Source organism: Phaseolus vulgaris, chromosome 3, assembly GCF_000499845.2.
Source record: "Phaseolus vulgaris cultivar G19833 chromosome 3, P. vulgaris v2.0, whole genome shotgun sequence".
Taxonomy (NCBI): Eukaryota; Viridiplantae; Streptophyta; class Magnoliopsida; order Fabales; family Fabaceae; genus Phaseolus; species Phaseolus vulgaris.
Genome location: NC_023757.2, coordinates 38,706,446 through 38,778,534, shown reverse-complemented (window position 1 = coordinate 38,778,534; position 72,089 = coordinate 38,706,446). Strand labels below are relative to the sequence as shown.

At 32.3% G+C, this 72,089-nt stretch overlaps 5 protein-coding genes across 8 annotated transcripts; 3 read left to right on the top strand and 2 right to left on the bottom strand.

The window, feature by feature from the left end:
- Positions 1-11,090: 11,090 nt before the first annotated feature.
- On the top strand, positions 11,091-21,051 carry LOC137807557 (topless-related protein 4-like). 4 transcript variants are annotated; one of them, XM_068608247.1, is made up of 26 exons: positions 11,091-11,374; positions 11,532-11,669; positions 11,762-11,941; positions 12,044-12,157; positions 12,253-12,411; positions 12,508-12,685; positions 12,769-12,889; positions 13,116-13,228; positions 14,249-14,417; positions 14,538-14,647; positions 14,754-14,823; positions 14,925-14,998; positions 15,151-15,246; positions 15,319-15,414; positions 16,310-16,437; positions 16,525-16,759; positions 16,840-17,004; positions 17,133-17,216; positions 17,314-17,460; positions 17,771-17,881; positions 17,969-18,148; positions 19,067-19,195; positions 19,411-19,506; positions 19,786-19,974; positions 20,096-20,259; positions 20,342-21,051. In XM_068608247.1, the coding sequence occupies exons 2-26, from the start codon at positions 11,590-11,592 to the stop codon at positions 20,538-20,540; spliced, it is 3,387 nt and encodes a 1,128-aa protein (XP_068464348.1). In that variant the 5' UTR covers positions 11,091-11,374; positions 11,532-11,589; the 3' UTR covers positions 20,541-21,051. The 4 variants fall into 4 exon arrangements, with proteins under 4 accessions (XP_068464348.1, XP_068464346.1, XP_068464345.1 ...); XM_068608245.1 differs by having other exon boundaries at positions 17,133-17,225; XM_068608244.1 differs by having other exon boundaries at positions 13,113-13,228; positions 17,133-17,225.
- Positions 21,052-21,623: 572 nt separating this feature from the next.
- LOC137807556 (BRAP2 RING ZnF UBP domain-containing protein 1) lies at positions 21,624-29,563 on the bottom strand. Its single transcript, XM_068608243.1, has 11 exons — positions 29,192-29,563; positions 29,008-29,116; positions 28,813-28,927; positions 28,613-28,710; positions 23,860-23,966; positions 23,447-23,702; positions 22,851-22,904; positions 22,396-22,539; positions 22,252-22,316; positions 22,078-22,132; positions 21,624-21,997 (listed from the first exon to the last, which is right to left on the bottom strand). The coding sequence occupies exons 1-11, from the start codon at positions 29,464-29,466 to the stop codon at positions 21,839-21,841; spliced, it is 1,437 nt and encodes a 478-aa protein (XP_068464344.1). The 5' UTR covers positions 29,467-29,563; the 3' UTR covers positions 21,624-21,838.
- Positions 29,564-32,763: 3,200 nt separating this feature from the next.
- On the top strand, positions 32,764-35,159 carry LOC137807553 (probable clathrin assembly protein At4g32285). Its single transcript, XM_068608239.1, has one exon. It carries the CDS (start codon positions 33,126-33,128, stop codon positions 34,935-34,937), a length of 1,812 nt encoding a protein of 603 aa, XP_068464340.1. The 5' UTR covers positions 32,764-33,125; the 3' UTR covers positions 34,938-35,159.
- A 1,478-nt stretch (positions 35,160-36,637) lies between these two features.
- On the bottom strand, positions 36,638-52,817 carry LOC137807552 (uncharacterized). Its single transcript, XM_068608237.1, has 20 exons — positions 51,658-52,817; positions 50,434-50,902; positions 47,736-47,823; positions 47,445-47,626; positions 47,066-47,202; positions 46,302-46,368; positions 43,640-43,772; positions 43,396-43,510; positions 42,590-42,662; positions 42,311-42,493; positions 41,596-41,759; positions 40,878-40,983; positions 40,175-40,379; positions 39,789-40,075; positions 39,534-39,655; positions 39,124-39,268; positions 38,918-39,010; positions 37,935-38,008; positions 37,514-37,567; positions 36,638-37,436 (listed from the first exon to the last, which is right to left on the bottom strand). Exons 1-20 carry the CDS (start codon positions 52,641-52,643, stop codon positions 37,133-37,135), a joined length of 3,987 nt encoding a protein of 1,328 aa, XP_068464338.1. The 5' UTR covers positions 52,644-52,817; the 3' UTR covers positions 36,638-37,132.
- A 13,592-nt stretch (positions 52,818-66,409) lies between these two features.
- Positions 66,410-68,825, top strand: LOC137807548 (uncharacterized). Its single transcript, XM_068608234.1, has 4 exons — positions 66,410-67,227; positions 67,322-67,436; positions 67,541-67,655; positions 67,813-68,825. Exons 1-4 carry the CDS (start codon positions 67,127-67,129, stop codon positions 68,691-68,693), a joined length of 1,212 nt encoding a protein of 403 aa, XP_068464335.1. The 5' UTR covers positions 66,410-67,126; the 3' UTR covers positions 68,694-68,825.
- The last annotated feature ends 3,264 nt before the right edge of the window (positions 68,826-72,089 follow it).

Genomic DNA, 72,089 nt, shown 5'->3' with positions numbered 1-72,089 from the left:
CACACGATGAATATTTCACAATAGGAGAGGTAATTCAATCTCACAAATCACTGAACCTATCTTTTTAAGAATTTGACATGGTACAATAAACTTAGGAGACAACTTTTTGGATTTGATATATCACAACTCCCTTGGTAGGGGTCACTTTTAGAAACACGTGATCTCGAGTTGCAAACTCCAAATACTTTCTTCTCTAATCTACATAAGACTTTTTCCTACTCTGAGAAGTCTACATCTTCTCTTGAATTTGTCCTCAGTAGTTGGAGCAACTATAGTCCTGCCAACACTAATTATCAAGCTTAATACCGACATAAATGAACCATACATTTCCTCCCATTCAAAGTCTTATAAGGTATCATCCTGGTGCTAGCTTGATAATTGTTATTATAGGTAAATTCTATTAAGGGTAGTATCTCATCCCAACTCTCCAAGTGATCAAGCACACATGTTCTGAACAAATCTTCTAGAGATTTCGTTCTTTCAAATTGTCCATTTGGTTTAGGATGATAAGCAAAACTCATTCTCAGCTTGATCCCCAAAGCATCTTGCAGAGTCTGTCTAAACCTAGATGTAAACCTATGATCCCTATTTCCATTCCTAAAATTATGTCCAACTCTTGTGAAGGTAAGCAGATAAGACTGACTTTAAGTATGCATCTCTCTATCATCACATGACACTCATAATAGACTATAAAGGGAGACATTTTCCTAAATGTTGGCGTTGAAACTTAAAGCTTAAACTATAACTCTCTAATTGGTAACCTCAATTAATCTATACACGTACTTGACACAACAAAGTGTGTTCAAACTTCTAGCAGATATAGAACAAACACACTGTTATAAGTTTCCTAGCTTATAAACTTATACTCCTATCAAAGCAAAAACTTTGTTTGTCACCTAGGGTTTGCTACTCTCTTCTATCCCCTGTTGGGAATGACTTGTATGTTGTCCCCATTTTACAAGAAAAATTATCTAAAAACTTAATTTTTAATTTATTATAAGGAGAATGATCTAAAAACTCAATTTATAGGTAAAAGAGTAAAAAAAATGTTATATTTGCTAAAAATAATAAATTAAAGTATTAATTTATGTCAACCAAGCACAATTTATTTGAATGGAAAAAAAATGACAAAAATTTATAAAATTAAGCATATCAAGAGTATATTATTGAATATACACTAAAATTATCAGTGAGAGTACAAAATATGAGTTATCACTAGAATTTGAAGTTTTAAAGTGGTGAAGAAGTTTCATGATTGATATTGATTCATCCTCATTTTCAAACCAGGATATCTTGTAGTTCAAGGATAATTAAGGTAAAGAAAATTAGTTTTAATTAAAATATATTCTTAGGTTGAGTTTAAATTTTACTTTGTGTATTATTAAGACTACTGCATGTTTATATAAATGTGATTTCACTTGGGTAATTTTGTTGAAAGGTTTAAATATGAGAAAGTTTTCCTTTAATTTATACAAACTAGAACTCAAAATTTATGACCTATATTAATTGTAATAATGATGTTTTAATGAAAGAGAAAAAAAATGTAATACAACCTGATAGTAAATAATAGAAAAGTAATAGAAAGAGAGACATCTTACAATTAAGAATATTTCAATTCCACCTTTTTTATTTATATACACACATACGTGTAGATATTTGTTTTATTCGTGTAGATATAATCAATATTACAAAGTTTATCTATTTAAGGTAAAAAAATTGTATATTGCCCGTTTATATATATGTATTTATATATATATATATATATATATCATTTATCTCATTTAGTTATTATAATAATGATGAAATTATTACATACAATATTATAAAGAATATAATATCTGATATGATTATCTAAGTCACAATAAGGAAGAAAACAAATCACAAGATAAAATCTTCACCATAAAAATATAGAAAGCGTTGTCATTTTCGATGTAGTGTAATGTAGCTATTAATATAGAAAACATTCTTAATGTTGAAATAAATTTGCAACTTAGTTATATTTTTAATGATACATTTTTATAGTTATAAACTCACCTATAGTAATCAACGACTTCAAGAAAATGCGGTGAATGATTATGCGAATACTTTTTTTCTCAAACATCTTAATATATAGTTTAAGTAGGGCACTGAATTATTTGTTAATAATTTATAGTTTTTAAAATTAAACTACAAAATAGTTTAATTTTTATTTTAAAAAACAGTGTAGTTTTTTATTTACTCGGTTCAATAAACTACTCCTTTACTTGGGTTGCTCTTAACTCATATTATTAGTTAAAAATATTTATCTCCAACGGAGAACTCTTAAATGCAGTGAATAAATTATTGACAACCCCACCCACTCATTGAGGTAGGTTTTGAGGAAGACCTATAATGACACTCAAAAGCTAAGTTAGTAAAAATTACCACAAGAAGTTTGTTAGGAAAAATAACTCTACATGCCAAGAAATAGTAATTGGTGTCATTATGCATGATCCTGCATTTGCTATTCTTATTATTGTATGATGAGAGCATTCCCATTATAATAAGAAGCCTCTAATAATACCCTGAAACTAATACAATCACATATGTTATACAAATTGAAAATGGTGGCACCCATCAGTGCCATTAAAATTATTGGATTTTCTTTTATAAAAAGATATCGAATGATTCAATACTAACACATTTCATATAAAAAAAATCAAGATATCACTTCCAATTCAAAATAATGATTATGTGAGTCTTTTTTCTTTTTATATATTATTTTTATTGTATTAATGTTTTGAATTGAAAGTGTTATTTTAACTTTTTTATATGAAATACTTATAAATTATTAGTATCGAATTAATCTGACATTTTCTAAAAAATAAAATTTTAACAAAATTTTTATATCAAATTAATCTAAATCGATATTATTGATAATCTAAGCATGACTTGAAGTAGTTTAATGTTTTATATTAAATAAAAATAACAAAATTCAGTGATATATAGAAGAAAAAAAACCTCGCAAACACACAATTTTAAGAATTTAAACTGAAAATGAAAATGATGTTATGTTATTTTATATAAATTTTAATCTAACTCGTAAATCTTTCCATTTATTTTCTATAAAAATCCTAAAAATATTATCATAAATATTACAAAGTGAACCTAAAATTCAACTATTGGTTATATTACTCAATATTAATGCCATAAACTTCCTCTACTCAATTAATTTTTTAGTTGTCATTATATTTATGTATGTTGGAAGGAAAATTTATTTAAAGCAGATGAATAGCCCGTGCACTGAAATTAGTGCAAACAGTGTGAAAATAAAAAATTACAACTAGTGGTTATTGCAAAACGAATACAAAAAACAATGTCGTAATATGTTTCGGAAACAGGTGAACATAGGATTTACTGATGTGGTGTGTGTTTTGTTGACAAGGTGCGAACATCATTGAGTTTGGTCTTCTTTGCGCCGTTTCCGTCTTAAGTATATATCAGAAAGTGCAACACACCATGTTTGGTACCACTTTCCTTGTGCCACCACGAAACACGAGATTCTCACCAACGTGCGATGAGGCAAATAAGTTCTTTCATGCGATGTCTGTCACCACCCTCCATGTGAAAGACATCCTTCAAGGTAGTTATTCAATTTTATTATTTTAATATTTATGTTGTTTTATTAAAAATATAAATTAAGACAATGGTATCAACTTTTTATTATTATTTAGTGTTTAGAGTTAGATGTATAGTCTAAGTTTGATTATAGATTAAATTTGATTAAGTTGAGTTATAAGTTACATTTTATTAATTTTTGCTACGTGTTAAATTTAATTAAAGTTTTTCTATAAAAATTATCATTTTAAGCATCATTCTAAGATCCGACATATTATTAGATTTCACATTTCAATAAACTAACACCTCAAATAATAATAATTATAATATATATATATATATAAAGAAATATAGGAACTTGAAACTTAGTTAAATTATTTAACTGTAGGTTAAATTTAACTAAATTTAAAAGTTTAATTTAATTATATAGTTTAGTTGGGTTCAATTTTAGAAAGTTTAATTATACGTTAAATTTATTTTAATTATAGGTTAGATTTGACTTAGTTATAGGTTAAATTTTATTCAAGTTAACTATAAATTATATAATATAGATTATATTTAGTTAAATTTAGTAAAGATTTATTAATTATAATAAAATAATAATTTATTTATAGGTTATTTTATAAATTTAGAACCTTCAGTTAGTATGAGTTAGAAATTTGTGTATGTCATTATTGATTTTGTTTATTGTATTTTTTTATAATTGTACTTATGATATGATTGAGATATTGATATTTAATTCGGAGATTCTCACTCCTGATAAATTCTATTATTTAATTTTGGATCAATATATATATTTAGAAGTCCATATTTTTAAGTCTTATATTTTCGAAATTTAAGTAGATTTGTATGATATATTGCATTTAGCCAATCTTACTTTCTTATTTAAGGTTTGATATAAAGATTAAGTATTACTTTTAATTCAAAAATTTCATATGTTTTATTTTATTTTAAAAAGAAAAAAAATAATGATAATTATTACATTCAATCTTGTATTGTTCGGTTGAATAATTTGAAAAGATTAAATATTTTTTCAAAAAATTATTATGTATACTTTGATCACATTATATATATTTTGTAAAATTATAATTTATTTTATTTTTTATTAATTTCTGGGTGTATATTTAATTATTATTATTGATTTGATGTCATTACTTTCGTAGTGTGTTAGTCGAAGAGAAATGTAAAATATTACCAAAATTCTGTAAAATAGAAAAAACGTTGATTAAAATTTACATAGTTGTGAAATGTAACAAGTAAATATTTCTGAATGAGATAAGATTAATTTTTTTTTAAGAAAATAAAGATATTCATGTATAAACCAAGTTCACTTGTCACATAGTAAACAATTAAAATAGGATGAGTGAAAGTTAAATTTGTGAGGTATATGAAAATGATGTTGAAAAATTTACATAATTTACTCAACAAAATGTGGGAGGTACCATTCAAAGATATTTTGGTTCTTGTGTTATTTATTGAATGGGAAAGGACTAGAAGTTTAGTGTAGGTAATAACATATTTTTTATGGTGATTTCTTAGTAAGTTATGTAACATAAACTTAATATCGTGACTTCTAAAATAATGTGTTTCTCAAATTAATCATTCTTATTTTCACTTCGATAATTGTTTAGAGGAAATGATTCTTAAGGTTGAACAATAAAGCTTTGTATATAAGATTTACAAGGTTCACATGATTTTTTTAATAATATTAAGATGAATTAGTGAAAAAAAAAAGAGAACTGATTCAAACAAAGTTTTGCCAGTTGTTGATTGAAATGATTCTAGAAGATAATAAATTTTTTACTGGTTATTACAGACAAAAAAAAAACAGTGTTAATGTGTATGAAGTACATGATAGTACATGTTTGTCTTAATCTTCTTAATTGCTATAATATAACTTAGCATGGTGAAGTTACATTGTAACTCGATATTTAATACTATTATTTATAATGAAATTAATAGTACATTATAACTATAATTGGTATTAATGCATATCAATCAAATAATTAAGTACATCCCCCCAAAATTATTGATTTGCATGATTTTGTTCTTTATATAAAAATCCAAGTGGAATGTAGTTTAGATATTTTTATAAGATTTTAAATTAAATTTAGATTAAATTACTTTTATTATTAAAATCTTTTAATTTTGATAATGACAATTTTTATGTATTTATTATGAAAAATTTAATCAGAATTCATTTACCTTTTATATATATATGGGAATCATGTAAAAAAGAAATTGCTCCATCAATTTTAACTTTAACTGATATTGATTGATACAGTATGAAACTTTTTTATACCCGTTATAACTGAAATCTATATAAAAATCTTACCTGGTATATAAGACATTTTACTTCAATAAAATCTACATCGATTATAACTGAAATAAAAGACTTTAAATAATTGATCTAAAATTTCTGTTATTCTAAACAACATTTTAAAAAACTGCAGTTGCATGAACTTGTATATGAATAGTGTAATTTTGATTGAGTTTCGAAAACTTTTTCCCATACTTTTTTATTTAAAACTAAAGTAAATGATAATTTGCAGTTTGTTTTTTCTGAAGTAAATTAGGTCGGAAAATACATATTTCTTTGAGTTTAATATTTAAAAGATGTTTTTCCTAAAATATTAATATTTTTGTTTTGACGTCTTTGAAAAAGGCAATCTTAAATTTTTTTCATTAAATTTTTAAATATGTTGGTTTAAGTCTTGAGCATTAATTTTCGTTAAAATCATTCATCACTCATAAAGTTCGTTAAAATTTAAAGTTTTTGTGGAAAAAAGAGGTGAGAAAGAATGACATGTTAAAAAGGGGAGAAGAGAAAAAGAAATAAGCAAAAAGGTGTGGATGAAAAATATAATAATATTTGAACTTTTTATTTTTCGCTCAAGCAATTACGTTAATTTTTGTACTTATAATGTTTTTAACAAATATTTTTAGTTCTTGTATTTTTTTTAAAAAAATTTAGTCTTTGATGATGTAAGCATGACATTATTACCGAAAGCTGGCCTTCACGTTGAAATATCAATGTTTTATTTTAATAATAATAACGATCCAATCGTGAAGAACTTTTCTTTTATAGTAAACTTTTGCTTTTGTACTCATACTTAACAAAACCGACTTTAAGAAAAGTATTTTAATATTGTAATATTACCTTCCTAAATTGATTATCAATATTATTACCATTTTATATATTAATTTTAAAATTTAAATAATTAATTGTTAAAATCTAAGTAACTAATAATTAGATATTAATTTAAAAATTATTTATGTAATAAAAATTAATTTAAATAATAATAATTCTTTAATTTTTAACATAGTATATAATTTAATTAATATAATAATAAAAAAATTCTAAAATTATTTTTTATTTAATAATAATGGAATATGATGTTAAACAACTCCTTAATTTACAAATATTAAAATTTCCTTTTTTTATCAAATGTTAACTTTAATTACCTTTAAAGTTTTAATTTTCCGTTAAAATGACTTTCTCCAAACTTCAGTTACTTATATTATTTATTTACTTTAATTAATTATGTATATTGTTTTATTATTTAAGATTAAGATACTATTTTAGTGAAAAGTCATAAAAAATATATAAAAAATTATTTACAATCTTATTTGACTAAAATTGCCTTATTTAAGTAATAGTCTTTATATATTTTTATATATTTGTTCTCTTACTGATCACTTAAACAAGTAATTATAGTTTGAACCAGAATCATATTTCATCTTGAGTTAAAGCTTCAAAACATTATCACAAATTTTTTCCATATATGAATCATTGTTTAAAAAAATAAAATATATCAATTAAAAGATATTCGCTAATAAATATTGATTTGAATATTACTCCAGTGAAATATCTTTGCTTAAACAATAGTTATAGATATTAACATTTTACAACTTCAAAGTTTTACACAAGTATTAAATTCACTAATACAAAATATAAAAGTAATGACTATTTATTTAATACGTTTTTAGATTAGATGTTATCATTTAAAATGTAGTGATATTTTTGAAATTATCTTAATTTGAAAATGTGTTTGAGTTTCATTGTCTACGGTTTGAGTTTTTGCGGTATCGTATTTGCTCTGTTGCTGCTGTCTTCACACACAAGGTTGGTGGTGTTTTTAATTTTTTTAATATTTAGGGTTAGGATTTTGGGTGTAGGGTTTAAAATTTTAATTTTTAAAAAATAAGAATGTGGTTATTTACCATAATCGTCCTTATAAGTCTGCATTTAAGAATGCGGCTAAATAGCCGTCGACTTATCTGTTGGACATAAGACTACATGCATATCAAATGTGGCTAGAAAGTCGTCATTTTAAAGTGAAAATAACCACCTTCTTTTAACCTTTATGCACCAATGACTCCATATTTCAAATATATGTCGCGTGACCCCAACTCAACCAAAGGTTATAACAATGCTTCAATTTGGTTGAGAAAAAACCTTTTTAAATACTAATTCATATAAAATTTAAGGCTAAAAGATTTTGTTATAGAGAGTTATCTAAAATTTACTATTTCAAAAATAATCAAATCTAAGTATGAACACAATTTCAATCAATAGACAAATACGCCTTACTTTATCAAATCAAATAATTTAACAAAACATCAATTTAATTCTTAAGTAGTCACGTGCAATGATCCCACTTCATTTCACCATCAAATTAAAACATATAATTTGAATTGAAATTTAAAGCAAGAATAACTTTCCTTACATTAGTTTTTCCTTTTGTCTAAAGGAAAATATAAGTTGAAGAAGACAATGAATCAAAAACACCATAAAAACTCTTTAGTGATCATCTAAAAATTTCAATCATAACTATAACGTTTAGATGAATTTGTATAAGTTATTATAGACGAGAAGGTAGAAATTGAAAAAGAAGAAATTTACTTAAAACAAAAACTCCCTATTGTTGCCTTCCACTTTTTCTTAGCTAGAGAATAAGAGAAAGAAAAAGGTATGGTTTTGGGTTTTAAAAGAAAAAAATAATATTATATGGGTACTTTTTGTAAAATTATGAAGGATATGGGTACTATTTGTAAAATTGTGAAGGATATGGGTACTATTTGTAAAATTATGAAGGAAATTAAAAAAATTTATTTTCACCCTAAACTTTTACGAAACTCATCCTCTTTTTTATTCTCTCCATTACAACCCACAAGTCAAAGGTCAATTGTCTTTACCATATACACTACCCAATTACTCTTTTCACCCTCAAATTAAGCACAATTATTAAACTTTATTTGAATCTAAAATTAATTCACATATATCACATACCTACCTTAAATACATAATTAAATATATTAATTTTTAAGCATAAACTAAATTTAAGTATCATTTTTAAATTTATCTAACACACTTATATTTTAAACAAAATACAATACCTTACATATTTTTTAATTTTTATGATCGATTTATACTTAATTCTAAGATTAAGGTTTTACTAAATTAAGAATTAAACAATATTTTATATTTTCTCATTGAAAATATATATTTAATTTTTTTAGGATATTTAATTATCATTAGATGATTTGTGGATAATAAAATACGTAGCCAGAAATTCAGTTAATTAGGGTTTGAGTGGAAGTATTTATTATTATATATTTTAGTTATATAAAAATAACAGTTATACTACGGCCACATAAAGAAAAGAATAACATTAAATTTAATTATTTTAAAAAGGATAAAATCTTGTTGAAAAGAGAATCATTATTATATTTACAATGAAAATTATAAAATATATGTTATTTAATTATAAATTCTTATTAGTTTTGTACCAAAATTTTTTATTACTTATTAAATGCCTAAAACCAATTCTAACACAGAATTAATAAAAAAAAAGATAAATACGGAACTTGCACATGATCTAATAACGCGAAAATAAATATTAATTTAAAATTCTTAAAAGTGGAAAAATATTGATGAAAAAATCATTATTATAAAATTCATATTTTTGTTTTATTTTTAATAAGCATTTATTACGTTAGATGCGGAAAATAATTTGTAAGGCTCAAAATTATAAAAATAAAGTAATTATTTAAAAAAAGCAAATACACAACTTTCACACAAGCAATTAATTTACATGACTTATTAAAGCAATTGAATAACTATTAATTTAAAATATTTTTAAATCTTAAGATCTTGTTGGAAAATAAAAGTATTATTACATTCATTAACATAAAAGCATAATTAACGTGTACCTTTTTAATGAATTATTTTTTTGGATGATCAAAATAAACTTTAAGGGCCAATATTAACAAAATAAAAATAAAAAAACCAAAGAAAAAGTATAAGACAACGCGGATTGCTTGTTATAGTTATATGACCTAACAAAGAAAAGAATAAACATTAATGTTATAAAAGGAAAGATCATGTTAAAAAAGAAAAGTATTATTATATTCATCAATATAAATGTATGATAAGCACATTACAAAATACATTACATGACCTAATAAAGAAAAAACATAACTCTTCATTTTGTAATTAATAATAAATATGTTTTCTTGTAAAGTTTTTACACAGACATGCAATTAATTTACTAAATAAAAATACGAGACAGATTCAAAGTCAAAAAAATAAATATAATAAAGAGATATAAATATTTGCTGTCCAGTTAGAGAATTAAAACTGTAAAATATGTTAATTAAGATAAACATAAACTGAATGTTATATTATAAACACGGAATTATTCATTCATTTATTTTATTATAAAAAAGTAATTTTACATTATTTTTAATTAGAAATTATGATGAGAAATTTATTGATTTTTGTAAGAAAATATTATAAGCTATATATTATTATTATTATTTGAGTTTTACTTGAACAGTTATAACTGCTTGGAAGTGGGTGAAGTTGGGTGTGACTGGAGGTGACCTTTTCAAATTAAAGAAGCACACATGTAGATGATAACATGGGACCCACCACATATCAAATAATAATAACTTTACTTCTGCCATAACGTCCTAATCTTCCTCAACAGGGCAAAAAAGGGTCAAATATTTTTCCACCATCAATATAACAAATATCTTGCCTTTTCAATTAATAAAAAACAAACAAAACAAATTCTATTTCTTTCTTTTTATAACAAACACCTTCAAACTCTCTACCCAATAAGACCACACACACCACCTACCTACACACAAAGACACACCCAAATAGAGCAAACTCATGATCCACAAATATGCCCATAACATTAACAAATTTCTTAATTAATTAATTAATTTATTTATTTATTTTCAAAATTTCAATTATTAAATTAATGTATAATAAATGACAAATATGGCTCATAGCAGAAATTAGAAAATAGTAATGAATGTTACCGAGGTTGAAAACACGGCGAGTCCACCAGGAAATAAATCCAAATCTAGGACTCTTGATAAGCCAATAGGATAGAGCAATTCTATAAGCGACTGCGCTTATCCAAGACATGTATAAGTAAAATGACTTATCTAACTACTTATTGTTATGATATAATAAAGTCATGATTCCATCTCATCTCGTTCTCGCGCACACGCTATTTAAACTGTCTGATACCATTATTTCGTCGCTCACAACAATTCTTCTCTTCTCTCTCTCTTTGTCTATCTCCGTGTTCTCTTCCTTCTTCTTCTTCTTCAAATCCCTAGCCCCCTTTTCTTGTTCTTGTATAAATACTCAACCAGAAGAGCTCTAACACAAGAAAAGTTAGAGAGAGAAAGTAGAGCGAGAAAAATACTGAAACCCTCCCTCGCCATTCTCGTTCTGCTCCGACCTTCTCGATCTGCGCCAGGGATTCTCTGGCAGGTGAGAGCTCCTTCGCCCTCTCATTTTGTCTCTTCTAGCACGGTTTTTCTCTCCAATTTAAAGTTCCTTGTGATTGTGATGTGCTTGTATATTCGTATTTTGATGAATTTGTGGGTTTTGATATGTCGTCGGTTGAATTCTGTTTTTCGATGTTCAGGTATTGTTGATCTGTTCTGTTCTAGATCTTTTGTGCGGTTTTTGTTGAAGGCACCGTCATGTCTTCCCTCAGCAGAGAACTTGTTTTTCTCATACTTCAGTTTCTAGATGAAGAGAAATTTAAGGAGACTGTTCACAAGTACGCTAATTTCCGAAAATTTAAATGTTTCAGTTTTTTAATTTAAATTTTCAATTTATATTTTACATGTATGTGAATTTGTGAACGTCAAGGTTGGAGCAAGAATCGGGATTTTTCTTTAACATGAGGTATTTTGAGGATATGGTGACGAATGGGGAGTGGGATGAGGTGGAGAAGTACTTGTCTGGTTTTACCAAGGTGGATGACAATAGATACTCCATGAAGATTTTCTTTGAGATACGGAAGCAGAAGTACTTAGAAGCATTGGACAAGTATGTTATCTGTTGCGTTTAGCTGAGTTATTCTCTTCCAATCTGCTTACTGCTTAGTCATTTTTTTTTACTTCAAAATTGAATGGGAAAATATTATCGCAGGCAAGATCGAGCCAAAGCTGTTGAGATTTTAGTGAAGGACTTGAAAGTATTTGCTGCATTTAATGAAGAGCTTTTTAAGGAAATCACACAGTTGTTGACTTTGGATAACTTTAGGTATGAATACGGTTACCCTTGGATTTCATGTATTTTTGCCTGGTTTATAAATATTTTTTTCCTGGCCTATAATGTGGGTATTTATGATTTTGCAGAAATAATGAACAGCTATCAAAGTATGGAGATACAAAATCTGCCAGAGGCATAATGCTGGCTGAACTGAAGAAATTAATAGAAGCTAACCCTCTGTTTCGAGACAAACTTCAATTTCCAACCTTAAAGAACTCCAGATTACGGACTCTAATTAATCAGAGGTTCTTAAAGAACTTATCTTTTGTGTGTCAATGTAATCAATCCGTTCGGTGATAAATTTGGTGATACTCATTTTTTTTATTTGTGTTGACTTGCAGTTTAAATTGGCAGCATCAACTTTGTAAGAACCCAAGGCCTAACCCTGACATAAAGACCCTTTTTGTGGACCATAGTTGTGGGCAACCAAATGGTGCACGAGCCCCATCCCCTGTTACCAATCCCTTAATGGGCGCTGTCCCAAAGGCCGGAGGTTTCCCACCACTTGGTGCTCATGGTGTAAGTAAAACAATGGGATATGATTCATCTTTGTTTTACTAGTACTGTCTTCTTACTATTCTTGACTCCGTATACATTTTCAGCCATTTCAGCCCACGCCTGCTCTTCCGACATCCCTTGCTGGCTGGATGGCAAACCCATCTCCTGTTCCGCACCCTTCAGCTTCTGCCGGACCCATGGGTTTGCCCGGAGCTCCTGCTGCAGGTAAGGCCCTAAGTATGGCCTGAGAATTGATGTCAGCTATATATTACAATATGTGGTCAGCTATCGACTGAGTATAATCACTTGTATCATGATGGAGAAAACACATGCAGTATTCAATTGCAGTTAATGTTGCATCACTCAATTAAACTAGATTGCACACTTCCTATATAATCAGACTGATTTTCTTTTTCTCTTTTTGGATTTCTATTTGTGATAATGCTAGCAGCTATTTTAAAGCGCCCCAGAACCCCTCCTACCAATAACCCAGCTATGGACTACCAAACTGCAGATTCAGATCATGTATTGAAGAGAACAAGACCTTTTGGAATATCAGATGAAGTACAGTAGTTGCTTTCCATTTTCTCTGTTTTTATGTTTAATTTAAAAATGAAAGTTTGGTTATTTATACTTGAGTATTCATTTGTTTCATTGTTGTTTGTGTGCTTGGGCACTTGTTTGTATCTGTTTTGGTGGCTGATGCCTTATAAGTGTTAACATTTTATGTAGCAGGAATACTTGGCTTTTCAAATGACCCTGTAGTGGTGTCTGAATTTGGCACCCTGGCCTTAATATACAATCATCATTGCATGCCCTAATTATTGCAAAGCTGCCTTAATTGAAGTTTTGAGGGGATGTATTTAGGCTGTCCTATGTGTATAGTCGTTAGGCCAATAGACATATGGCCAATGTAGTCCATATAATACTTAGGCTGTTCACCACACCTTATAAGACAGTTTTATAGTATTAAGTTAAATGCTAAGTTTAAATTCTAAGATGGTACAAGTGTATTTGCTAGATTCATGTTGGGCCTCTTGCATCACCACACTCCATGGCCTTAGCTTTGGAATGTGGCAGTGTTTAAAAGTTGCCTATTGTCATTTCTAACCAGGATTAATTGCATCCTATTTGGGGACTGCTTAGATACTGATTCTTCAATTATGGAGTTGGGAAGGGAATATTTAATCAGTGTTTGTCTGGAAATGACCTTTGTTTTGTGTTTTCATATGCTCCATTTTTACAACAGAGTTGTATTGACTTTTTTTCTTCTAGTTTCAAAATAAAAAATGTGTTTGAAAAATGCTTTCTGCAGACCCATTTGTTATGTTTGTTAGCAGATCGAGAGCGCAACTGAATAACAAGTTGTTTTCATCTCTTCTGCAATATTTTCATTCAATGAATTGCATTTTATGTAGAGAACAGAGTTTTCCTTACAGCTTTGGTGGCGATTCATGTAATTTATGTTGCTGTGTTATCTAATGCAACAACTGTTTTTTCTATTCTAAGTTCTGAGTTTTATCCACCTTACACTAGAGTGATAGCTCATTGTATATGACCGATCCCTGGCAAATGTTTTCACAGGTTAGTAATCTACCAGTAAATTTGCTTCCTGTTGCATACTCGAGCCAGAGCCATGGTCAGAGCTCTTATTCCTCTGATGACTTGCCCAAGACTGTTGTGATGACTCTCAGCCAAGGTTCAATTGTCAAAAGTATGGATTTCCACCCACTTCAGCAAATTCTACTTCTTGGTAAGCCTCTTTTTGGTGTCAGTTTTGTCTTGATAATTTCTTCTGTTTCTGTATGTTGTATGTTATATCCATTGATTTTATTTTGTGTATATTTGCTTATTAATTTCTTTTGATGGTTAGTTGGAACAAACATGGGTGATGTCATGGTGTGGGATATAGGCAGCCGTGAAAGGATTGCACATAAAAATTTTAAAGTCTGGGAACTTGGAGCATGCACTGTAGCTTTACAAGTATGGCTCTCTAAATGAAATTTGTCAATTCTGCATAGTTTTGTATTGTTTTTTGGAGACTGCTTGTCATTTAGTGATTATTGCTAATTCCTTGATTTTTATATAGGCATCTCTTTCTAGCGATTACTCGGCATCAGTCAATCGGGTGGTGTGGAGTCCCGATGGAACACTTTGCAGTATGTTCTAATGAATTTGTGTGTTGTGATATTTCTGTTTTTTGCCTTGAGCACACATTTACTAGGAGTTAAAGTCTGATTTATCCTCACTAATATTTCAGGTGTTGCTTATTCTAAACATATTGTTCACATATACTCTTATCATGGTGGGGATGATCTTAGAAACCACCTGGAGGTTTGTTTGTCACTTTGACTTCCATTAGATTTTCTTATAAGCTCGTTATTTTAAATTTATGTATGTTCCTGTTTATGTCCTTTCTATACATCGAAAGCATAAACACACCACTAATCTGCTTGATATGTATTAACAAAGTTTTTGTGGTTCAGATTGAAGCTCATACTGGGAGTGTCAATGATCTTGCTTTTTCTTATCCAAACAAACAGCTTTGTGTTGTGACCTGTGGAGAGGATAGGGTCATCAAGGTTAGTTGTCACATTTTTGTAATAGCATCAATATCAGTAGAAACCAATTTTAAGCATTCAAGGATTTTGCAGGTATGGGACGCTGTTACTGGTGCGAAGCAGTATACTTTTGAGGGTCATGAAGCTCCTGTATACTCTGTATGCCCTCATCACAAAGAAAATATTCAGGTAATAACTTATACAAGTGTTTATGTGTATGTGCTCATGTCCATCATTTTTCTAAACTGAGAACTTTGTAAGATGAAAAAAAGAAAATGAAAAAATGTGCAGGGAGCAGTCAGACAAACACACTAAGAGAAATTTTGTAGTTACTTTTGAAGTAATAATCTTGGTCAAATGCCTTCATTCACGTGCAAAGGACAAACATAGTCTTGTAACCTATAATTAGTCAACCTCAGTATATTCATGTTTGTCTATTGATATTTTAGTTTTTAGAGGGCTTACATGTGGTCTATTTCTTATCCAAAGTATGTCCTTTCAATTTATTGAGGATGTTGTTTGTGTAGTCACAAACTCTAGCTCCTGCAGATCTTTCCATTAGAGTGCAGTTAAACATTGAAATGCACAATAGTGAATGCTTTAGTTATTTGCAGTGTGTTGAACATTTGTATCTCTAAAATCTAATTTGGGGGAGTGGGGATGCATTTAGAAATGGAATTCACTATTCAAAGAAAATTGTAATAATTTAATTTAATGAATTTCCTCTCCTGATCAATGTTCCTCTATTTTGTGCACATTTTGTTTCAAGTTGACAGTTCTTTGCCACTCCCAAAATAATTAGTGTGAAAATATTATTTCAAGTTCTATTCAGGTTATATAATTCATAGTACATGTCAATTCTCAGTGAGCCATATAGATATAGTGGTTAACTGGTTATGCTTGATCAATAATAGCATTACAACACGGACAAATAATTTTCTATCTAGAAGATTACTTGTGCTTACTGTATTTCAAATTGTTGGATGCTCTAGCCATGATGACAAAATATTCTTTTAGTTTGTTTTGATTTATATTTTTAAATGTGTTATAATAATTTCAACTGTGTTCTGATATGTCTCTGTAGTTCATTTTCTCAACTGCAACTGATGGAAAAATAAAGGCATGGTTGTATGATGACATGGGTTCTAGGGTTGACTATGATGCACCTGGTCATTCATCTACTACAATGGCATATAGTGCTGATGGAACAAGGTTCAGAGATAATTGTTTGCCTCTTATATTCAGTTGCTCTGTTTGATACATGAACTAGTTTAATTATTTTGTTACGTCTGTTTGTAGATTGTTTTCATGTGGCACGAATAAAGAAGGAGAATCATATCTAGTGGAATGGAATGAAAGTGAAGGAGCTGTGAAGCGTACTTTTCATGGTCTTGGGAAGAGATCTGTAGGTGTTGTTCAATTTGATACAACTAAGAATCGGTTTTTGGCTGCTGGTGATGAGTTTATGGTCAAATTCTGGGATATGGATAATACAAACATGTTGACAGGTGTTGATGCAGATGGTGGATTACTGGTAATTACAGGACTGCATTGGGTATTATTCATTTAATGATAAATTCATTATTTAATAATACATGTCTTTGAAATCTGCAGGCATCTCCCTGTATTAGATTTAACAAGGATGGAATACTGTTGGCTGTCTCCACAAATGACAATGGAGTTAAAATTCTAGCTAATACAGAAGGAATTAGGCTGCTTCGGACAGTGGAGAATCGTACATTTGATGCTTCTAGAGTTGCTTCTGCAGCTGTTGTGAAGGTAAAGCTATTTTTATTTAGTTAATGTTCTGCAAGTATATCCTTCTGCAGCTGTCTTGAAGGTAGAGCTATTAATATTTAGTCAATCTTCTGCAAGTATATCCTTCTGAATCCTTCATGTTAATTCAGGCACCTACTCTTGGATCTTTTCCTTCTACCAATGTAACTGTAGGAACAAGCCTTGCTGATAGAGCTCCTCCAGTAGTAGCAATGGTTGGGATTGTGAGTTTTTCCACATGTAAATCAGTTAATGAACGATAATTCTATTTCTCTGGTTGTTTTAATTGTATTATTCTATTTTGCTTTGTAGAACAATGATACACGAAGTTTAGCAGATGTGAAACCCAGAATTGTTGATGAAGCTGTGGATAAATCTAGGATATGGAAGCTGACAGAAATTAATGAACCGTCACAATGCCGCTCCCTGAAACTTCCTGATAGTCTATCATCAATGAGGGTATTGCTAGATACAAGAATTGTATATATTCAGTCTTTTTTGGGGCATGTGAAGGCAATGCATAAACTTGTATTGTATTCTCACCAATGAATTCATCCTCTACTTCCCTATTGAATCACAAATATATCAGCAAAAAAATATATTATTCAATATTTTGCCTATATAGCTTTTCTGCTTGCATGTTGTGTTCAAAGTTTTGGTGGGCTATTCCCCTCTTTTCTTTTTTCTTTTAGGTTGTATACTTCTAATTACAAGTTTACAGTAGTCGTTCAGCTGGTTATACATTTAATATTTTAAAATATTGTTTCAGGTTTCTAGGTTAATTTATACAAATCAGGGGGTTGCAATCTTGGCTTTGGCAACAAATGCTGTTCACAAGCTTTGGAAATGGCAGAGAAATGAGCGGAATCCTTCAGCGAAAGTAATGAGCATCTACTCTACTTGTTTGTGATTACATTTCAATGTGTTAATGTCCATAAGATTGTTAAAACAAGCATTTCTTATTTAGGCCACTCCAAACCTTCTACCACAACTATGGCAACCATCCAGTGGAATGTTGATGACTAATGATATAAGTGATACTAACCCAGAGGATGCTGTGTCATGTTTTGCACTGTCAAAGAATGACTCATATGTTCTGTCTGCTTCAGGGGGGAAAATTTCCCTATTCAATATGATGACCTTTAAGGTATGTAGCTTTCATTTTGCTCGTACTTATATTCTACTTCTTTCACTCTTGTTTGTAAGATTCAATTACCTAATTCATCATAATCAAGGAAAGTGGTTAATTTTGTTGATATTATCAATAAGTCTGTCCTAAATTTATATATATATATATATAATTTTCTTTCAAAATTATCCTTATCATCAATAGTCCTCTCCACTAACGGACCTCTCACTGATTTAATTAAATGTATTTTAGTCTGAAAATAGTTAATGCATGGGGACATTATGTATTGGGTCTTGCAAAAAAAACAAAAAACACTACTTTTAATTTGGATCTCATAAAATAGGAACAGAGGGGAGTAATAATTATGAAATTGTTATGTAGGTCTTGTTGCCAATTCCTTATTTAGAAACAAATGCATGTACTGGTTATTTGTTTCTGATCCTTCAATCGACAAGATAATAGGTATTCTATGCATTACTGGTAGTTACTATTACTATAGCCCGCTCTTAGATTTATCATTACACATGCTTATACCTCATTAAAAGTGTTTATAATTGAGGAGGCTTTTATGAATGCCTATGATTGGGATGACAAACAAGAGACTGAATTTAGTTATGAAGTTGCAACCTAGGCAATGGGAAACCAACCACTTGACTACAGTTGGGTTATATAGTATTTTGGAGCCTAATATGTCTTCTTACTCCTTGCTTCTACATTTGTATCGTTGTTTTGAGAGACAGCATATGGTGCTTATGATTTTAGTAGTCCCTATCTTCTTTGACCTTTTAGTAGTATTGCCAAAATGGACAGACTATAATCTATACCAAGTATTTTGCTAAGCATCCCTTTTATGGTTTATTTTAGCACTCCCTGACCTCTTTCACTTTTTGTTGCAATTCTATATTTCGCATTAATTTTTGTGAATATCAACTGCAGACAATGACAACTTTCATGCCACCTCCACCAGCTGCTACATTTCTTGCATTTCATCCTCAAGACAACAATATTATTGCCATTGGCATGGATGACTCTTCCATACAAATCTATAATGTTCGAGTGGATGAGGTATTATTCTATTCATGATCAAGATTGGAGCTGTCAGTTAAGTTTCATAAATTAGTGATTTGTAAAAATTGATATTAGTCTCTCCTCCCCCCTCCCACTCACTCTGCGTAAAGATATCAGTTTTAGTTTCATGCACTGTTGGTATTTTAAAAAAATTGGCATTTACCTTTTTTCTTGTTTAATTTGTTTCCATTGTTTAATTTGTTTCCATCTAGGTCAAAACCAAGCTAAAAGGTCATCAGAAGAGAATCACTGGTCTTGCCTTTTCTCACGTTCTCAATGTTCTTGTATCATCCGGAGCTGATTCTCAGGTAAGGAATTTAACTTTTAGCTCTGTTATTAGTTTGCTAAGCTGAAGTGGCCTTAATGGAAGAAAAGGCTTTTTGTTGCTGTGGCTGTCCAGAAATGTTTGCTATGTGTCTTCTTATTCCACTGCAGTCATTTGTTTTTTTTTTTTCATTAATAGGAATTGTAAAAGGTATATGACTGGGTGAAAAAGATTCCTTAAAATAACTGCTTTGGATGAGTAATGTTGAAAATCTTATTGAATAGAAATCATGAAGGCATTCGTTTATTTTCTTTGTCAACAGTTGTGTGTTTGGAGCACAGATGGATGGGAAAAACAAGCAAGTAAATTCCTACAGATTCCCGGTGGGCGACCTCCAGCACCTCTTGCAGATACTCGGGTCCAATTTCATCAAGACCAGACACATTTACTGGCTGTTCATGAAACTCAAATAGCCTTATACGAGGCACCAAAGTTGGAATGTATAAAACAGGTGTGTGCTAGCTATATATAATATATGTTGTATGCTTATTTAATTGCTAGCTCTATTTGGCTTTCTTCATTTAACGTGATCTCTGCTTGCTTAACATTATGCTTCATTTTTTTATGATTAGTTTTCGTCGCGGGAAAATAATCCAATCACACATGCTACATACTCGTGCGATAGTCAGTCAATATATGTAAGCTTTGAGGATGGAAGTGTTGGCATTCTTACTGTCCCGGCACTCAGATTAAGATGTAGAATAAGTCAAACTGCTTATCTCCATCCGAACCCAAGGTGAGCTTTATTATCAATTGTAATGAAAGATCTGTTATTGATATTTGATTTTCTCATACCTGATAAAATTCTCTTTTGACAGCATGAGAGTGTATCCTGTTGTGATTGCTGCACATCCCTCTGAACCCAATCAATTTGCTTTAGGACTTACAGACGGGGGAGTGCTTGTACTTGAACCACTAGAGACAGAAGGAAAATGGGGTACTCCACCTCCAAACGAGAACGGTGCTGGGCCTAGCAGTACTTCAGGTGCCGCTGTTTCAGAGCAACCCCAAAGATGATGGATGGCACATGAAGATGACGATGTAGTACTTTCTTCTCTAAGGACCTTTGAGTGTGTTTGGTTGCATATGATCCCGCTCCCTGGTGCCTCCATTCGGGTTTGCAAAGGGAAGCTGCGGAACCTAGGTGTTTGTTTGTAGGTTAGGACAAATCAATTGAACCAATCACCTTTCCTAACCAATTTATGCTCCTGGGATTGGCATTGGCACTGGCACTGGCAGACACATAGGATTACTGGCGTAAATTCGGCTGGGGTGTTGCAGAGTGGAGGGTCATTCTTATTATTATTTTTCCTTTGGTCCTACCTTTCATTGTGTAGTATTTTTTTATTATATATATATATAGTGAACTAGTTGTTATAGTTTTCTTTTTTCCAGCTAAAGTTGCCTATTCTGATATTCAGTTTTACTTTTGCCTTCTATGCAAAGATTCTTTTAGAACCATCCTTAAGAGTTTGGTTGAATGTTTCAGGCAAGGATGGCTTCATTAATGGATTTTGTTTTTGGTTCATTCACAGATTTAGCAAATAACAATTGTCAGAATTCAGATGACTACTACAGTAATATGAAGGGCACCCTCTTAAAACAAACGTGTATGAAATTACATATAAAAATAAATATTAAGAAAGAAACTTCACGTTCAGTTTCTCTATTCGTGCATTTTCTTTTTCTCATATTTTCACGTTTTTTCTATATTATTTGTTCCCTTTCTTTTGTTTGTCTATCTTTCTTCATCAACGAGGGATCTTTAATAATTTTACAAAATTCTAAATCATTTGTCCATTTATGCTCTAAATGAATTCACTGAATATACAATCTGCATAAAACGTACATTGTTCTTGTTGTGGAGTGTATAGACTATAGAACGATAGAGATGGAAATGATAGTGATAGAGAATGTCAGTAGAGACCTTAAAGCAACAAACCTGCGGGCTGTCAGACTTACGAAATAACATTTGATTCATTAAATATGTAGTAAGATTCATATCATTTCGTGAATCTTTGTGAATTTAAAAGAGTAATAAAAAAAATTACTGATTTTTTTTGAAAAAGTAATGATTTTGACAAATTAGCATCACTGGTATGGTTTTGGAGTACGAAATTCGTTGAATTAACTGTTTACAAGCATCAACTATACAACATCTAAAACATGCAGACAAGCATCCAAGGCCATTAGTTGTTTCTGCCTCGTATACAATGAAGTGTTTGGGCCCTCAACAAGTACTAGCGTCCTTCCATTCCTAAAAACATGATCGACTATCCATAAGTTCGAACGAATAAGTCTTCTAAAGGTTGCAACTAATTCCGCCTTCGACCAGACTTTCTGTTTCTCTTACTGGGGCTTGGAGAAGATTGTTCATAAGCCACAGGTAGGACTGTTCCATCCTTGATTCCATTTGAATCTGACATTTTATCAATTGTTTTTTGCGCTTGCAGAAAGATCTTGATATCTCTAATCTGTATATCATTTAACGCGTCAAAGAACAATATATTTGGAAAACTTCTGTACAAAGAATCATTGAAGCTAATTGCAGTACCTGTTCCTCCAAATCTATTACCCTCTCATTCATCGCTTTAGTTGATGTAGCTTCCCTACATGATTCATATATTTAGACAGGTATCAGAATGAAGTGTTGGTCAGAAATGAAAATTTATTGATTACTGCTAGAGAACAAATTTAAACTAAATGGAAAATATAAAAGTAGATATACCTCTCTTCAGCTTCTTTAACCTTCTTTCGCCAACTCTCTTGATTTTTTATGAGTTTCTGATTAACCTAAGGTAAGAAAGAATGGCTAAATAGCAGATAATTCAAGTAAATAATAACCAAATGCAATGGAGAACACAGAAGTAACCTCAGCAATGGCATTTCTTTCTTCTGTCCACTTTTCCAGTTCATTTTGGATATCCTGCATTTCAAAAGCTGCAGCTTTCTCCACTGCTTCGGTCATGGAACTTTCCGTTTTACTTCTTGCCTCTAGTAGTAAAGATTCATAATACTGAAACAAGAAAAAGTATTAACATTACAAGATTTCACAAACACAATCACCAGTATTATTGCATCAAAGACCAACAACATAAGACAGTATCAATAGCAATTGGGCCAAAGCCTTTCATCGTCAGACAAAGCAACCAGCCTCAATGTTACTAATTCCAACCCACACGTAGTAATTTCATCACCCTCCATTGACACTCCAAGACATGTAATTTTCAGGCAAAGTTGAAGTCAAATGATCTACAGTTCTGTACATCCAATTCAAAGACTCCTTTTTACTCAAATAAATAATTTAAGGACAAAAGGTTAACTCACTTGTCTTTGTGTCTCCAACTGAGACGTAAGAAGACGGTTGTATTCATCCACAATCTGTTCTCATATTTAAAAATCAATTAGTGACATTCAGGACAATGAAAAGTGAAAAATTAAGAAGATGCTCATCGCAAGGAGACAGGATATATCAAGTACCACATAATAAACAACAAGCTGTTGAGATGGGATCATTAAATGATTTTGTAACTTTCATACAAATTGCTTTTAAAATTTCATCCCCATATTCTATTTGAATTAACTATTTGAGTCTATGTCTATACTACAGTATTTGCACCAAGGGCTATGAGCAAACGGTGTCCAGTTTTAGTTATATAAAAGCATAAATGTCAAGGTTTGTTATTTCAGGCAATTTGTCAAAGCAGGTTTTAGCATAAATAAAGATGATGTTATATCCTCCTACCAATCCTCCATACTTTAAATGCAAAAATAAACACACTTGATGTCTCGGAAAAATAAAAAGTATTGGATACTTTTTCTTCTTTTAGTATGTAGGAGCATTAGTTGAGAGAAAATGTAGGAGAATTTAATATTCATGAATAGAAGACAGACTGATACACAAGAGCTAATGAGAAACATACTGTTTCAACTTTGCTGTTGAAAAGGGCACCATTAATTCCTAAATCTTCACGGCATTCACACGCATCGCAATCTCCTTCCAGTGACATACAGCGAAAATTCATCTCCTCCAACTTGCCATCAGTTTTAGACTGGTTCTGGTTCAATCGGTGTACGTAACTGTCACCCACATAATCCCAAATTTGTTGTGTTTTAAAATCAAGAGAATAGCAATGCTGAGTATCTTTCCAATGCTGAATAGCGTGTCCTTCTTTATATCTAGTTAAAAATGAAAATTCAGTGTTAAAGTCTTCCCCAACCCGACAAAACAAAAGCATGACATATCAGGTTCAATGAATCATGAATCGTTTATTTATATTAATTAGGGACTTTCACACACAAGTCATCAGTGAAAATATAAAAATAATATGTTTACCTTCCACATCCAACAAACCCACAAATCATACAAACCCAGAGATCATCAATAGTTCCACAAATAAAACAAGTTGGTTTCTCATCCTGTTGCTGACAGAATTGACAAACCTACAATATAAACAGCAAAGGCTCTTTACAACAGAATTCTTCATCGATAAGGCAATCCTTCCAACTGCACTCCAAATAAAAGAACTACTTTCATACGGCTTTTGGTGCAGAAAATTACAGCACAATGAACATGACATAAAACAATAGAAAACAATTCAAAAGCATGGTGGTATTTAAATTCAAAGCAAAAACAATAAATAAAAATAGAAATTATTTTCTCAAAGTAAACAAGTCATAAGGATTTGTCTTTCCTAATGTGAGATTATGAAGTGCACTTCAGACCGAAAAGTGAGAAGTTATGATTGTTGATAGAAACATGACTAAGGTCATAACAAGTACACGCATATGTATACTTAATTATAGAATTTAAAATCTAATACTTTATGTTAGAATAGGGATTAGGTAGTTAGTACTTGTATTGGAAAATTGTTATATGTTGTACCTATGAGCTATTTACTTATTAGCACTAATTATCTAGATATTATTGATGTAATTTCTTCTATAAATAACAAAGATCAGCCAAGAGATAATCAATCTCTCAAGCTCTTCTCATATTTTCAGTCTTACATTGGTATTAGAGCGTGACCCCACTCTAGTTTTGCAGATATCCACCATTGTCCACCATTATCCTACCCCTGCCGTCCACCTTTTTTGTCACTGGAACAACTTTGTGCTTTCTCTACAAGGCTCGTCGGACCTCCTTGTCCTTGTTTCGAACATTGTTTCTTCGATTTCAACTTTGGTTGAGAGGGCCCTCCTTCTGTCTCATACTCTTCCTCTAGTGTTTGTCGTCTTTTCCAAGTTAGCACTAGCTGTGATTGTAGATTGTGGTTGTAATTCTCATTATTGATGAATTCTAACATGTCTTCCTTTACACAATGTTCCTTTTGGAAGAGAATTGGCCACACTCAAAATAAATGCTTCTCCTTACATGGTTTTCCTAGCAAGACAACAAACATCTTCCAACCTAATAAGGTTGAACCACATTTTTCTAACAAAGAATAGCAAGAATATCTCCGTTTGAAGTCTAACAAAGAAGTATAACCTTTCACTAGTTTGACAAAAGCTTGCATCTCTCAAACCTTAAAATGTCAAAGTCCATGAATAATTGAGTCACTTCAAATCACATTTTTGGCAATGATTCCTTATTTCTTCTATTTATCATCTTAAAATTCCTCATGTTATTACTTTAGCCAATGGATCCAAAGTTATTTCTCAAGGAGTTGGTCAAAATATCCCTTTGTGTCTTTGAACCTACCTAAACTATGTTTTTTTTCCGAATTTTCATTTTTTTAACCTAATTTCCTTAAGTCAATTAATTAAACCTTTAAATTCTTTACAACCTTTGATGCAAATTCTTTTGTTATACAAGGTTGACTGATTGGTGAAGGACATGAATCTAGGGGACTCTACTATATAGGTTCTAGATCGTCAATTTCTTTGTTTAGCATCCCCATTTCCAAAGCTTCTACATGATTGCTAGAGTTATCCACATTTATCAAAATTAAAAAGGATGATTCCCAAACTTAGCAAATTCCAAGTCTTAGAGTGTGAGTCGTGTCAATTAGGAAAACATATTCAGTCTTCTTTTCCAACAAGAACTTAGTCAAAGATTCAACTCCTCTGTCTTTTCTTTAATTCATTCTGAAATTTGAGGTCTTGGATTTCGTTATTTTTTCACTTTTATTGATGAATCGTTGTACTTGGGTTTACTAATGAAAGATCAATCTGAACTTTTGAATATCTTTGTGTCATCCTTTAATGAAATCAAAAAATAATTTGGCCAACTGATCAAGATCTTAAAGAGTGGTGATGCCAAAGAATACTTTTCTTTTGATATTTCCACTCTTTTAAACTCACATAGCATTTTACACCAATCTACTTGTCCTCATACACCTAACAAAATGGTATAGCATAGAGAAAGAATAGATACTTAGTTAAAACGGCCCGTATCTAGCTGCTTGGTGCCAATGTATCTGTCACCATTGGGGTGATGTCATTCTTACTATCTATTATCTTATTAATAGAATGCCCTCTTATGCTTTGGATAATAAAGTTCCACATTCCATTTGGTTTCCAAATGAACCTCTGGATTACATTTCTCCTTGAGTCTTTGATTGCAAGTGTTTTGTACATGAAGTGTTTCTAGGTTTAGATAAACTTTCAGCTCAAGCTATTGAATGTGTCTTTCTAGGATATTCTCATATTCTCAAGCTATTGAATCTGTCACCTCAAAGCTAGATTGATTGCCAAAGGATATACTTAGATCTATGGCTTTGAGTATGGTAATATGTTTTCTTCCATAGCCAAAATGACTATTGTGACTCTCTTCTTTGCCACGGCGGTTATATGTCATTAGCCTCTCCATCAATTAGATGTAAAAAATGCTTTCCTTCATGGTCATCTAGAAAATGAGATTTACATGGAGCAACCTCTTGGTTTTGTTGTTTATGGGGAGTTTGGCTTGGTTTTGTAAGTTACATCGGTCTCTTTATGGTCTTAAGCAATCTCCTCGTGTTTGGTACAGAAAATTTAGTCACATTGTACAAACTTTTGAAATAAAAAGAAGTGAGGCAGAAAATTCAGTTTTTTATTGTCATACCTCGCCTTGAAAATGTGTTTACTTAATTGTGTATGTTGATGACATAGTTATTGTAGGAAATAATGCTACTAGAATCTCGTAGCTAAAGGAATACTTCCGTAATCACTTTCAAACCAAAGATCTTGGAAGTCTCAAATACATTTTAGGCTATGAAGTGGCTCAATCAAAGGAAGATACTGTAGTTTCTCAAAGGAAATATACTTCAAATATCTTGGATGAAACAGGCATGAGTGACTGTAGACTAGTAGATAGCCCTATGGATCCAAATAAAAAATTAATGGCAGATCAAGGTGAACCTCTCTCTAATCCTTAGAGATATAGAAGACTTGTTGGGAAACTTATTTATCTCACTATTACTAGACCTTATCTATCTTTTGCAGTGGATGTTGTTAGCCAATTTATGCAAAAATCCTTGTAGTGATCATTGGAATGTTATCATCCACATCTTAAGATACCTAAAAAAGACTCCAAGGCAAGGTCTGTTGTATGAAGATAAAGGCAATACCCAAATTTCTAGGTATTGTGACGTTGATTAGGTAGGATCTTCTAAGGATAATGCTCCACTACAGCTTAATGTGTTCTCATCTCCTTGGAGGAAACATTATTTTTTAGAAAAGCAAAAAAGAAAATGTGGTTGCCCGATCTAGTGTTGAAGCTTAATATAGGACAATGACGTCTCTCACTTGTGAACTTGTATGGGTGAAACAATTTTTTCAAGAATTAAAGTTTCGTGAGATCCAACAAATGAAGATGTATTGATAACCAAGTTGTTCTCCACATTGCTTTGAATCCAATGTTCCATGAAAGGACTAAACCCATAGAACTTGACTCTCATTTTATTCGGGAAAATTTGTTGTCCAAGGAAATTTGTACTGAGTTTGTTGGATCCAATGATCAACTTGCAAATGTGTTAAAAAAATCATTAAGGGGTTTGGATTGAATTTATTTGTTGAAAGCTTGGTACATACATTCTGTATGTTCTAGCTTGAGGGGTAGTGTTAAAATAGGTATTAAATATAGGTAGGTAGTAGTTGGATTGGAAAACTGTTATATGTTGTACCTATGAGCTGTTTACTTATTAACATTAATTACTTATTAACAAAGATCAGTTGAGAGACAAACAATCTCTTAACCTCTTTTTCTCATATTTTCAGTCTTAAGTCTTTAGTTTCCCAATAAATAGTTATAACTCTTCAATCTAGTCTCTAAAGTGCAACCCTCACTTCAAAAGAGACAAGTCCACAAATTAAATACCAATAGCGCTTCTGTGTTACAGATTTACAATTGATAGGAATTTACTCTATCTGAAATCATATATTCAGAGATGTACCTTCCTGACAATCTACTTCTGTTCTCATTTTTTAGAAAATCAAAATGAACAATAGATTCCAGATTCTTAATTAATGAGGGTGAAAAAGAGTGAGTGGATTTTAATATCCCGAATGTGAATCAATAAGAGTCTACAGTCCATCTTGATTCTTGATGCATGAATTTGAGATGAGATCAAAGACGTAGTGTGAAATCCTGATATATCATGATCATAACTGATGAGATGTCTAAGCAAAATTACAAGATACTTTTAACTCCAAAGACAATCCATCAAAGATATTATGTTACAGAATAAGGAGCTTATAACAACCTGTTACCTGTACCCTCTGTTTGGTAAGAGCAAAATAGCACAGAGATGAGAAGAGAAGATAAGTGAGAGGGTCCGTATGTTTTTCTTAGTTAAAAAGCTGAAGTAATCTTTAAAAAAATAAGTGGGGTTCATGGCTAAAAACTTCCAAGCTTGGGTGCAAAGAAAAAGCGTGGAAATCGTTCTCACAAAGCCATATCAATTTTGTTGTGTAAAACAACATAAAATAAGCAATTTTTTTCTCTTTTTCCAATTTATACTCTTTATTTCTCTTTAAACAAACTGAGTTTTTTATTCTATCTCTTTCACTTTATCTATTCCATCCCTCTCTACCAAACACACTAGTAATTGAATATGGCAAGACACAGGGTATGAAGTAAGATTTAAAGGTATGAAGAACGTAAATACCTGGCAAGACAAGTACGTCCATTTGGAGACACAGGGGCATTGAAATGAGTGGTCACAAAGTGTTGTGATTATCCCACTCGTATCAGGGTCCAACCTCTCTATCATTAAAATAAAAGTAAGATACATAAACCCATAACCAATTCCTCACATCATTGCCAGGGACAAACAGAAAACAGAGAAAAAAAAGTCTCTAAACTCACCAAGACAAACTGGGCAAGTTGGTATTTCCGTACAACCAGGAGGAGGAGTCCCAGCAACTTCTGCATACTCCGAATACTCCACAGATTGCAAAAACAAAATATGGCACACCTCTGCCTAAATTTTGATTATCGTTTGAAATGTTGAGAAACAGAAAACAAAATTGAAAAGCGAAAAGGTTATCAAGATTGATTCACCTCGGCGGGAGAAAATTTCTTGCCATTGAAATAGCTGTAAAATTCATCGGCGGCGAACTGATCGGCAAACTTGATCAACACGCTATAGCGATCTTCGGTCCCGTCGTTCCTGCAGGGAGGGTGAAATGGAATGATTAGTTAGGGTTTGCATGAAAGAGGAGAAGATAGTGGAAAAGAAGGGAACCTGATGAAGAGAAGGTGGTGGAAGTTGTCGAGGTGGGGTCCGCAGAAGGGGATGAAGTCGTGGAAGGAGAGGTAGTTAGGGACGGCGAGGATGAAGAGGAGAGAGGAGTGGGAGGTTGGGGTTGGGAGGGAGGAGTGGGGAGAGGTTCGGAACAAGTGGAGTGCGCCTCTGCGTTCGCTGAATTTAGGGTTGTTGGATTGGGAATGGGATTGGAAGATGGTTTGGGGATCCAGAGGGTGGTCGGCGTCCACTGAGTGGACCCGGAGCAAAAACATGGCTCGCCGGGATTCTGAACTTCAACGGCGCGTCTGTTAATGGGTACTGATAATCAAGATTGCTGTTTAGATTGGAACCGTTTTATTTTTATAGGTTCGTCGAAAAAACGAAGATTAATATCTTCATATTTAAAAGAAAATTTAAAAGAACTCTCTCATTAATTTCTCCCCAGACTAAAATTACTTATGTAAATATATATTAATTAGTTACATAATAAACATAAAAGATTATAATATCACTAAACATTAATAATTATAAATGCAAACTCTAACCTTCGGGTATTTGACAAATTTTTGGAACTAAAATAAATATAATTATTTCAAAAAGTTTTAACTTATTTGAGTTTCAATAATTTTTTTCTTTAATTATTTAACATATTTTTAGAAGTAATTTAAATACATTTTAGTTTAAAGAAATAAAAACAAAAAGTGAACGAGAGTTAAAAAGACAGATAAAAAATACCAAAGATTTTTACATTGGTATGATTTCTAAATTGTATTTAGTTTCAATTCAATCAAATTAAAATGAAATGTTTTACTATTCTTTGAAAAATCACAATGTTTAATAGACTCTACAATAATATGCAACGCACTTAAAAGTATGAAGTTTCTAGAATACCAATTAAGAAATACACTCTAGTGTTTATAACACGCAAAATGTAGTGTAAAAAAACAAAACAACTAATAAAAGAATGAATTGAAGGGATATCACCTAAAATAGAATTGAATTATAATAGATTAAAAGAAAAATAAAACTTTTCTTTAAAAAACTTCTTGATAACTCTTAAATCAATAATTCTTTTCCGAATTAGTCAGATGAATTTCTTGAAGAAAAGAATCTTGAAATAAACTTAAACTTTTTACTTACAAAAGTATGTGAAAAACTAAATTAACTCTCTATCTATGTCGTTAAATTTATGTAGAAACATTTTTAAAAAATCAAGCTAATACATTATTATGAACGATAGTTTTTAATTTAGAAGGTAAAGTATTTTTCAGTATATTAATACAATCTTGCATTTTTGAAATATCTTTAAAATTGAAAGTGAAACCAAATGGAGCTTTAAGAAATGGGAGATATAGTTGAAATTAGGAATCATTTTCTTCGATCTCACAATTGTTATCCTAAAAAGTCAAAATTCTTTTCAAAGTTGAACCTCTCTTATTGATGTAAGTCTTGTTTAGCAATTATGATAATTTGGAGATTGATATCAATGTTGGTTTTGGGAGAAATATAAACTGCATGTTCATAAGTTAAATATATTTCTTTAAAAAGAGTTAGTTAATTGTTCTTTTTATGCAATTTTGTATCTGAATGAATATCATGTTTTACTTTAATCTGTGAACATCGTCACTGCTTGTGCTAGATTCCTTGGTGAGTTCAACATATATTTGTTCTAAGTCGATTCAAATAATACAAGAAATATAATTTGATGATTAATTAATTATTAAATGATAGTCCTCACAAGTTGCATTGGTGAGAAATTATTATTTTTAAATGGTTTAAATTAATACAGTAATTGTAAGTAATAGGAATCACATATAATGGATCTAAGCTTTGTAATGAAACAACATATATGTGAAATTCAATCCTAACATTTGTTAAAAGCACGAGGAAATGAAAAAAAAAAAGGTGAAAAAAAAAACTAGTTAGGTTATAAGAAAAAGATAATAGAAATAAAATGAATGAAAAATTAGATAAATTTATTTATTTTTTATAATTTGTATTTATAATTTGTATTACTTTAATATTATATTTAAATTATTTTTATTATAATAAAAATTAATGAACATTGTTAAAATTATAATAATTAAATAATTTTAATTTATATATATTTTTGTTGTAATTTTTCTTTCAAAATTGATGATAAAGTATATTATAGAGCACATACACATATTATTGGATGGAGACTGTTAAACGTGCCTACAACTGCCTTTGTGATGTTTACTTGGATAGCACGTCCCAGACCCTTTCCCATGCCCAATAACATGCTCTCATAATACAAAACAAACTTCAATTCTTCCACCACGTTTCCACATTTCTTATAGCACAAGATATGTGATAAGACAAAATCATTGTGGAAGTACTAAATGAGACTCTCCACAAATTTTAAATTTGTAAGTAATTTTCAAATTAATTTTGTAAAATAAACTTTTTATATAATTACAATATTCAAATAATTCGGCACGATTATAAATATTTTATTGCCATTTATTAAACAACTCTTTTGTTAATAAATCACTATTTATGAAATAATAAATGATCGTATCTATACGGATAAATATTGATAAAAAAAAAAGGTTACATATGAGAATATAAAAAGAAGAAAATAAATTAATCTATGTATTTATCCTCATATCATCATATCAATCATAAAAAAAATTATAAAGTTATACGTGAAAAAATTTACAAATAACAATTATTCAAAAAATACCATCATTCTTTTCTATAGTTAACTTTCATATTATTATTTAGCTGTTAATATTTTGTTGCTTCTACTTATTTAAGCATTATAGAAACTTCCTATTAGATGGTCCCTGGTTGGATACTAATGGAAAGCATATTCATTAAGTAACATTTCATCCTCATTTTCAAACACACTTCCATAATAACAACATCCTATTCTTAATCGACAAGAAATTTTTAATTCTCACTCAATATTTAATTCATAAAATGGTATTTATACATTATGGAATATTATATTTATAAAATGAAACCTTTCTCTTGTTCTCAAATTCCGCAAAAAATTTATCAATTTGAATGTTAAACAAACATTTCATAACATCAGTATAATAGGTTAAAAAATAATTAATGTTATATATATATATATATGTAACTGATATTTGAAAGTTAGAAAGTTGAATTAAGGTAATGAAAGAAGTTGTATGCAGATGCTTTCCAAAAAAGTGGAGGATTCCAGTGCTAAAATAGATGTAAAGAAAAAGATATTTTAAGTCTTTACTATTTCCAAAAAAAGTATTTACCACACTTTTCATCCGTTGAGTGGATAACAACGTCAGCACGACCCGTTTCACCGACACCGTCCTATCATTAACACAATTTAATTGGAATATATAAAGGTTTCAACTATATAATCAGGTATTTTAAGATATTTATTAATAAAATTAATCTTTAATAAATATCTAAATTTCATAAAGAAAACCTTTTATGACAATGGCATAGCATAAAGACTGATACCATATTAAATAATAATTTAATTAAATTGTTTATTATATTATGACTGGATCAATTAAGAGACTTATAAAGTAATTGTTCACTTTAATTTTAAATAAAGTGAAAATAATGAGAAACGTAAGCAATCAAAATCTTTTTCTCCATTGATTACGCGGTTTCGCTATCTCTCCTTTGTCTTCGTCTTCTGTCTTCTTTGCTTTCTCTTTCATTCAAGTATTACAACTCAGAGGCCATAAGTGAAACAAACATAAGCACGCTGCATTGATTTGATCACACTACACACAAAAAAGCATAATCCACCACTTCATCCACAAGCGCAAGTCTACAAATCTTCCGTCACTTTCGCACACTGTTACACCCTCTGTCTCTGTCACACCACCAGATAACCTTAAAACATAATCTCAAAAAAAAAATCTGAAATTTGATCTGAATTTCCCTCTGCAAAGCGAATCAAGCACCCATTATGGCATCAAGCACAATCCGCAAGGCGATTGGTGTGGTGAAGGACCAGACCAGCATCAGCATAGCCAAAGTCGCTGGTAATTTGGCACCTGACCTGGAAGTATTGGTCGTCAAAGCCACGAGCCATGAAGAGGTTCCTGCTGATGACAAATACATAAGAGAAATCCTCACTTTGACATCGCATTCCAGAGGCTACATCAGTGCTTCTTTGATCACCGTTTCCAAGAGGCTGACAAAGACTCGTGATTGGATTGTGGCTGTTAAGGCTCTTAGTCTTGTTCATAGACTCTTGGTGGATGGCCACCCCGCGTTTGAGGAGGAGATCGTGCATGCCAAGCGCCGAGGGACCAGGATTCTGAACATGTCTGATTTCAGAGACGAGGCACATTCTAGTTCCTGGGATCACGCGGGGTTCGTGAGGCTTTACGCGTTGTATCTTGATGAGAAGGTTGAGTTTGTGGCGTATCGGAGGAAGCTCAGAGGTGTTGCTGAATCTGAGGAGTTTAGGGAAGAGAGAGAGGAGGAGAGTAATAAGAGGAGTGAGGTTACTCCTGTGAGGGAAATGAGAGCTGAGAGGGTTTTGGAGAGGTTGAAGCATTTGCTGCTGATGCTTGATCGTGTGTTGGGTTGTAGGCCTAGTGGTGCTGCCAAGAACAATAGGTTGGTGTTAGTTGCGCTATACCAGGTTGTGAGGGATAGTTTTAAGTTGTATGTTGAGGTTTGTGATGTTTTGGGGGTGTTGCTGGATCGGTTCACGGAGATGGAGTATGTGCACTGTGTGAAGGCTTTTGATTCTTATGTCGGTGCTGCCAAGATGATGGATGAGTTGGTGGGGTTCTATGGTTGGTGTAAGGATATGGGGATTGCAAGGTCTTCTGAGTATCCTGAAGTGCAGAGGATCACTGACAAGCTTCTGGGGACGCTGGAGGGTTTTTTGAAGGAGATGAGTAACAGGCCAAAGAGCCCCGAGAGGAAATTAGAGATGAAGGTAACTGTGAAGGAGTCAGAGGCAGAGGCAGAGGCAGATATGAATGAGGTGAAGGCTCTTCCAGCACCTGAGAGTGAGAGTTTCACACCTCCAGAAGCCCCTCCTTCAGTTGCACGGCCTAATAACGTGCTTGCTTCTCAAAAGGAGACAAGTGATCTGGTGGATCTTAGGGATGATGGAGTGTCAGCTGATGAGCAAGGGAATAAGCTGGCTTTGGCATTGTTCTCTGGGCCTGCAACTGTGAGGGCTGAAGGTTCCTGGGAGGCGTTTCCTTCAAATGAGGAATATGAAGGGAAATCTGCATGGGAAACAGCAGCTGCTGAAGTTGGTAAAGCAGATTGGGAGCTGGCATTGGTGGAGAATAGTAGTAACTTGTCAAAGCAGAAGGCTGAATTGGGAGGGGGGTTTGATCCGTTGTTACTGAACGGGATGTATGATCAAGGGGCTGTGAGGCAACACGTGAGCACAACTCAGATGAGTGGAGGAAGTGCTAGTAGTGTGGCACTGCCTGGACTTGGGAAGAGGGGCACTCCAATTCTGGCTTTGCCTGCTCCGGAGGGAACAGTTGAAGCTGTAGGACCGCAGGATCCGTTTGCAGCATCCTTGTCTGTGCCGCCACCTTCATACGTGCAAATAGCAGACATGGAGAGAAAGCAGCAGTTGCTTGTGCAGGAGCAACAGGTGTGGAAGCAGTATGGGATGGATGGGATGCAAGGGCAGGTGGGTTTGAGTAGAGTTGGTGGTGCTCCTATGATGCCTTATGGAATGCCACAATTTGGTGGGATTGTCCAACCTGGAGGCTATCACCAAGCACCCTTTTATTGAATTCAAGTGAGGGTATTGGAGGAGTTTGGGATTTGAGCTTTATTTTTCTGTCTTTGTTCAAAAACTATTGGAGGAGTTACATACTCGCTAAGTTATAAAGAATATGTAGTATGATGAAATATTTAAATCCATATCTTTACTCCTTCTTCACTACCTACCATGTAATTTTGACACAGCCAGTGTTCTTCCTATATCAACAGTGGACTTTGGGTTAAAGTGTAATTTATTCTCCTTAACCTGTTATTGTGTGCCATGTATAATGTGCGACAATGTCACTACCTAAACACATTTCTAGACAATAGCTGTGTCCTCACACAAAAATGGTTCCACCTACCTACCCGATACCCACACGTCTAATTCTAGCAGAAGAACCAAGGTGGGGGTCGTGAGATTAAATATCTCAAGGAGAAGCTCTGTTTTGTTTCTCTCCGGTTAAGGCTCGGCCACCACCACCACGGCTGCCAGAATGTGTGGTGATGATCTGTTGCTGCGTCTTCATTGTAATTATTTTATTTGATTATTTTATTTGATTGCCTGTTTCGTGGGAGGAGTTGAATTGTGGTTTTATTATGCGTTTATTTTCTAACTTTCTTTTACATTACTTCGTCATAATAAATCCTAACACAATGTGAAAGAGTTTTGTAAATAACATTACAGTGGAGATAATTATTTTATAATCAAAACTGATATTATTTTATGTGTAATTTTCTGTTTGAATCGGAAAAAAAAAATCATGCAACCTCACCTTGAGTTTTTGAATCGGTAAACCTATCAAATTAATACTAATTTTTTTAAATTAAACAAACTAAAACTGATGGAAGAGGCCACATACAAGCCCACCAAATGGTAGATTTGGGTCAACCATTATAGTTATGGTCAAAAGGATCCAAGAAGACTGGAATGCTGCTACGGGCAGAGAAACATTCCTATACATGTTCAAATGATGTCATAAGCTCTAGTGTAGAGTAGACTTTAATTTCTTGTCAAAATAATATATGAACTTTATTTGTAATTTTTTTTAGAATTAATTTTGGCACCTAAAACACCAACCTAGGTAAACTTAGAGTTTCTAAAAACCTCTAAATTTACTTAGGCCGGTCTAGAAAACCCATGGAGGGAGTGAGCATACAAACTAGACACATCCCTCCCCATGTGCTCATTTAGGCGTCACTTTTGGGAAGAAATTCATTGAATTTCTCTCCACTTTCTTTTGAATTTTTAGCCCTCTAAACTGTATAAATAAGAGGTTTGGCTAATGTATTTGCAAGATTAATATAATAATGAATTGGTGTCAAATTTGAGCCAATATCACTACTTGTCAAAAATCTCACAATATTAGACTATTGATCTTCAATTCTCACCTTACCAAAAAGATATGGTCTCACTACTCTCATTTCATACTTAGCATGCACCTCCAAGGCCACCACACCTCTACTTAGCATGCACCTCCAAGACCACCACACCTCCTAAGAGGGCCTTCTTCGTAGACTTCCACTGAGCTTCCGCCAAGATCAACAATCCTCCAAGCATGAAGGCACTCTTCCATAAAAAAACTCTCCTTTAGGTTGTAGCAAAGAACTTGCTAATATACTTTTTTGTCGTCAAAAGGCAACGTAACATTGGTTACCGTCAGTAAGCAAATTAATGTGAGAAGCACGTAAACTCATCCAACACCGAAAAAAATCGAGTATAACAATTAATTAACACAATAGAATTAACATACTATTTTCACGTTGCATGCAAATATAGATGCAACCATTTCAGTGTCCTATAAATCAAATACAAATACAATTTGATGATTTGTTGCCTACAAAATGTTATATATAAGAGCTAAAAGGGGTCAATTACCCCATGTAATTGCAAATTTTAAGTAAGAAGCTCAAGTAAATCATTTTAATTGCATTTAATAGCAATGTGTTTCATAAGGGACTCTGGTATCTGCCAACCTCCAAGACTCCTTGTCGCTATATGCCATCCCTCTCTCAATTATACACTTTTTACAACAACACAGGCAATAAAAGCATCCATCCTTTGACACAAAAAAATTGCAGGCTCCAGGTGCTACTGGAATGGGAATCAGCCCAAGACTGCTTTTCATGGCAAGAGTTGATCAATCCAATAGTTCTTCCATGAATATAAATGAGAAAATTGAATTCATTTCATAAAGCACGCAAGTTTGATAGCTCCTCCTACACTTAGTCAGCAAAAGGCTGCGAATCCATGCATAGATGCACCAATTTTCTCTGATATTGTCCAAAATATTCATCAACTGCGATGACATCTTCATTCTTTGGATCTAAAGCACGCAAGTTTAGTAGCTCATCATTGACTGATGAACTTGATTCTTCGTCACGAATACCAAGGTTAGTAGAAACTATTTCTGCATGGGTTTCACGGCATGCAAGGATAAACATTGCAGCTGTGTCAGGCAGCTGAGCCTCACGAAGAGCAGCCAAAGCCTCTTGCAGTGCACCAGCGGCAACATACAAAATTAGAGCCCTGCATTGGGTCATTTGAGATCAAATACAGAAAAGTCCTGGAAGAGATAAAATTTATAAAAAGAAAAGCAGTGGTACCTCCAGATATTATGTTCAGTGTGCAGGATGTGTCCAGCCCATCTTTGCAACACCCTGTAAGAATAACAAAACGTAGGGAAGATCTTCTAGTCATGATGATACTCAATAGAAATGCTATTTTCATATGAATGCGGAGCCAACAATCACTGGAAAGTAAAAGTTGATTTTTTTGTAAAATTAAAAATGGTTCTAGAAAAATTTCCACTTGCCTGTCATCAATAACCTGAAGGAAGAATTCAGATTCTTCCCGAAATTAGACAACAGAATAAGTTAGAGATGTATGATATAAACACTAGTGCGGAATTTATCTAATGATTAATTTTGTCATTTAGTCAGTGGATTTCAGTCGGTCAATATTATGTTTGGTCCCATATTGAAGTTAATGTGGACAAAAAGTCTGTTATCAAGAACAAGTAAGAACCTTGCATAATCTGATCCCTTCAAGTGCTTAGCGGCCAAGGTTGCAGCATCAGTCCAGCACCCAGCATCTTGTAGCTGCATAAGATATGCCATTGCATTTCTCTTAGAAAATCAAGCCCATTATAGAGATAACCTGTCTACTAATTTTAAATTTGCAAAATCTAACTAACTATACATTGAATTTTCCAACAAATCTAAAATTTCTAATTAAGATCTATTTTCAGAAATCTTCCTCGGTTGAACTTGCATAACAAGGATTTATTTTTGTAGTTCATAGATCTACTTTTTGTATTTTTCATAAAATGAAAATCCTTTTTTGACAAAATATTCAGTTTTTTATTTCCTATCATGTGTCTATAGGCACACGATAGAAGACCCCTTAATTAATGTTGTACCAAATTACCAATGCCTAGCAGCTCCTGCCGCTAAGTTGGCATCTGCAGATTTCAGTCGTTAATGTGATCCATTAACTTTCAAAAGCCACCTTTAAGATATCTTAAACAAACATTATATGATTTTCCAGAAATTATTGATATTAGAAGAGAATGTAGTTCAACGAAGTCTGTTACATTCAAATGTTAACAGTTTAACCATTTTTTGTCTTGACTATTTTACACTGAATTCAGACAGATGTGCTACAGAGTAGAACTTATACTACACAGAAAAGGAACTACCTTACAATAAGATGTTTCACTTCCTTGACACTAAAATTCAGCAGCCACTCTTTCCCATAAGCTTTCTTTTTATGTTAGATAAAATGATATATCATGAATCTGGTTATCATCTAAATGGAGAAAACTAAATTTTCATGACAAAATGTGCCCTTGAAAATCACAAAAAAGTAATACCATCAAGCAAGCAGGATCCTGTTTACAAGTTGGTAAACTGAAACCAGCTTAGAGACCTTTTAAACTATGTGCATCCGTTTGATAGTTAATTTAATAAAGCAGGGAAAATAAACAAAAAATATGAGTGCAGCCTGACCTGAGAACACGCTTCTTGATATCTTCCAACTGCACATAGAAGATGCGTACCAGAGAGTGACCTGTCAGCCCTCACCATGTTGGCTGCAACAACCTAAAAATTATATCAGATGTTATAATACACTGAATAGATCGACTATATTCTTGGATACTAATTAGAATTTGTATTTTGATGCCTAAACACAAGCATGCCACAGATATACTCACCTTCACTGCAAGTTCATGAAGAGACCTTGAAACAGCAGAAGAGAGAGCAACAGCACGAAGAGCGTTGACATAGAAGTAAGAGCTCTCTGGAGGTGTAGAAAGCAATAAACTAACTGCAGCTTCTAGGTTTCCAACAGACACAAGCCTGGTAGCGCCAAAAAAATGAGTATTACAGTTAGAGTATAATCCCATAATAGTAAAAAAAAGAAACTTCAGTGGTTTCTGTCACAGCAGTACCTTTTCTGTTTGGAACAAGATATCAATTTGTGGAGTGAAAGACAACAAATACGATATCTTGGATATTATAATTTCAAATAATGCAGTACTAAAATATCTTCTAACATTACGTCACTAAGCCATATGTTGACACTCCCAACAAATCAATAAAAAGAAATGATGAATTTACTCACTCGTGAATACGTTTCTGAATAGCCTCTTCACCTTCTAATTTTTCATGCCAAGAAATTCGCTCACTAGCAGTTTTCCACAGCTCTCCTCGGTCAAAAGCCAATAGCCTTAGTTGACCTTGACTCTGCTAACCAGAAAGCTACAGTCACTTAAAGAATCTGACTGAACTTTAACAACAACTTTCAACAATTGGAATGAGGGACTCTGCAAGAAATGTCACGGAATAGAAACTTAAATGAAACTGTAATACATCGTACCAATTCATCTCTCCCTGTTTCTTCTGTCGGTTTTCCTTTTGATGATAACCGAGATAATAGAGATGTCTCATTATCAAGATCAGAGATAGGTGCCGCTGTGAACTCTTTTGGTGGATGCTTTCTTAATAATTTGTTCATCAAATGTTTAAGTGCACGAGGCAGCTGTAGCCAAAACAGAGCTTCTAAGGATTCACCAAATATAGTAGCTGCGAAAGCAAACCTTGCAGCACAACCTTTATCCACAATACTAGCATAGAACTTTGCTCTCTCATCGTCAAGCATGCAACCTTAAGAAATGGACATATTGGTAGTGTTTTTTAAACACCAAAAGTATAAAAATGGCAAATGGAAGAATTTTCATTATTAAACTCTGCAGAGATATAAACCTTCTTTTCTATATGGTTCCAATACTTTCAAAAGCATCTCTGGCACAACTGAGTCGCCAAGGGGTGGTATGTTGATCATGTATGTACGAAGATCCCCTGTAGGTGAAGGAGTTCCGGGAAGTAAGTGAGGCCTCTTTTCTATGGTTGTACTACAAGTATTAAACCAAGAAGGTTTAACACCCAATTGTAAGATCATGCGCAACGCCTAGCAACATTAATACATATTAAAACGAAGTACAATAAATACATCATAAAGAGCTGATGACCAATGCAATCGTAATTTATACAAAACCAGTAAAATTTGTACAAGTATTGCAAGAACGTGTAAAAGAAAAACCCATTTGTATGAATTATAGAAACATAGACTAAACGTGGACTATGGTTAACTTATTTTCAAGGAAAGGGGAATAGGCAATTTAAATTTGTTTTTTCAGTAAGAAAATTTGTTGATCTTAAATGAAAACAGATATCGTATTGCCATGGCATGAGAAATTCAAAATGATTCACACTCTATGAAATCATTTCCATTTCAGTCTTTAATATTTTCATGTTACTTCTCATATCCATCATTGCACATGAAATCTGGCGTTCACAATGTGCTTCATCTATAGAATGCAGACATTCACTGTGGGAGTTGAGTATAAAACTTTGGTAGTAAAGAAAATATATTTTAGTTCAGCAAATTTAGTTCCGGTATACTTACCAGGGCATGTGGTGAAGGAAGAAGTATGGGACAACATATAGGCATTGACCGGAATCTATCCTTTGTATTTCTGATGTGGAGTGCATAACCAGATCGTTTATCATTTCTGCATGAAAAGAAAGACGTGTAATTCACATGGTCAGTTCATTTTATAACCCCTGAAATTGGAACAGCTATTATTAGCTCTGATCTAGATGATGACAAAAACTTGGTGATTCATTTCATTCACCTTGAAGAGAATACTAAAACTCCAAAAGGTTAGAAATCTAATGAACTAAATGTCCCTTACTGTTGCACTGCACGTGAACGTAAATACTTAAACATTGAACACACAGGATGCATACCAGGCTATATATTTAAAATGGAGGATAAGATTAAATTAATTGAAATAAAATTATCCATCAATGGATGATTGTATGACTTAGATTAACTCCTACCTCTCGTGACCTTACAGGATATGTCCCCCTATATAGACAAAAACATAGATAGATGATTTAAATAAAACAATTAGGTGGCATCACGTCATTTATCTAAGCATAGTTTTGATCTAGACATTTAAACATCAAGATGAATGCTTTCAGAATTGCTAAAAATCAGTCCAAGTCATTAGATTTAGAACACCATTACGACCACTAATCATATTTATATTGATAATAATAATAACAATAATACAAAGAAACTCATATTTTCTGACTAGAGAGTGATTTGTAGAACTTACACATTATTAATTTCAACAAGACGAAAGCTACCATCTGCTCCAGCAATGCACAGCACCAGTGGATCATTCTTATCAGTTCGCAAGGGCAACCAATCAAGTTCCAATACAAGGGTTCCCGGAAATTGGGGTTGCAAAAGTGAATTTGCTAAGGGGTCTGGCGAATCCTGCAAAAAAGCATGTTGGGATTTATGATCAAACAATTACAATATACGTTCTCAGCATTTCAAAAAGGGAAAATTTCTTTCCAACCTTTACTTTTTCTGGTCCAAATAGCTAAAGAAGATTGATGAAAAATGAAAACCCGCAAGCATATTTGTTAATATAATAAGATTTAAATGTTTATTGTCCCTGATAAATTATTAAATTTTGTTTTTGGTTCCTTAATAAAAAATTTACTTTGTTTTTTCTTCAAAAGCATATTAGATACCGGTTTAAATAATGAAATAGAGTGATTTAGATAACATTTTTGGGACCAACAACAAAATTTGTAATTTATCATAAACCAAAAACATATTTAAGCCACATAATAATATTCAGTTTATCACTATTCAATCCCCCCTAAAAACCAATGTTAGATTAGAATTAACCAAAGTTATGAAGATGCTTATAGCATAAGATGTACGAATATATATATGTCAAGTATGACATGATGAAAGATAAATTAAATTGCACAAATGATCCATAAAAACAAAAATCAAGTGAACTCCCATCTTACCAAATCAAATACAGAAAAAGTATTATCATAAAACAGAACAGCAATACGCCCCCGGCTCTGGTCCCCTGGAACAAAAGGTGAAAATTTGATTCGCCGGATTCCTTCTCTGTGAGTGTTAAATGAAGAAGAATGTCCAGTCACCACATCCCACCATCTTATGCTCCCTGTTCTGTCTCCCATGACCTGAAAAACTAAACTGGTTAAAATTATCATTCAATTTAGAGCAAAATTGCATTAGATAGATATACAAATAATGAATTCTGAAGTGATGATTCATACCACATGAGGCAAGCGGTAGGCCATTGCTGTTATCAATCCCTCCGATGATACAAATGAAGAAGGCCATTTTGGTCTGTGGAAAACTTAATCAGAGAACGCAACCATAAAGGAAGTATTGCATATTTATCAATCCCGAAACAGGCAAATCAGCTAGTTCTTTAAACGCTATAGCAGGATAGAAAAACCAGGTTGTCACTATTTTACTATTATAATACAACAATTTATATTACAATACAAACAGTCAAAGAAAAACCCTAAATTAAAGAAATTTATGATAAATGGTCATGTCACAATTTACACTCTCAGTGACCATCAAGCAAAGAACAAAGTAATAAAGTAAAAGAACTGATAAAATATGTTAAAATTAATATAAAAGGAACATAAAGTTTTAAAGCAAGAAAAGCATTAGACTACCCCAATAAAAGTGGGTTTTCAAAACTTTTATACAAGTGGCAACACTATAGTGTGCAAAAAACAACTACTGCCTCCACAATGGCTGCTATTGAAAATCATTTTGCCCTTCGAATCCTGTAGCAGCCTAGGCCCCTTTCACTTTGCTACCCAACTATAGCAGACTAATGACTACTACTCTAAAGTAAATGAAAAAGCACAGCAAATTAATATATTATAACAGAGATAAACTACTAATAAGTAATAGCTGCAGAAAAAAAAAAGACAAAACAAGGCAACTTACCTGTGCTTTGACAATGATTAAATAATGATCAATGCATATTAAACAGCTCTACATCATTTAAAGCAACACCATTGTGGTAATAAACTTTTTTTAGCATAGAACAAGTTCACACCTAAAATCTCGAATTCTTCGACCATGCACTTCAAAAACTCCAAGTGCCCCATTCACCAAAGCAAATGCAAAACTTTCAGACGTGTCATCATGAGATTCCTCTGTACTTGTACCCTCTGCTTAAGGAAATCAACATCACTCATAACTCATAAGCTATTCTAATCTTGCACAAAAAGAAAGGAATCATTAATTCTAGATTAGCAACTATGCTGATAATATCTAGGATCTTCGAGCAAACAACTAACTTGAATCAGAAGAGGAAGTTTTTGAGAGTTTAGATGCTTCATCTGATGCTCCAGATGTTTGATCATTAGAAGGACGTGGAACTGTTGGAAGAGTCCATTCCAGTACAGTAAATGGAAGAGCTAATGATCTAAGCTACATAGGTAGAGCAAGCATTATAAATATCTAGATAGAGAACATGCAGTGTCAACCAAAACAAATAATAACTATTCTACAGATATCATAATTAACCTTCCTAATTAAAAAGGAAAACATCTAAAAATCAGGGCTTTGAAATAAAGGAAAAAAAAAATGAAGTCATCAATCATGAAAACAGGAAATTAGTTTGTGATAACCAAGTTCTGCGTGCAATCATAACAGGAATATTAGGAGAAAAATGTAGATCTGCAAGAAGGTATGGCCACTCATACTAAGAGAAAAAGAGAAAGGAAAACTTTGTATGGATTATACTGAGTTTGTATGAGTGATGAGCTTCGGTTTACCAATTTGTGGAAACTACATATAGACTAGAAAAAAGCTCAACTGACAAATCAGTTATAACAACCTGACCATGATAGTAACTAACTGAAGCACCGAAATCAACATCTCATGACAGTTGAAATAAACTAACAGAATACAACTGCTAAAAGGAGCTATTCACTCACAACTAAATACAAAGCAAATTTAGAGGACGATATTTATCCTTGCCCAACTTTAGAATATACGTAATGTTATCTGGGATAAAAGTACCTCGAACACATTTAGGGTACAATTTGCACATTACTCCAATGATTCGGGTTTCATTATTAATCTGACTCTACATTTCTAGCCTCTACTGTTTGCTCTAAATTTGTTTGATAGGAAAATCATTAAATTATGGTCTCAATAAAATCAATCATGTCACTTCTAAATCCAGACCACGGGATTTGGTTGGTCCCTTGAACATTAGGTTTATTTTCTAGCAAATCATACTTGCAGTTTCTCCCTTCATCTCCCAACAAATCTTTCCTTTTAGATAAACCAATTTGGAAATCAATTACTAGGTAAAATATCTAACAATGTTTTACTCCAAATTCAGGTCTCCTAATTATTGTGTTACATGCACTCAAGTTCTTAAAATAACTCCCTTTTTTTTTTGCATTGCTCAGCAGTTTTTCCATTCTATGGAATAATTTGTTTGCTTTATGGCGGTGAATAGGTTTGTACCAAGGATCTTCAGAAGTTCCTTTGAGTTAATTTTAAGAGGCTTTGGAAGTAATTGAAATGCTAAAGGGCGTTGGTAAAGTTCTCAATTTGCAGATTTTTGGTGAATCTGGTTGGAAAGATATGCCAGAATTTTTATTGGCCTATTGTTCCCTACCAAGTTCATTAGAGTGTTACTTAGCTTCTTGGTGGTTGCCTGATGCTAATGGTCTTTCTAGGGAAGGGAGTTTTGTAGATCTTTATTGAGATTGGTGAGATGTTTTGTGACACCATAAACCTGCACCCCCCATTTTCTCATATTTTCTCTCTCTCCCAACTTCTCTTCTCTCTAACTTTCCCTCCATCTATTCCAAAATCTAATTACACCCTGAAATGGCTGAGGAGTTAGGAATAATTTCTACCCGATTAGATATTCAATCAAAGTAAGATTCTATCAACTCTAAAGATCTATTGTTCTTTGTTTTTCCTTATGATTTTGTCATGAGTCCTAGTGAGATCAGTTAAGAAACATGTTCCTCTCAAATTGATTAACCTTATACTGAAATTTGGTGATGTTTAGATAACTCGCTCTAGGTCCCTAAAATTAAAATGACTCCCTTGCTTGAACAAGAAATTCTTTGGAATAAAGAGTCAAAGGTAAGGGAAGCTAACTTTAACTTTCACTAGTACTATACGCTAGAAAATCTAGATAGGAGGGGACATGGTCCTAAGTTTCAATTTCTCTTGCAGGGGTGTTATTTGATGAAATTGTTTAATTTTATGTTGTGTGATAGAAATATTAGATTTTGATAGTTTGGAAATTAACTTATGTTTTTTATGTTGGAAAAGTTCTTGAATGTTGTGAATTTTTAAATGTTATGTGATTGAATGGTATGTATTGCATGTGAATGATGAAAATTGTATGAAAATTGATGTATTGTTTGATGGTACATTAAGTATAAAAAATATTAGTTTAACAGAGATCTTCTAGCTTTACCGATGATCTAAGTCACATAGACTAAGATATCAGGTGGGGGGAAATTGATGAGGGAGTTCATACACATCAGGTCTTGCTAGACACTTGGTATTGGATGTTTTGAAGTTACCCTGATCCTTGATGTATGAATTAGATGTTAGTCTCAAGTAGCGGCATACTTAATGAGTCTTTCGGAAGACAATGGATTCATGTGTAGTCAATATGATTGAAATGAAATCGAAGTACTGGATTGAAAGGAAATCAAGGTACTATGATTTCAAATGGATCCATGTGTAGTCAATATGATGTTAGTCTCAGGTAGAGACATACTTAATGAGTCTATTCCTTCCTAATAGTTTTTTCCTTTATATATCAAGGGGGGAAAAAAGCATTTCCATAAAAGGTAGGAAAAAAGGTGCCATAGAACAGTCAAGGAAAACTTAGAAACGAAGGGAAAAATGGAAGTGGCAAAAGCAGGTTAGAGGAGAGGTAAAGAGTAGGGATTTCAAGTACATAAATCAACTTACCATGATGGGATTTTTAGTCATTGCCCAAACTTCCACAGGCGCATCCCGAAACAAAATTAGAAGATACCTGAAATATTGTGGATATCCAACTATTTAAAGCCATGATGCAATCACAAATCTACACGTTAATATAAGGTGGAAAAAGATAACAAATCCAGGATGGAAAGGAAATATAAACATTTAGTACAACAGTTAGACAAAAGTGAACTAATACTGCTGCCATCGACTCCCCCTTCAAAAAGAGGGAGGGTGGGGGGAACTTGTTTCTTTTGCTATCAAATAGAAGTTTTAGAATATTTGATGGATAGAAAATCTTCACAGACCGGTTACTAGCAATCAAAATGGTGGATGTGAAAAACAAAAAAGGGCATAAATGAAGCAAACCTTTTAAAATAAATTAAACATCCAAACTGTTCACTAACAGCAACAAAAAATAAGTTGAGTCAGTTCCAACAGCCCCCTAAACAGCAAGGATTACAAGTTACAACATTCTGTACGACACCATTTTGCACAATCAGCCAGGGACATGTAACATTTACCAAGATCTCAAAGGTGAGATAGACAAAGCATATATGCCTGAACAAAGTATGATCCCATAAAACTCTAGCGTTTTAAGTTACTTAATTCCATATTCCTAGTACAAAGTTTTCGATATTACTATTACAAGATATAAAATAGAAGTAGAAAAGCATGCAACCAGAAAATGATTCAGAAACTAAACCACAAAGTAAATGATAGTAACAAAATTTAGATTTGAGATTCACCTTCCAGATGAAGATGTTCTCAAAGCTCTTATATGTGTGCGTTCTGGCTTTTGCATAACTCGGAACATTTTGTTAAGGCCACTTCGAAGGCAGGTAACAACTACCTTGTTAATATATCCTCCAGATTTTTCATTAGCCTGAATCCAAAAGAATGTGCATAACAAAAGACCAACAACCAAAAAAATCTTTAGAAAAGTATGAAATTCTAAATTGAAGGAGGTATTAAGTAGTAAGATCAAATCATTAAGCTTATCTCACAGGGAGATAAGATGAAAAAATAATTACAAAATAGAAACAAAGAACTGTAATAGAAAGAATGAAACAACGCAGGAATTAACATAAAGAAAAATCTGTTCGGACATAAGTACTTAATTTATACCTGAGTATAAGAAAATGAAACCAGCCTGGAATTTCCCAGCCATCGTAGTCCCCTAACAGTACCATTATGAACTGATAAACTTGAAGCAACAGCATTGGCTGAAACATCAACAACATCTATTGTCCCACTCTGGGTTCCCAAAGCAACCAGGGGAACAGTTGCTGCTGGATAATTTCCTCCACCTTCACATAACGTTATTTCATTAATCAACACAGGAAACATGTATGAATAATAACCACTATATTTAAAGTTTCAAACAAATTTACAAAATTGGTGGGAAGATAAACTAACGGGCCAGGGTAGCAGTAAGAGAAGGGGTAGGGACTGCCAGCATAGTCACTGTTGAGGAAAGAAGCTGAAGCTGTCCAACTAAGCTCATCTGCATTAGAAAATAAGAAGGAACAAATGAAGCCTCGCAGAATTATTCAACTTAAAATTTGAAACTAAAACAGGAAATCCAAATAGGTGTTATTTTGCACTTAGATGCTGTTTATTAGCAAATAAAAGTTAGGATTTAGATTATCACATGAAACATAAGTTATAAGTCAAATAATAAGAACTCCAACCATAGGTTTGGAAGATTTGACCCCCACAATCGTCCTCTCACAAAAAGATTCCATTGGTGGAATGCTTACTTCCATGCAGGACAAATGATGGCAGGAACTTAATTACATTTTGACCAATATTATACTTTAGCATCTTTCTATAGCTTCTTTATTTTCTTGGAAGACAGAGTACATTGGGAAGAATGGTTATGCACAAAGATCAATATCTATAGTGTGTCCCACTCACTGGAGAAATTGATCTTCAATTAGGTGCAAAATTGAAGGTACTGTACCATTGCTCACTGATTTCATTATAAAACTGTAATTGCGTATCATGTTTAATGGTAGCCAAACTTGATCCAGAACAGTTACAATAGGTTGAAAATCTGGAGATAAAAAATACAAGGATATCCTAGGAATGGCATTCATAACTGAATATATAAGCTATTGTTCATTTTATATTACACATAACAAGCTCTCTCATAGGTAAAATAAACTTGATTAACCTTGCCGTAGGATCTGCCAATTAGGAACAGGATGAACTGCCTTAGGCCAATTAAATTTAGTTGCACACTGACAATTAGCAAGCCCAGCCCCAAACAGTCCTTCACAAACTGCGCCACTATCCTACTTTTTAAAAGTAGTTACTGCACAGCCACATAATAATTATATAAAAGGAAAACATCTATATAAAATATAACTTTTTTCCTGCCATATTCTTGCATTATTGGTTCTCACATGTATCAATATTTGATAATTAATACATACATAATTTAATACAGCTCATAACAAAAGTCTTCTACACTGAAACTCTTTTTCTTTTTCATTTTTTGCATGCATATGATATGTAAATAAAAAATATATTAGGGTATTGTGCAGCTATTATAGCCCATTGTGACACCTAATTTTACTATATTATAACATAGTGTAGGTAACTTAAATTACCTAAAATAACCCCAACATTTTTCAGAAGGAGTGTTAAAGTCAAGAATCGGTGTATAATTGCCTTAGATTAGTTATCCAATTGAAAAGAAAACCCAATGTTGAGCTTTTAGGTTAATCCTGAAATCTTCCAGACCATATATAGTAGGCCGTAGGAATATTTGAAGAACTAGAATTTCTTTCTTGATTTGTTCCCCAGATTCATCAACGTCAATGCTTGACTGATTGATCTGCTTGATCCAATGTAAAATGATATTTAAGTAGAATAGAATCAACTGTTCAAACCTAAGGAAATCACAACAATGCATTACCATATTTTATGTTCAAAAGACCACGGGTCATAAAAGTTACTTCTTGACCTACTCCAGAAGTAAAGCTGATTTAAGGCAAAAATAAGAATTGCTTCTTCCTCCACAAAGTTAGATAGACTACTTCCAAGCATATTGTCAGGGAAACTATGGTAGACTGGTGGAGATATCTAATCTCACATATTATCCCCCATCGATTAATAAGTTTCCATATAAAAAATACACCATCTAAAACCTCCAGCCACCCCCACACCATTTTAGTAGCAGATCCAACATCATCAAAGGGGTTTTCAATATATCCATCTATGGTTTTATTTTTCATGGGTTTGAATCCAGAAACAGCTCCTGCACATGCAATGATGAGGCTGCATATTATATTCAGTTACCCTCCTCCATAATTTCACATTCCAAGGAGCCTTCAGCATCAGGTATGCTAGCTTTTCTTTTTTCTATTTTAATTTCATTTTACATACCACCATTAAAATGCCCAAGAATTTTGTGCACCTTCTCGAATTTACATATGGATTCCCGTTCACGTATTCCCATTGCTTCAAACCATGTATTTCATGTAAGAAATTTTTCATCGTACACCATCACTCCTCTAATTCAGCTCTATAACATCAACTAGATATTGTTCTTGCAGATGACCTATAGTACACAAACTCCAACCAAGACACGAGGAAAATTAGACAGTGAAAAGGAAAGGTGTATAGCAAGTAGAATAAAATAAGTTATCCTCCTCAGAAAGACTTCTCATCAATGTAAGCAGGGTCTCCTACACCTCTCCGCACATCAGATATGAAGGTTCCCTTGAAGAAGTCATTGTCTCGGCAACAAAGCAAAGCCATAAAAACTTTTCTATCCCATAAAAGTGTAAAGCTAATGAGGAATGTAAAATACATACATTTTACCTTGTCTAAACACAATTGTTCCACCACAATCTTTCAAAGTTGCAGTGGGTGTATCAATATATTATAATGTAAAATAACCTAATAAACTTACCTACAAATTATCATCACAAAAATTCATAAGAATATATCAAGAATCAATATAAATTTTGGCTGATCCCCTTTTTGTCCAGAATCCAAAGTACTTTTGTTGTATTATAATTAACATTTTAAAACTTCAATACTTCATTTCATGTTATGAACGACCAATCACCAAAGGAAAGCAAGTTTGTAAGTAAGGACTTGCCTTCATTGAAATTTCCTCCTGATCGAAGATTGAGCTCTGCAAACGGCTTCTATTATTGTTGCCTACATTTAGGTCCCGTCCACCAGAAGAAGATGCTAAGGTGTTAGAGTTGGCCCGAGGGAACAATACTTTATGGTCATCATTGACCAAATCTAACTTCTTATCATCCTTTTGGGTGTCTGCGAGCCCTTCAGCAGCCAAGAGCCAGTTCCAAATTTTTCCATCATCAGAAATGGAGATCAAGTGTATCTTAGAAACAATATTAGACTCATAACAAAAATCAAAAGGATTATCAAAATCCTCACGAAGGTAAGGAGAACTAGGTACATCAGAATAATCCTTGCCAATGTTCTGAAATGTCGAATCTGATTGGCACAAAAGGACAGAGAGTATTGAAGGAGAAGGGACAGAGGTACCGACTGATGGCATCAACTCCTCCAATGAGTACATAGAATGTGCCTGTTCCCCACTGTGAACACAAGCAGATAAGTGTATGTCTTAGTGTTAGAAAAAAAAAAGGTTACACAACTTTGATAAAGTTAAAAAAGAAAACCTGTTTTACAGCTTAGCTTAGAAACTTAAAAATAGCTCAAGAGAAGGAAAAAAAAATCATAAACAAAAAATATCATAAATTTTTCCAAACCCTAATGATGATTATAATTTGTAGGAGCACGAACTCTTATAACAAAGCAAACTCAATATGGTTACTGAAGCAGTTCAAAAAAGGAAATGCACATTTAAATCAAAGTTGATTAATAGACTTATTCCAGTCTGAAAACTGAGAGCAAATTACAAGTAGAAAAACAATAGGCCTATAACTCCAATAAAGGAAGTTATCATCAAAATCTCATGATTATCCTTGATCATTTGACCACCTCACTTAAAAGTGATTCAGTTCTCAGGGGCAGGGAGGAACAGCTTCAAATAAGGAGGATATCATTACAAATGGCAGCATCTCCATACAGTTATCTCAAACACATGGATTCTTCACTTACAATAACCAAAGTTATCAAAATTTGCGAAACAAGATATGCAATTTTTTTTCAAACGAATAGCCAGTATATACGTATTGCCAAAGCACATTTCTGTTACTCCCTTGCAACCACCAACACACATCAACTACACTACGCAGTGTACTTGCCGACGCGTGCGTGCAGTTACATATATACTCATCTGAGTTCAGAGGAAAGGTAAATTAACTAATTGAAGACGAAAAATGCTTACGTTTTCCTCCTCCACGTGCTGAGCTTGCCATCACGATGAGCACAATAGATCCAATCGTTACTCGGATCAGGCAACACGTCCAGAAACTTGCCGCAACCCCGCGGCAACGCGGTGGAAAAAACCACCGTCTCATACTGCAAGTCAAAGACAACTAACTCCCTCGGAAACGTGACGAACAGAATGTGCCTCCACTGCTGGGAGAACGCCAACCTCGCGACGTAGCTAGGAAACGCCGCCGCCGCAGGCGAAACGACAGCAGAGGTGGACGATCCGGCAGTAGCGTCTCTCTCGAACTTAGCCAATTCACTTGAGTCGGTCGGAATCTGAAGCTCCTTGATGACGACGGCGTCGTCGGTGTCTCCGAGAAGGACGACAGACAGCAGAAAGCCGCGGAGTCCGACGGCGCAGATGTGGCGCGAATCGAAAGGATCGCGACGAACGCAGGATAAGTACTCGGGAGAGGCGTCGTATTTCCAAAAGCAGCGTCCGGTGGAGGCATTGTAGAGGGAGAGAGTAGACGGTCCGTTAATAGCAGCGAGGAGGTACGAATCGGGGCGGGCCTGGGCCCAACAGAGGTCTTGGACTCCTTTTTTAGAGTCGGTGTCGAACCAGAGGATGGCGGACTTGAGGCGGAAATCGAGGAGCGCAATGCGGCCCTGCCGGTCAGCGGCGGCGAGGAGGAGGTGGTTGGAGGAGGGCTCGGAGGAGAGGAGGTGGCGGCTGAGGGGGAGGGGGGACCAGCGGAGGGCGGTGACGAAGGGGGCGGCGGAGGAAGGCGGGGGAGGGATGGGGAAGGAGGAGAGTAACTGCATGGAACGGGTATCGACGATGGAGATGGAGCTGCCGGAGGGGAATGCCATGAGGCCGTGGGGGCTCAGATCTGCGGATCCAAAGTTGTTGCGGCTGGGTGGGCCTGGGAGCATTGATTCCCATGACTCTTGCGGCTGAGCAGTTACTGTTGGTGGTGCTCTCGGACTCGCCAGCATAATTCACTTCACTCCACTCCGATTTCGATCAACACCGTGCCAACACCCACTCCACTATTTCAACGCGGAAACTTCTTCTGTTGCCTTCTCTGTTTCCCTTTGATCAATTCCTTCTCATTTCCGTTGCTTTCTGTTGAAATGAAATTTAAACCTTCAGACTCTACCTATGACATTAAGTTCTTCTTTCTATTTTTTTAATAGATAAAACATCAAATATAATTGACTAATTATAATAATAATTTTTAAAATACATTTAAAGTGTCTTAACGTAATTATAAAATTAAATATTTTAATAGTTTTTTATTATTATTATAGTCATAATATTTTTTATGCAGATATCTCTATTGGAAAGTATTTGCAAAATAATTGATTTCGTTTGAATATAACAATATCATTATCTTTTACGTAAGGAAAAATTATGTATAAACATGAAAAAGAAACAATCGTTGAAAAGTAAATGTAAGTTATAAAATATTATGGTAGCATGAATCGTTTAAGTGTCTCTACTTTAATATATTTTTGCTAAGTCAAAGCATGAATCGTGATTTTAATTTGTTTTGATAAACAAAAATTATGTTATAAGAGGAGGTAGATGATAAATTGGTTTCACTAGATAATAAGGTTTTTCAATAAATAAAAAATAGTGTAATTTTGTCTCTAATTTACCGATTTGGATAAAAATTTAAAATTAGGATTTAAGTAATTCGTTAATATATTAATGATCTCATTCTGAAAAAAATTGTTACGAAATTTTATCATTTATATTTCTTAATTATAGTAATGTTATTTTTAGAAATAATATTTGGATAGTTAATTACTTTTAAGATGTATTCAATTATTTTTTAGATAAATAAATAAATATTAATAAATTACATCAATAATTTTAATTAACAGCATAAATAATTTTAATCTGTGTATCAATATTGTTTTATACCTTTTTTCTAATCACTGTATGTTTTAAGATATTTATCATTATTTTAAAAAAGAAAAGATAATTTAAAATAATTATTACAATTATTATAATTTATTTCAATTTGGATTTATTTTTTAAAGTTATATGAAAAAAATTAGTATAATAAAATAATCAACCTAAGTCAAAATTAAAAAAAAAATCAAAAATTGTCATTTAAAAAAGATTAACTAAATTTTAAAATTAATTAAATGCTAACAAATTAAAAATAATATTACCATAGTTAAAATATAAATAAAAAATATTTCATTAATAATATAAATAATTTTATTGTATATATTTATAAATAATTAAAATATATAAAAAGTAAAGAAAAAGAGAGTTCATTATTGAAATGACGATTTCTTAAAATAAATAAACTCATTATAATGTAAAGATACAAAATTATCCATGATTGAAGTTGTGAATTTAATGACAACTTGTTCAAATTTATAATTTATTTAAATTTTACTCAAATTGACAGAGTAATCATAAAATTGCAATATTTGGTTGCAAAAACGAAGATAATAATTTGCTAAGTTTAAGGCAAATGTTTGATTTGACGAATCAAGCTTGGTCCAATATATTCCATTCTATTTTCTCTAACGAATTAAATGTTTTCTTTTCTTAGGAAGGTGAAGAATTGAAATGTTCGCAAAGACTTGCTACGATTAAAAACTATTTATTGCATTAGGAAAGGACAGGCACTGTGAATGACATAAGTGAAAGATATCCAAAATTGCTTCATTTTACTTGACCCTTTTTTTAGGAGTCCAATATATTTATCAGATCCTGTATTTTCAAAATACAGTAATTTTAATATATTGTTTCGTGGTATTAAAAATAATTAACTTCTTCTTCTTTTTTTGGTTTTTGATTTCTTGGATTTTTCGTTGGTGAATTGGATTTTTATTACTGATCAGTGAGTTTAAATTCTTTGTTACGTGAGTGTGTGTTTGTTTTCCGCTATTGAACTTGAGGTAATTCTGAATTTTTAGATTAAGTAGATGTGTATATCGGCAAGTGATTGAATAAAGTCAGAATCAATTTATTTGATTATTAAATAAAAAAATACTTTAATTATCTATTATTACATATATTTTAAATATATTTATTAAACTTATGCAATATTATTTTATTTTATTATTTATTTATATTATTTTAATTTTTAATAGGTTGAACTTTTCGGCCTTTAGATCTAGTCATTAGATAATATATTAAAAAATATAATACATTTAAAAATATGAAAATGAATATTCAGCGAACAGACAGCAGCATAGAAACTCAGAAAAAGTCTCAATGTTGGTCGAAGGTCCCAGACACATGGTTACACGATTTTGTGGAGTACGAAAGAAATAAAGGACCATTCACGCTTTCTTTGTAATGTTCGTATATATTAGATATCTCTAAGACAAGCGTTGGACTAGAGTTTTGTTGTTTTATTAGTCTACACGTTCTTACCAAATCAAATTGGGAAAATTTATTCTTAGGTTGGGATAACCACGAAGAAGCTTCTAAAAAAAACAATTGAAACAAATTATTGATGAAGACACTAAATATGAAAATACATTCTACTTTTATTTCTTTTGTTTTTTTAAAAGCAAAGTTTACATTTAACTTTAAAATATATTTTAGTCTCTTATAAAAAATTTGTTGTAACTAATTAAGTTTATTTATTTTCTGGTGGTGGCAATTGTTCTAAATAAATTTGCAGTAATATTTTTTGGCGATATATATGTGTGAGTGTCCAGCAGTATAATAGAGGGTTTCCATTCATTCTCTTCTTCTCCATTTAAGATTTCAAAATATTTTTCTGCTAAGAAAAAATTAGGTGTGGCAAGGCAAGATGGGCCTTTTAGTTCATGTGTCAAGTTTAGCCCACCTTGTCTAGTCTGCAAAACTGGAAAATCTCAGGAACCAACTTTTTTTAATTACAAATTAAAAATAAAAGATAGATTAATTTTTTTATTATTATTATATTATTTGAAAATGTAAATATATAAAAATATTGTAACTTAAATCATTAACACTTATAAATTAAGTTTTAATCATTAACTATAATAAAATAGTTTAACAAGTAAAATAATAATTATTTTAATTGATCTTATTAGAGATATTAATTAATCAATTAAAAAATTATAAAACATGTGTAAACATTTGAAAATATAAAATTTGAAAAAAAAATTGGCTGGCCAAAAATTTTCAACCTTCTTTGTTGGGGCGAGCTAATGGTAGATCAAGCTGACATGTTTTACCACTCTGAGAAAATTGAGTTTATTAACTCAAACTCCAACAAAATGGTATCAACAGTAATGGTACAAAAGGACTTGTAGGTGCTACTATAGGTGTAACCTTGCTAATTTTGAATGGCAAGAACTACTATCAATGAATAATAAGGATGGAAGTCATTCTTGGCTACCAAGAAATTCTTAAGATTGTGAAAGAAGAAATTTTAGTAGGAGAGAAAAATGTTTCAACAACAACGAATAAAGATTACAAAGGAATGCATTTTCTCCATTAATGTGTACATTTGAGAATCTTTGAGAAATTTTCAAAAGAAAAAACATCAAATGAAGCTTGGGAGATAATGAAGAAGGCTTACGAAAAAACAGAGAAAACTAAGAAAAAAGGTAATATAAACCGATAATACACTACAACAAGAAAATCATTAAATATAAACTAATTTAAAAAAATAAAATAATTAATTATAATTTGATTAAATTAAAGACTATTTTATAAACTATAAAAATTATTGGTATCTAAAGTAGTTTTTATTATTAATAACAATTTATAAAATAGTTTTTAAATTGGTATCTAATCATTAGCTACCAAGGTTTTAGCCACTAATATTTTAGATTTTAAATTAGTCTCTAAAAGACTAATTTATAATATAAAGTAATAAGTAGTTGAAACTTTGGTAGCTAATTTAGATACCAATTTATAAATATTTAATAAATTTTTACTAATAATATAAACCACTTTAGATACCAATAATAAGATAGTGTCTAATTTAGTCAATATAGTGACTAATTAATTTTGGTCTCTAAATTTGTTATTGTTTAGTGATTTTCTTGTATTGATAATGGTTGAACAAGAATTTATTGTTGAGTATTTCAATAGGATGCAGTTGTTCGTGAATGAAATGAAAGCTTGTGCAGAAACAATTTCTATTGATAAAATTGTTGAAAAAAACCTTAGAACCTTGTCTCCTTGATTTGATCACTTTGATGTTACAATTGAGGAAACTAAGGATTTTGATAGCCTGAAGGCAGAGGAACTTCATAACTCTCTTAAAGCACATGAACAAAGACGTATTGAGAGAGTTGGTACAAGAGAAATAGAATAAGCACTATAGGATAAAGTCACCAAGAAGAATTGAAGAAAGAAATGGAAAAATAACAAAGGCAACGACAAAGGGAATTGGTTGGTGTAATCGGTTTGTAATAATTCATTTAATTAGTGAAACCTCTTAAACAATATGCTAAATGGAGAATTGGACGTAGTCCATGTGTTTGGGTGAACTAATATAAAAATTTATTATGTTATTTATTTTGCTTGTTTGTTAGACAATCTACTTTAGTATGTTGCAAAAAGAGCTAAACTTTGCAACCCACTAAACAAAAAAGAAATGAAATTAGTAAATATATGGTGGTGGATCAATTTGGATCACGGGGTTGAAATCAACATAGAAATCAAGTGGTTGTGAAACAAACTAACCCAATGATTTTTTAGGACCAACTTAAGAATTTGATTAAGGAAGATAAAATTGATAACCAACAAATATGAGATTTCAAGAATCTAAAGATAAATAAGGTAAGAAGATTCACTGAATTTGATATGATAGATGACAATGGGTAAGAAACAGTTTTTGAAACTACGACACAAGTTGACATGATCTTTAGCTACCAACTAGAGGGTATTGTGTGCAATTATATACAATTAATTTAATAATGATAGAATCCACAATGATTAGTGAATTCATACATACTTAACCTAAAGAGAAAGTCTCCTATAATATTGTATGTATATGGAAATATGTAAATACCAAAATAAATAAAGAAATCTTTTTTTTTTTTACTATCTTCTTATATAATATATATTGTATTGACAGCCAAATAGCTAATAGGATGGTATCTGCTAACCCATTACACATTTTCGTTAGTGTTAGTAGCTATGCGATGAGATGACGAATTGGTCAAAAGTACGTAAAATTTGTTGACAAAATTATTAGAAATGGTTCAAAATTCTTTTATTATAATGGGTAGAAATTCTTTTTATTACAAAAGTAGTTAAGTAGTGACCTAGAAATATGAGTTTGTTAAGTCGTCTTTTATAGAAAACAGAAAAATTGTGATAGAGTATTGACTCCAGTTGTGTTGATTTTTTTCTTTAAGTTTAAAAAATGGAATCATTAATTGAATTATTAAATTTTTTGACAAATTTAATAAAGTTTTACAGATAATTTTTCAAATAATTATAACTTTTTATAGAAAACTTGAGTTAAGATACATTAAAAATCAAACTTGCTCGAAATAAAGCAAGGAATAGGTGACTGAGTATTGGAGATATCAAAATTTTAAAAAATAATTATTTATTAATAGTTTTTTTATAGTATTTTTTAGACATTTTTTTATTATATATTTTATGTTTTTAGTTTACGTTATTGGTTTAGAGTTTAAATTTACATTTTATGTTTTATAGTTTTGAATTTAAAACTTTTACCTTTAAGTTGAAGATTAGGATTTAAGTATGACATTTTCAGTTAGAGATTTATATTTTACGGTATAGGATTTAGAGTTTCAACACCATTTTAAATTTTTCATAATTTTTTCAATTAAAAAACAACTAAGATTTTCTTAAATGAATAAACCAATTTTTTTTATAAAATCTATCAAATTTTTGACAATAACAATTTAATCAATTATTCTATTTTTTTAACTTTTTTAAAAAATCAAATACAATTAAAATCGTACTTTTCATGCATGATTTCAACTTTATTGAGGTTTTACAAAACTGGGACGACTTTTTCACACAAAAAGTTGACACATAAATTCCACACATGGAAAATAACTTCAATAGAACAGACTCTACTTTTGCCTCACAACTTATTTTTTAATAAAAAACAATTATGCGCATTGTGATAATTTTGAAGAAAAGTTACGCTATTCTAATGCTTTTACTTTCGAATTGAGAACAAGTGAAGATTTGAAGTATCAGTTTTAGACAATATAAATAAAAAAATAATAAAGGCAATAAAACTTGTTGCTTTTTACAAAAGAGTTGTTTTCAATTCTCAAGTATTACATTTATGTGTTTTTTTTTTTTTTTGCAAAAGTTTTTGTTAAACTCTAAACCTATCTTTGTTCAATAACTTTAGTTTCCAACATATACAATTCTTCTAATAATTGCTGAATACAAACTATGCCCTTTGCCAATGTAAATTGAGGTGATCTTAAAACCATCAAATAAAATAGAATTGATAAAGTATTATGTAAGTCTTAGGGTACGTTTTGGATCCAGCGAGAAATTTATAAAACAAACAACACCAACACTAAAAACAATAAATTCATAGAAAAAAGTGTAAGGCATGTCATGTTTTATATCATTGTAAAGACATGAAAAATCTTTAGGGCTACAAGAAAGACTCTCGATAGGCGAAGAATTCCAAAATAACTGAAGTACACTATAATAAAATTATTAAATAATAAATAGTAATTAAAATTTAAAAAATAATAATTAATTATTATATTAATTAGATTATATATTATTTTAAAGATTACAAAATTATTAGTATCTAAAATAGTTTTTATAATTAATAAAAATTAATAAAATAATTTTGAAATTAGTATTTAAATTAACCATCAATACTTTAGTAATTAATATTTTATATTTTAAATTAGTCTCTAAAAGACTATTAAAACCTTGGTAGCTAATGATTATATACCAATTTAAAAATTATTTTATAAATTTGTATTAATAATAGAAATTACTTTAGATATCAATGATTTTTTTTAGTTTATAAAATAGTCTCTAATTTAGTTAAATAACAACTAATTATTTTGATCTCTAAAATTAGTTTCTATTTAATGATTTTCTTGTAATGAGTAGAAGAGTTACAAAATTCCAAAGATATGATATTATGAGCTAGAAAAGAAGACCAAATGAATTTAGAGTAAATTATAACATCATACTATAAAAAAAAAACGATGGGATACAAAATAAACTCTTTTTTAAAAGTTAGTATTTGAATCAACTATTATTATTATTTTACTATTATTATATATAAATATAATCCATTTACACTATAGCTAAAAGTGAGTGAAATTACACTTTCAATAATTTTCTATACAATATAAATTAAATCATTCCAATACTTAAATTTTATAATATTATTTTAATAATTATATATACAGTTTAAAGTTTTATAGATATAGTATTTAACAATAAGTATTACACATTTTAAGATATAATATTATACATTTTAATAAAAATATTTAATAGACCTTTAAATATTTTCAAAAAAAGTATAAAGTTTTTTTTTTATAAATAATCTAATTAAGAAAATATAAAATCTAATAATTAAAATTGATTTAATTATAAAGTCATTTAAAATATAATTTAATTAACATTTACATACTATATAAGTAAATCATATATATATATATATATATATATATATATATATATATATATCTTCTACATATGTTCTATTTTTGTACCTTTTGTACCGGTAGGCACCGGACGAACGCACGTGACCGACCGACCGAATGCACAATAAATGTAAGGGCATTTATGTGACAAGCTAAGGTGGTTAAGATACACCTCCGAAGAATAAGGAATAAGCGTTTAAAGAAGATATGTTCCCCGGGTATTCCGGAGCACGACTGGCAAGACATATCCATAACCACCCTGAGCCCAAGGGATAGAAAGCCCATTAGGCAATCCTATAAATACTGTGCTCAAGTCAGAGAAAGGTACGTTTTCATTCACTTACGAAACCGCGCTTGGAATCTCATACTTACTTGAGCGTCGGAGTGCCTTCGCGGAGTGCCTTCGCAGGTACCCTCCTCCACCCGACCGAAGGAGACACCAAGAAGGAACGACCGACTGAAGGAGACACCAAAAAGAAACGAGGACCGAAGGAGAAGAAGATCGACACGTCAGCAATCTCATTACGTCAACCGACCGTGCCTGGGCCCCATTTCTCCAAACAGGTACACCTTTCGTTCTTGTTGTTATTATGATAGATATTAAGATGGGATATGTTTAGATAATTTTGTCCTAAGCATTTTTAAGAGAAATAATATAAAATAAATTAAATAAATTTTACATAAATTATTTTATAAAATATTTTTTATATAATTATTCTAATTTTTTATTTTTAACTTATACAGAAATTAAGTTAATTTCAACTTAAAAAAAACCTTATTTATTAAACCCTGACATCTTTACCCTGTACAACAGTTTGTCACAATTACAACAGAACAATTAGATTTTACAAGGAGGGTTTCATTGCGACAAAAATAAAATGTACTTATTGGAAGAGTGGATCTTGGAATAATTGACATTGAAGCAGGAATGTGACACAACATAATGCAAAAATATACATAAAAGTGGAAGAATATTTCCCAAAATCTTGTTAGAAATGGAATAATTGGGTAACCTTGAATGAAGTTCGTTTAAAAGAAAATTATTAAGTAATCTTTTATGGATAAAAATTAATATTTTTAAAAACACTACTTAAGGTAGCATCTCAACAAATACTTGAGATCACTATTTTTTTCATTAAACATGATTATAGTAGCAAAGTAAGTTGTAACTCTCCAGAAAATACATCTAACTATTTAGAAGTTTTACCGGTTTTCATACAAACTTGAAGTTTTTCAAAATATTCTTATTACAAGATTATGACTCATAGAAATACAAATATGTATAATATAAGGTTTAAAACATCCTAAAGCCTTCCAAGACCTCCTACACCTGTATAATCATCTGTTTGTGTACGTAGTACAATCATTCCAGTTCAAACACAACAATAAAAGTAAGGGTAAGCTAATGAAAATAAATTCTATAATATATTTAATTCATGCAAAAAGAACCAATCAAACTAATTATTTATAAATATTTCTTTAAATGTTGTCATATAAAATTTCAATACCAATTCCATCATTCATATAGACCACACGTGAATCTATTTTCAGTCACAATCATTGGATTTCATTTCAATCTCATCGTCTTCTGGAAGACTCATTAAATATGCCCCTACCAGAGACTAGCACATGATCCAAAGATTACCAACGAATCCAATAGAAAAGATCAAGGTAAGTTCAAACATCCAATATCGAGTATCTACAGTGGAACTCCTTTTTAGCTCCTCACCACCTGATATCTTAGTCTATATGACTTAGACCATCAGTGAAGCTATATGATCTCCGTTAAACATAGACTTTTCATACTTAATGCCATCAATTAACAACTCATACATTATCCCAAATGTATGACATCAATTTCATACAATTTTCATCATTGATATATAATACATATCATTCAATCACATAACATTTAAAAATTCATACTATTCAAGAACTTTTCCAACATCAAACAATATTTAACTTTCAAACTATCAAAACATAATATTTATACATGTTCACACAAAATAAAATCAAACAATTTTATGAACTTACATCCCTGAAAGAGAAAATGAAACTTGAGACCACGTTCCCTGAAAGTTAAAGTTAGTTTCCCTTACTTGAAATTTCACTGATGAAAATTCTACCTAAAACAAAGGAACCACTCCAAAATTTAGAACCTAGATCAAGTTATCAAAATATTACAAAATTTTAGTATGAGCTTAATCAAGTTGAGAGAAACACTTTTCTCAACTGGCCCCACTAAGATTGATGATTAAATCATAGAGAAAAACAAAAAATAAAAGATCTTTGGAGTAAAAATGAACTTACTCTGTTTGAAAATCTGATCGGATAGAAATGTACCCTGACTTCTTAGTTACAATATGGTATGATCATATTTTGGAATAGATGAGGTATGAGAGAGAAAATGAAAAGAGAAAAAAAAAAATAGATAGAAAGCAAGTTGGGAAAAAAGGAAGAAAATGAACGTGTGTGGGGGCATTGCTACTTTGAGTATTACAATTATCCCCAACAACAAAAATTTCAGTCCTCGAAAATTTGTTTACCAAGAAATATTAGGATATTATTTTCTTATCTTTTCTTTTATTTTTCAAGTGGAATAAAATCATACGAGATTTCACATAAGCTTTCACTTGAGTCCATTTTTTTTTTATCACACTTTTTTTTAAAAGCTTAAGTTATGTTACATAATGAACCTTTACATCTCATTTAAGCTAACATATGTAAAATTCAACAATCGTTAAGGACATGAATCAAATTATAGAAGGATAAAAAATCTAACTATAGACTTTCTTATCATATTAAGAAGAAATAGGTTTTGTTTCTATTGGGATTAAGAATGTTTCATGTTCTTGCTATATGCTGATGTCGTCTATTCTTAAGTCTCAATTCTTAGTTGAAATGTCAGAGAGGTACCTGCAAAAAGTCTTCTGATAGTCAAGTTAGTACTCAGACAGTTGAATGTAATAAATGTATATCTTGACATGATATTTGTCAACTTATTTATATGGAAAAGTTAATCTTGTACTTATAGATATGTATTAACACAATTTTCGTAGTTAACATTCCAACACTACTTATCATTTTGCAAATAATCTTCTTTTAATCTTGCTATTAGGCAATGTCGATTTAGTTATCCATGGACGAGGGATCTCAACCCAGAAGGATACAAGTTTAAATATAATTCATCATTAAAAAATCAGTTTTATAAAGTGAGAATTATCAGTATTTATACGGTATAATCTAATTTTATCTTTAGAAGAGGTAAGATGTCCGAGATCTCTTTGACTGTTGTTTGTGTTTCCCGTTTTGGTGATGGTACGGACCAAATGTGGGGTGTAGGATTTACGCTTTACCTGTATCATGTGCTTTGCTATTTCCAACGTCACTCCAATAGATTCAAAATTACACTGGAGTGATACACTAAATAGGACAACTTCAATATACTTGAAAACTGCTTGAAATATTTAATGAAATCATAACACACAAATTGATCTCTGATTTCACAATATTTAGATTATGTATAGTTTTTTGAAGTCTATGATTTGTGAAGTGCGTAGTTGATGTGAAGCTGTAGTTGATGAGATAATGTATGTGAATAACTTGCAATTCAATGATTATGAGCATGGCTTACAGAGATAGAGTATGTTTGAGTGGAAAAAAATGGTTGATTGGAAAAAGGGTGCAGACGTATAAAGGAGGAGGGTAGGTGGTTAGGATATAGTGATGAGTCATGATGCGTTGCAAATGGGCTACTGGGCTATATAAAATCAACTTGAGGTGGAGATTGATGCAGAAAACCATGTGGATAAATAATGTTCTGTAAGGTAGAATGTTTATCCTCTCATTGCTCATGGTAAATGCTGTAGAAACAGTGTAGGGGTGCAGAACATGAATAAAGTGTTTTAAATGCTGTGAAAAATAATACTTTAATCATTTTTGCTTTGTAAGAGATAGCCATGGTGTTAGTTGCAAGAGCAATAATGTGTAACTAATGGTAAGAAAATACCGGCTTAGGTGAAGAGGTGGCTAGTGTCTTTGTATACATGATTTTCAACCTTTGAAGGGGCGTTCATATAAAAGGGATAAGTTATTATATTCACCATCAACACCATTCAGACAAAATATGAAAAGTATTATGTGTTCATGTTTATAAATTACTCTATATTTGAATCTGTAGATAACACGAGATTTAAAAAAAAAATACAAGAACTGAGAAAGTAGATTTTGATTGGGCTTGGTCTGATTCGGCCTTAGTGGACTTGAAGTGAGTCCAGAAAAATATGGTAGCTAAAGTTATAGAGTTAAGGATATCTATGTGAGTTGAGGTGAAGAAGATAGATGGAATGGATTTTGTGGTATTGTTTGAACGAAATATGGGAAGACCTAATGAAAAGGAAGGTAGTGATAGTGGGACACAAGAAAAAGAAAAGCCTTAATAGTGGGACACAGAAGAAGAATGAAGCTAGTGATGCTTAAACACTTGACAAATAAAAAGAGAATACTTGAAGAATAAGACAAGGACGAAATAATTGACGAGCACACAGAAAATTACGAAGATCAAGAAAATGTTCCTTAGGTTTCTCATTTAAAAACTATTACATCACATCACTGTTTAGGTAAAAACTATTTTCTTACAAATTTGGTTCATCCGAGTAAAACGAAGTGGAGATAAAAAAACAATTTTATGAACTGAGAAACCAAAGAGATAGTTATTCTTTTAAACATTAAAGCATGGAATGTAGTAGGGATGGAATTGATGAGAAGGGTGTGGGAGGTTAAATTTGGATGGAAATAAAAAAAACGAGTGATTAGGCGAAGTTGGGTGGAGAATCTTGAGGTTGGTGTTGTGTTGTGTTCCTTGGATGAGGTGAGGATAGGAGTGAGGGAAGTAGCTTTCCTCGCCACATTTGTCTTTAGCCTTGGTACTATTTTGCTTATACCCCCGCCATAAATGCATCAAAATGAATTGAAAGGCAACAAAAGTTGGTACAATCCCTACTACCATCACTGATATGACATGCATGATGCATCTGTTCCATCTCCTCTCATCCCACACAAATTAACAAAATACTTTTGCTTTTTTCTTTTTCTCAACTCTTTCCCTTCCCCTGCTTCTCTGTCTCTCTGCTGTGTGTGGATACTGATTTGCCGCAGACCATTGCACGTATCCCTTCCGATTCCTACCCATCACAATTATTTATTTACTCATTGCCAAAATACAGCAGTACTTGGCAGGATCCTATGGTGAAACTGTGTGATTATATATATATTTTATTTATATGGGTAGTGGTCCTACTGGGAGAAAGCAAGATAAATAATAGGAGAAAAATGTGAGCTTGTGAATATGGGAATGGATTAATTCCCTGTTGATTTAGTTGATGTATGAAGTTGAAGATTGAAAAAGTAGGAAGTGGAAAGATGAGGGTTATGGGAAGTACTGTACCGAAAGAAAAAGGATAGAAGTTGGAAGTGGGATGGTCGAGGCTTACATAAAAACTGAAAAAGGAGTTTGGCTTTGTGCAGCCGTTGTCAAGAGTGGACGTGACATGAGAGAGTGGGGAAGGCCCATGCGGCGTCAGTCTTATGCCAAAGGCTGTTTTCATCACATAAAGGGAATTATTTACAGCGCCCAGGCTGCAGAATGTACCTCTTTACCCATCAATGTCTTCACTGCACATTCAATGCAATGCAATGCAAATGCAATAAAATATTATCTTTCTACATCACAAATACACATTTTTATTTTTTATTTACTGTATTAGTAGATAGACACTGGCAGAGGTCACTCATGTAACGTAGTCATACACATTAATTTCTTCAAGCCTGACCTACCAACAACAATTGAAAGAGCAGCATGTGCACGTTGTAGGTGGCACACACGAGCCTAGCACAACCGAAATAACGATGTTTGTCCCCGGAATAAAAGCATGACTGTCAAACAAAAATTAACCCAAGGTAAAAAAAGAAAAGGGGTTTGTTTAAAATTAAGAGATGAAAGAATGTTAGTAGCTTTATTTAGGAAGAATAAGGGCGGAAGTGAAGTAATTGGATTCTCTTTGATTGCTACTAGTTTGTATGGAAGCTGATATTGGTTATGTTTTGTCATTTTCCTTGCAGTTTTGGTGCGGGTTGAAGGGTTGGGTTGTGTTGTGTTGTGTGGTGTGTAGGAATATGGTGGCATAGGGGATGGATGTGCAATAATGTAAAATATAGGGGAAAGATATGATGCATGGAATGGAATGTAACAACCAACCCAAATATTAATAAATATGGGTGAGGGGATAGCATTGGGAAGGGGAGAATTTTAATGGACTTTATTATAGAGGTACTTTTTGATAGTAACCTAACTCTCCCACTCTCCTTTTCCCAAGAGGTGTGACCAGACCCCACCCCCTACGCAAAGGAAAAGATTGAACACAAACATACATCAAACAAAGAAAAGAGTGACCATGGTAATGGCATAGCCTCTAAATTATTGGGGGGAAGACAAAAGAATGAGAAACAAGGGTACCTTCTTGGGCTACTCCCACCCCCAAACAAAACCGTCCCATTACAAATTGTGCAATGGCAACAACGGCGAGACAAGTGAGAAGTAATTGACCCATCAAACAACAAACATAACCCCATGTAATGTAATTGTATTTGTAGAGTGAGTAAGTGAGCAGTTTCACTGTGTATATAGGAGTATGTAAACTGCCCCCAACAGACAGACACGCCTCTCAATTATTTCTGTCCATTTCTACTTCCCATATTGTTTTCGTGTGTTGTGTGTCAGTGTTATTGGTGTGTGTGTGTGTGACTGAGTGAGAGAAAGAAAGAAAGAAAAAGAAAGAAAGGGTGTGTTGGGTTGTTTGGTCTGGTTCAACACTTCCATTTCGGAGATGCCACGCCCAGGGCCTAGGCCTTACGAGTGCGTGAGGAGGGCATGGCACAGCGAGCGCCACCAACCCGTTAGAGGTTCCATCATTCAGCAGATTTTCAGGTTTTGGGTTCTTTACCTTTTCCCCTTTTTTCTCGCCCCTTTTCTCGCCACTGTGCATTCCTCTTACTCTATTGCGCGCCATGTGTTTGATTAGGGTCGTCGTTGACGCTCATAGCCCCGCGACCATGAAGAACAAGGAATGCCAGGAGAAGCTCCCCGTGGTTGTTCTCAGGGCCGAAGAAATCATGTACTCCAAAGCCAATTCCGAGGTTTTTCTAGTTTCTCAAATGCTCGCGGAATGTAGATTCTTAGATCTTTCACTGTGTTGGGTAAAACCCCTTTTGCTTAATCTTTTGTGATTTTGTTGCTGTAGGCAGAGTACTTGAATCCTGATACGCTCTGGGACCGCCTCAATGATGCCATTAACACAATCATACGGAGGGACGAGACATCCGAGACGGGAGACCTCTTGCCCCCATGCGTTGAAGGTACTTCGTTTTTTCGTCTTCTGTGGATCCTGCACTTTTTAAGTGTCTCAAAATCCTATTTTGACGAGTCATTGTGTTGAGTCAAAATTAGTAGTTTTTGAGCTGCTAGTGATTTTTTTATTTTGGATTTCTGGGTTTGTTCACTGTGTTTAAACAGCTGCACTTAACCTGGGTTGCAAGCCCGTGAGAACTTCCAGAAGTGATCGGCACAATAACCCCAGGACTTACCTCTCTCCTAAATATCAACCACCCCCTTCTGTGCCTCTCAAACCTGTTGTTGGAAATCCCTTAAACTACGGCAAGGTCCCAGCTTCTGCGGTGTCACCAATTCCTGTGCCAGATTCAACCCACCGAAGTAGCAAGCTGATGGGTTCCCCTAGCTACCACTTCTCGGAAGGTCTCCCTTCTGCTCATCATCAGCCATTGACAATGGAAGCTAGACCGTCATTGAACATGGGTTCAGTTTATCCCTTGTACTACGGTTATGATGCCAGAGAACCTCAGCCAAGGACCACCCCTCGAGATACAACGTGTTCCGACACAATCTTTGTTGGAAGACCAATCGTTCAAGTACCGGAGCCTTCTGGAATTGGTATATGGCAAAGCTATTCCGATGGTAAGTTCCGTCACTCTGCAAGCAGAGTGGCAGAAGAAAATGCTTTAGTCATTCGGGGGGAGGCACCAGGCAGGGAATGTGATTTATCGTTGAGATTGGGTCAATGCCTGCATCCATGTTCAGGCAGCAAGAGTAGTTCAGCATATGAAATAGATGATGTTGGTTTAGGAGCCTCACCCGAGGGCAGCAAGTTTAGCCATCTATCTTTGCAGAGAAATAAAGAATTCTGTTTTTATCCTAGAGAAACGGGTTATGGCACCATTGAATCTAGTTCTCAATGTTATGTAGACAGCGAAGATCGGAGCTTAGAGGCAACTCTTCGGAAGCGCAAAGCACCTTTAGGTAACAACATGGAGGATGGGCAATTTTGTCGGCATCTAGGGGTCCCATCCCATCGGTTTACTGGTAGGCCAGGTTCGTAGGCAGCCTTTCTTGTTGTATCATATATGCGTTTACAATTCTAGATGACCCTTAATGTTGTGTAATCCTCCTATGTAGACTCTATGTTTAGCTCTGCTTGTGAAAAAAATTAGAATCTGGCGTTGAGTTACTAATTGCATTTCTCCCAATGTGAACTGTATATAAAATCTTAGCTTTCTTTGTTTAATTTCCGCTAGGATCTGAAATAATTATAAGGGGGAAATAAAATGTGAACATCCGCAATGGGGGTGTATAAAAGGGATCATATATTTCCTAGTAAAGATTAAAAGAGTCTAATTTAAATTTGAGGTATTCTATAATTTGACGGGTATGTAATGCTAAGTCTGCTACCTGGTCCTAGCCTGGTTAATAATGGCTCAGACTCCTAACCTTCTAACTGAAATTTCTGTTTTTCTCAGTTAAGATTAGCTACCTAGACCACAATAGGCTTCTAGCATTCTGGTGTCTATTTATGCATATGATCAAGCTACTACATGTCCGAAGGTGTGTACTTTATTATCAAGTCACGAGTAAAACTGTGAACTAACTTGTGACACCAAAGCCAATGAGAGAGGTGTTTCTCCGGCGAAATTTACAATATTTATGTTTGATAATTTAAATCATCCTAATCTAGTAGTGGAATTGAAAGGTGCATTTTAGATAACCTTCTTAACGGCGTGTTGTCCCCCTAAAGCAATAAAAGGTTCTTGGTTTTTAAATCCAGAGGCAGGAAGTTGCTAACTAGGTAAGGATTGTACCGTTAAAAGGCACTATAATACTGTGAAATTTATGATTTTCTTGTCAAGGGCATCTCAAGCTTGGTGAGGGTTGGTTTCTCTCACTTGGAACATATTCAATGTACACTAATTCTTGTTGGGTGTATGGGTTACGCAGCAACAGGGAGGGAAAGTGAACACAAAGGAAAGACGAGAAATCGATGCTTACTATAAAATTGACAAGAGTAAAAAATATACTATGAATATTGAGGTCAATGATCAGAGGTGGAAGGAAACTGATCATGTTTTATGTACAAAACTGAGATGAAGCATCAAGGATTTGCTCATTTGTAGATGATGGACGGAGGTATTGTTGCCTACCATAAACTATCCTTGCACCAACATTTTATGTTCTGCTGTTTGGATCAGAAATACAATTATTTCTTAAGAATGCCTTTACACCTGTCAACTATTGAACTGCTCACATTAAGATTTTCTCGAGATCCTGTGTACTTGTGAGATCCTGGGACCACATTAGCAATCTCCATGCACTGCCTGGATATGGACAAGGAATCAGTTTGAAGTATATCTGTTCAAGTGTATTAGGGAGTGAGTTTCAAGAGATCATAAAGGATAATAAACTATCATATGTCTCTTGGGATCATTAGCAGAATTTCCGCCGTACCAATTGGCTTTTGCTTCTTGCATTTTCGTCAAAGCCACTAAGTAGCCTACAGCCAAACTAAACACAATTCTTGTTGAGGCCCCTTCACTTTTCGTTTCAAAAAGTATTTTTAGCTGAGACACAGTATGTAGTGTTCGAATCATTAATTCACCAGCATAAATTAATTTGAAATTTTTATAGCTTAATTAATATTTTGGTTTGAGTATATAGTAACTATTTTAAAAGTCTGAAAATAGACTTTTTGAATGTGAGAAATCTTATTTGACTTCCAAGATTGCTTTTGCTGTGTGAACTTGCATTAACTCTCTTATAGTAGTTCAATACATGTGACAACCTTACAGGAACATAACACATAAGGGGAAAAGGTATAATTATGTCATTAGTTCACTTAGTTGGAGTGGGGATTTACAGTAATAATAATCAGTTGACAGCAAAGGCAAAGAGAAAAAGAAGAGTTAATTTTATAAAAAACCTGGAGTGCAGTTAATTTTAGATATTTTACTACTTTTTATGATATACATTTTTGGTAAGATCTATAAAATGTTATTTAATCGTTGTTAAGTGGTAGATGCTATTTTGATTAAAAAAACAGAAATTTTATAGTGTATTTTTATTTAATTGTCTAAAAATTCTTAGTTAATTTTTTTTTAATTATTTTAAAAAAATATTAAAAATTAGAAACATTAATGATTGATGTTTTAATTAATAAATATAATAAAGAAAGTATAAACATGAATTTGAATTATTACTTAAAAAATAATGATATTCATGCAAAATTAAATTATCATTAATTACATATTTTTAACATTAATATTCATACACTATTGATAGTTGTGAATTTTAAAACAATTCTTTCAGATTAAGTATGTTTTTCTAAAATTTATTAATTACACGTTATAATTACATTATTTACTTTAAAGAAGAGAATATAATTATGAATTTATGTAGTAAATAAGCAAAATACTCTGGATTTTGAAATAACATATAGCATGAATTGGTTGAAGGAGAAAATAGTTTATACAAAATTGTCTTTTTCAAATATTAGTTGATTTTATGGCACATGATTCATTTATCTTATTTCATTTTCTTCTAACTTCCTCTGTATCTTTTTATCTCTATCATCTTGGCGTCCCAATTTACGCATAAAGAGATTCATGGTGAATAGTGTCCTTAGTTTTGTCAACATCATGCAGTAGTAAGGGTTACAGTTGTTAGCAAACTGATATTACTTATCCTGAAGCTGGCATTCATTGATATATGTTACTTAATGGCGTTATTATCATTAGTCACACTCAAAACACAGCATGTAGACAATTTACGTCAATCTAAATAATACTCGTGGATAATTGTTGTCTGAGAATTGATGTAACCCTGCACCTTCACAAAACAAAGAGACGAGCTTTCAGCTACATTCATTTCTTCATTTAAAATGGGACAACTCTTTTTACATTTTGCTTTATATATATACACTTTCATTTATGGTTTCCCATGAAAAAAAACTCTAGTTCGTTCTATACGATACTATAGCGTGATTTATGTTTTTCTTTTATAAAAATATGATATTACGCAAAACTCAGTATAATTTTTTTATTCAAATTATCTTAGTTCTCATTTCAGATTATTTATGTGGAACCAAACAGCTATTGGTTTTAAATAAATTATCAGGTTTCACACAAACTGGTGATTTTATACTTTTAGACAGATTAAGTAAAAGTAAAAATATGAAATTATTATGAAAAATATGTTTTGTTTTAAATTAATGATAAACCTTGATACATAAATGGACATTGTAACCAACTCTTAGCTATTTACTAGATAATTAATTTCCAAATAAATAACATTTATTTTGAAAATATTAAAGACAAAAAAGTTATTGTGATCGAATGCTGTCAAGTTAATGTTAGAAAGACGCATTCCAATAATAAAAATCACAATTTATTAAAATTAATCATAACATTAAGTAGAACAGACAGAGAGGGTTAATCTTTCCAGGTGAA

Bases quoted from the DNA above. Each gene is read 5' to 3' on its own strand.
- LOC137807552 (XM_068608237.1), bottom strand. From the start codon at position 52,643: ATGCTGGCGAGTCCGAGAGCACCACCAACAGTAACTGCTCAGCCGCAA. The intron at 50,903-51,657 runs GTAAGCATTTTT...TTGTGTTCACAG, and splicing joins AGCACGTGGAGGAGGAAAAC to TGGGGAACAGGCACATTCTA. The intron at 43,511-43,639 runs GTTAGTTGTTTG...TTCCTTAAGCAG, and splicing joins AACTTCCTCTTCTGATTCAA to AGGGTACAAGTACAGAGGAA.
- LOC137807557 (XM_068608244.1), top strand. From the start codon at position 11,590: ATGTCTTCCCTCAGCAGAGAACTTGTTTTTCTCATACTTCAGTTTCTA. The intron at 14,418-14,537 runs GTAAGCCTCTTT...TTTGATGGTTAG, and splicing joins TCAGCAAATTCTACTTCTTG to TTGGAACAAACATGGGTGAT. The intron at 14,824-14,924 runs GTATGTTCTAAT...CTAATATTTCAG, and splicing joins TCCCGATGGAACACTTTGCA to GTGTTGCTTATTCTAAACAT.
- LOC137807548 (XM_068608234.1), top strand. From the start codon at position 67,127: ATGCCACGCCCAGGGCCTAGGCCTTACGAGTGCGTGAGGAGGGCATGG. The intron at 67,228-67,321 runs GTTTTGGGTTCT...GTGTTTGATTAG, and splicing joins ATCATTCAGCAGATTTTCAG to GGTCGTCGTTGACGCTCATA. The intron at 67,437-67,540 runs GTTTTTCTAGTT...TTGTTGCTGTAG, and splicing joins ACTCCAAAGCCAATTCCGAG to GCAGAGTACTTGAATCCTGA.
- LOC137807553 (XM_068608239.1), top strand. From the start codon at position 33,126: ATGGCATCAAGCACAATCCGCAAGGCGATTGGTGTGGTGAAGGACCAG.
- LOC137807556 (XM_068608243.1), bottom strand. From the start codon at position 29,466: ATGTTTTTGCTCCGGGTCCACTCAGTGGACGCCGACCACCCTCTGGAT. The intron at 28,928-29,007 runs GTGAATCAATCT...ATCAAAATTTAG, and splicing joins AGAAATTTTCTCCCGCCGAG to GCAGAGGTGTGCCATATTTT. The intron at 22,317-22,395 runs GTTACTTCTGTG...TTCTTACCTTAG, and splicing joins AAAGAAATGCCATTGCTGAG to GTTAATCAGAAACTCATAAA.